The sequence below is a fragment of the Aphis gossypii genome, chromosome 3 (assembly GCF_020184175.1).
Source record: "Aphis gossypii isolate Hap1 chromosome 3, ASM2018417v2, whole genome shotgun sequence".
Classification (NCBI taxonomy): Eukaryota; Metazoa; Arthropoda; class Insecta; order Hemiptera; family Aphididae; genus Aphis; species Aphis gossypii.
In genome coordinates this window covers 29,113,014-29,173,961 of record NC_065532.1, presented here as the reverse complement: position 1 = coordinate 29,173,961, position 60,948 = coordinate 29,113,014, and the positions used below count along the sequence as shown (strand labels likewise).

The 60,948-nt window shown below is 26.2% G+C and overlaps 2 protein-coding genes across 3 annotated transcripts; both read right to left on the bottom strand.

Moving 5' to 3' along the window:
* Nucleotides 1-682: 682 nt before the first annotated feature.
* On the bottom strand, nt 683-13,906 carry LOC114127686 (uncharacterized). 2 transcript variants are annotated; one of them, XM_027992002.2, is made up of 3 exons: nt 13,639-13,906; nt 7,295-7,615; nt 683-1,808 (listed from the first exon to the last, which is right to left on the bottom strand). In XM_027992002.2, exons 2-3 carry the CDS (start codon nt 7,595-7,597, stop codon nt 1,278-1,280), a joined length of 834 nt encoding a protein of 277 aa, XP_027847803.1. In that variant the 5' UTR covers nt 7,598-7,615; nt 13,639-13,906; the 3' UTR covers nt 683-1,277. The 2 variants fall into 2 exon arrangements, with proteins under 2 accessions (XP_027847803.1, XP_027847804.1); XM_027992003.2 differs by having other exon boundaries at nt 13,678-13,906.
* Nucleotides 13,907-15,184: 1,278 nt separating this feature from the next.
* Nucleotides 15,185-42,047, bottom strand: LOC114127695 (laminin subunit alpha). Its single transcript, XM_027992018.2, is given in 52 exon segments — nt 15,185-15,650; nt 15,872-16,102; nt 16,174-16,327; nt 16,476-16,709; nt 16,779-16,948; nt 17,007-17,198; nt 17,267-17,508; nt 17,570-17,886; nt 17,948-18,115; nt 18,301-18,465; nt 18,528-18,735; nt 18,797-19,090; nt 19,160-19,290; nt 19,353-19,536; nt 19,607-19,760; nt 19,829-20,031; nt 20,306-20,493; nt 20,591-20,746; nt 21,238-21,517; nt 21,598-22,055; nt 22,123-22,290; nt 22,353-22,606; nt 22,676-22,826; nt 23,379-23,683; nt 24,073-24,197; nt 24,333-24,460; nt 24,735-24,793; nt 24,796-24,962; nt 25,077-25,558; nt 25,639-25,803; nt 25,885-26,005; nt 26,833-27,232; nt 27,767-27,923; nt 28,174-28,331; nt 28,423-29,059; nt 29,123-29,329; nt 29,407-29,538; nt 29,606-29,755; nt 29,820-30,076; nt 30,150-30,308; nt 30,642-30,806; nt 30,886-31,020; nt 31,098-31,370; nt 31,449-31,586; nt 31,697-31,969; nt 32,049-32,258; nt 32,353-32,566; nt 32,635-32,805; nt 33,081-33,189; nt 33,261-33,388; nt 34,994-35,140; nt 41,656-42,047. Coding segments are annotated over 52 exon segments (10,986 nt in total). The 5' UTR covers nt 41,890-42,047; the 3' UTR covers nt 15,185-15,372.
* Nucleotides 42,048-60,948: the final 18,901 nt, after the last annotated feature.

The following is a 60,948-nucleotide window of genomic DNA, read 5'->3' as shown; positions in this document are numbered from 1 at the left end:
CCACTGATTCTATTTATAAGTCTAAATATACCAATATGACTGCAGCATTAAAACATAAACATATAATTTTAATAACAACCATACCTATTACCCGTGAACCACCAACTAATAATTTAATGAAATAAGTACAATTTTAATTTTATCTATTTCATATTTACTTATAGATTATTAAACATATTAGGTATATATTAAAATAATATCTTAATATAATACTTTATAGATGGACCAGGAAAAGTTAAGCTCCTTATGCTCTTCAATAATTAACGTTTATGACAAAGTAGCTATAAAAGGTACTTATAGAAATAGGTATACACTATACAATCCACAACTCACCGTTTAAACTTTTAAGTAACAATAATTGGTAGTTATGCCAGTTATAGGATGTAGTCGTGTACTCGTGTATGCCATATGAAATAGTGCCAAAATGATGAATTGTTATAATATATTATACCAGAGCAGCTCATTTTTGAGTCATTACCCATGGAACGTTTTGTATTTTAATAAAAAGTCTTCAACTATATTTAATATAATATTGTTTCGACTATTCAACACAACTCGTAATCATTTTTAATTCATGAAATTAAGTTCTTGTCTAATATTCAAATCATTTTAATCTTTAAGAAAAAAATATACTAGGAAAAACGGAAGATATTATAATAGGTATAGTATTTAAAAAACAATATTATTTGTGATTTGAACGTATATTATTATATCGTATATATTTGAACGATATAGTTGGATAACCAATCGTTAAAGGTAATACATATAATACCTATTCAGCTGTTCGTAAAATGTATAATAACACAAAAATGCAACAAAATAAATAAATATCGAACAACATTCGAACGCAAATCGTTTTAAACTATGTAAAGAAATATTTGATTAAATGTTGTTCTATCCTGATCGAGTACCTACAAAAAATTTATGCTCTATATTTCTATAATACCTATATAAAAAAATGAACCGACGCCAAAATAAATGTATCATTATTAATAAAATGTCTAATGAAACATTAGATTTTAGCATGGAGAAGAAACGAAAAGAGAAAAAATTCAGGAAAAAAGAATAAGACCAGAGTGAGTGAGATAGGAGAGGAGAAGAGAGATAGAGAGGGAAAGAGAGAGAATAGATAATATAATGATGAGAGATGATGGCGAGCGGTCGTGTTGTCTGATCAGTAACAGTTAATGCGGCCTTCTTTCTCTCACTCTCTTTCTCTCTGTTAATAAATTATATTTATTTATTAATAACAATATTATTAAAGACGTTAAATCTCGTTAAAACGACACTTTTTTCGACGACTTCTTCTTGTAAGTGCTGACCGATTCTGTGAGCGCTTCGTTGTCAGCGAACAGAGCCTTAAGGTCGGCCGAACGCTTTTGGCGCGCAGCGTCCCGCTCGGCGATGCCGTCCAGCTCGTTTTGTATGTCCAACAAGCGGGCCTTGGACTTACGGGCCCGGGCCGCAGCCGACAGTTGATCGGCAGATCGCTCGTCGGCAGCATCCTGTAGTTGCGCTTTGAGCGCGGCTGACCGTCGGTTACTGGCGTGCAGTTCGGCAGAAGCCACCACGTCCTCCGCGTCCTGGAAGAAGGATTTTGTCCGCTTCTTGTAGATCTCATCCTCTAGCGCCTCCTGTGACTTGCTGTTCAGTCCAACCGTGTCCAACAACTTTTCGGTGTAGTTGAGCCGCGCCCTCGGCTTGCCGTCTGACGCAAACCCGTTGAACGCCGATTCAAATTCCTTTTCCAGCGACGCCGTCCGGGCGGCTGCCGCCTTGGCAGCCCGAGCCCGTCGCATTGCAGCTACCTGACACATAAACGACACACATTAATAGACACCATACATTATTAAATCATAGTGAGGAAAATATAGTTATTGTTCATCGGAATTATACTAGTAAAGATTATAAACCGTATAGTTTTATAATATTTCAATATAAATTTCAATTTCAATTTCACAATTCGTTACCAACTTAATATATAGTATATAAGTATTCGTGGTTGTAAGTATTTTTAAAGTTTATAAATGAGTGGAATGGTATATAGACCAATATTTTATATATAGGGTACCTCTCTCGTAGGTCAGACTTTAAATATAAATTATACGACAGTAATAAACTGTAAGTTAATGGGATTCGTCACAGACAGTTAGTTTAAATGTGTATCGTGTTAATTTGTGTGTAGTCAGTGATCATTAGTGTGCGTGACTTAAAAAAAGTAGTGATGCTCTACTCAAGACAACAAGTACATTCAGATGTCGATAACGAGCATTCGAATATGAATTGTGATTTTTATTTTATTTTGTCTAAAAGTATCTATATTTTGTCAACACTGTATTAACTATCCTATTTATCTGATTTCTGAAAACATAATTGTAATGGAGAAAAGTTTCAAGCTCCTACGATTTGTATATATTTTTGAATTACAATATACCTAATAAATAAAATTGTTATATGAAATATCATTAATATTCTATAAAATATCAAATTTTGTCAAAAATAGAATTAATAGTAGGTATCTAAAGAAAAAAGGTAAAATAAAGTTCTTAGGTATTTTTCATATTTTTATCACATTATAAGAACAAAGTATGTAGAATCTTGCACTATATTATCAGATTATATCTATAAACATTTTATATCTGCTTAATGTAATTTTAATTGCAAAATATTTTATAAATTTTCGGCAATAATTTAATAATTTCAGTAATTTTTTCCGTAAATTTGATCTTTAAGAGCTCATACTATGATTGACTCAGTATTATTAATATTTTTAAATATTGCATTAATAGCTTTCTAATTAATTATTTTTACTCCATTATTAAGCTTTTTGATTAAGAAAATAAAATGTTATCAACACAAATAAAAAAAACTTAAACAAAAATAACAATGTTAAATATCTATAAGTACCTATCTATAAATACTTCAAAACGGTTAAATTAAAAAAAAGAATTATTTATTTACTAAATTATATATAAAAATTAGTAAACACTAATAAAAATATTTGGTTAAGTTAAATGAAAACTGTAAAAACAAACTGATAAAATTGATTTTAGTTCTAGTAACCATTGGTAATTAAGTCCAATTTTATATGGGAAATCAACATTAAAGTTTTTTATATTTTAAACAAAATTTTATGACAAATGCTCAGTTCCCAAACATGTGACTTTGAGAGCGCTCTAAACATATGGAGCAAGATTTTAATGTAAACATCGGAAAATCAGTAAAACAGATAAAACTTCGTTTGTAACTTTTTAGTAAAACAGTATGATTTTTTTTTTTTAAATAAATATATCGAACTCCTTGCATCGCATCTGTCTTTGAATTACAATAACTGTGCCACTACTGCACACTAAATACTATTATTCATAATTATTGTTTATTTTTCATAAACTATATTATTGTGTTCTGGACATAAATGTTATTTAATAACCAACTGTTCATAAATAATATTATACTTATACATGGTTACATTTTTTCCTGTGGAATTATTGGATAGTTGAGTGTGTAAATAATAGTATAGGATATTTTAATGTCGTTTATACACAAACGACACGTAGGTATGTGTTCGACTTAAATAATGCTGATCAGCGAATAATAACTATGTATACAATGAGAGGCTTACGCCTTACATATATAATATACCTATTACGTGGTAAAATTAATGAGTAGCTAATCAAAGTAATCAGTACTATATATCAGTTATATATATTTAGTATATATCAGACTTATATGACTAAATAATATATATGAACACTTTATTAAATTTTTTATAGATAACTTATGAATATAAGTTAACCAAGTGAAAAGAGACAATAAGTTATGTAACATGATAACTATATTAGAATGGTCGCTTAAATGTGTAAGTTATTTAATAAAACAAAAAGGCTTTGAAATTATACATAGATTATAGATAAACAATACATAAAAATTAACATACATAATCATAAAAGAAAAAACAATTAAGTTACTCTGCTGTTTAGTAACAGTTTCAAGTACCTATACCTCGTCATTGAGTAGTCACTATAATAAGTATGCTTAATTTGAATTAAAACCTAACCACCCCTATATAAAAAAACGAGCAGATACGATATGTCAGCCTTTGTTTCTGAAGATATTTTATAATTTAATAGTATAATAATTATTGATTGTAATCAAGACTGTACCTATGGGAGAACTTTGTACATATTTTACAGTCATTTGACTTAAAAAAAAAAAATTTTTAACAAAAATCAAAAAAAAAAAAAAAAAACTTAGCCAATCGAAAATTTTAAAAATCTATATATACAACAAAAAAAGATTATTTATTTACTATATAATCTAGAAAATATTAGTAAAAAAATTTGGAGATTAATTATAAAGGTTATAAATTTTTAAATTATCATAAAAATACTGAAATCGTTGTTTTTTAATTTTTCATTCTTATTTTGAATGTTTTGATGCCTAAAAGTATTATAGCTAATATCTAAATTAAATTTTATATAAATAACCACCATAAAACTTAAACAATTGAATATTGGATTGCAATTATTTTCTGGCATTTAAATTGTCATCATACAAAAATACTTCATTGCTCTACTCAGAATATAAAAATTTAAGAAAATATAGGTATACAACATATACGTTAGGCACTAAAATAGCTATAAAAACGATAAGCTAAAAGATAAAACAAAGTTATACAACATGTTTAAAAATAAAAGTCAAATTTCAATTTATTTTAATTTACATTTATTTATTTATCTAGTATGTATACTGTACAGATATTTGTATTATCAATTAAAATTATATAGAAAAAAAATAAATATCTAGTGAATATTATCCAACACTTTAGTACAGAAAGTGCCCATAGTAGGTACCTAGCCTATATGATGCATACCATGTACATTATGTACAATATACAGACAATTTTTAAAATTACATTCATTATCTTTTATATTCAATAATGTAAGCCATTCTCTGATTATTTTTAATCTCATTTAAATGTTGGAAAAAAATACAATGCCAAAAATAGATGTTAAAAATACTTATCAAATTTTCTTACACTTTGACATCCTTTGATTTTGGATAAATTCCAAGCAGTAAATTATACGATTAGCTGTATTGTTGTATTATATTATGTAATATGTACATACTTCACAGTTACATTATTCGATTTTTTTTTTATCAATTTAGTATTCTTTAACAAGCCAAGGTTTACTGAACTATATTTATATTTTCAATTTTGACTAAAATAAATAAGATTTTATGATTTTGTATTGGTAGTTAGTCTCATAGTTTAAAGTAAAAATCACAGTAGGTACGTAATCGAATAAAATTTCAATTACCAAAAATTCACCAATGGACCTACTATAAATTTATAACGATGCAGGTAGGTAATACATCATATAAATTATTATATTCTAATTTTGATATTAGAAAAATTCAAAAATAAAAAATTCTTTAAAATATTTTAATGTTATATTTTTAATTATTTAAAAATATTTCTGGATGGATTAGGTTGACCTATCACATGCCTTGTTTGAATTTGTTAAATAATCATATAATTTCTTTATTTTATAAAAATAAAATTCCATTAAAAATTAAATATTTTGTTCTAAGTCATACACTCATACAGAGTTTAGGTAAAAATAAAACCATGATGGATGGCATGTTTACTGTTTTTTAAATAATATATATACAATATACCCATATATTAATAGTTAAATAACATCCGCACCAAATAAAAAATTGTCTGTAGAAATACTAGAAACTATTTATATATCCATCAAATTATGTAATTAAACATTTTTAATGATTGTGTTACTAAAAATATTCTTATTCTTACTATCAATACAAATTTTATCATATAATTTTAATAATATGTAATATATATAAATATAAGTAAGTAATTTTTATTTTAATAATGTTATTAAAAATTAAAACTGATACAAGTTTTAGTAACAATCGCTATCCACGTTACTTGGCGCATTGCAGTCAAATGCAATGTACTATAAAACATCAGTTTCACTCCAGTGTAGGTAAATACATTTGTAAATTAATATAATCTATGATAATATATGACAAGTACTTACAGAAAATATTCAGCAACGATTACCATTTCTTTTAAATTAACTCACATTAAAAATTGTCAGGCCACTCCTCTATCAAACTATGTATCAATGAACATAATATAAAAATAAACACACATATGTATACCTAAATCTAGGTAGGTATATAATATATAAAAACTAAATCTAATTGATCTTTTTTTCGGTACACATATTGGTGAACGTGTCTTTTTTTTGAGGGGAAGAGGGTTGCGTATGGTTTTTAACAAACAAATTGTCAAAAATCAAAATGACCTTAGGATTATTTGTTTTTAGAAACAATACTATGAAGTATTATCCATGCAATCTGGCCGTTGTGGCCGTTTGGTAAAAATATATTATATATATTACATATTTGTTAAAGGCTTGCAAAGTGCAAGTTAATGAAAAAAAGTTAATTTGAGTTAATTATGTTAACTTTCAATTTTTTTTCGGTGAAGCAGCTTAATAAATTATACTTTTTAATTAAAAGATTAAATAAAATTACATTATTTTTTTATATTATGACAAAAAATTCAGTTTAATATCATTAAAGCAATCATATAATTTATTACTCTCAAGTATAATACTGCTGCGGACATTATTGAGGAATTTATCATACGAAAAACGTTAATAAAAATATAACACAGTATAAAAAAAATTAAATAAATATTATATTTTTTAAACAACATCAAGTTAAAATTTTCAAAATGTCGATAAAATACAGAAAAACCACATCGAAATACTGATGGGAATCTTCCCCTTCACCCACCTGTAGGTTTCATGTCAGTGTCATAGAATTGAATCTTGTCGTTTATTAATTAAATGATTATATTATATTACCTATGTCTTAGACCTAAACTCGTGGATAAATGCTGACTAACAATAATAAATAACAATACATTTTAGGTTGTTTACATACTATATAATACTACCATAATGAAGTATCTATATTCTATATATACAGTTTGCAGCTAGGCTACTCTGCAAACAATGTTGTAACATAAAGGATAAACATATTTGAATATGTTATGTGCACTTGTTAAGATATTTAGGACTAGAATGTGTTCTACTTAAATAACTTTCTTCCTCCTTTATATTTTATAGCTCCCCACTGTACCTCAAACACCGAATGTAGATAGTCAACGCCATAGATTTAATGTATAAGATAATCGTTTTTAAATTATAGCGATTTATTGATTTATACATATAATATTATCAGAAGAATTTACCTCTTGTTCAAATTCGTCGTCAGGCAATGATAATCTGGAATCGGATCCGCTGCGTCGGGAACGCGCCGGTGACGAAGATCTGTACTCGTCAAATGCTGATACGCCGGACGTGCCAAAAAGACTTTTTGGGCTAGAATCGAAGAATCCGCTAGTGGGTTTGGCTGCAGCCGGTGTGGTTGAAGAACCGTAGTACTTGCGGTCCAAGTGGTCCATCATTGGCTTATAATAACCCTCACCGATGTTGTAGTTGCAGTCGTACACCCGGGTCCGGGGACGACTCAAAAGTGTCCGTCTTTCTGACATGCTGATATATGTAAGTTACTGTGTAAATAATAAATATATAAAATTATACATAATGAATTTATTTTATATAATTATAATAAACAATTTTTTTTTTGAATAATTGTTACTAATTACTAAACAGAATACAAATATTTTTTCAACAAATATGAAATATACAGTAATATTTATACATTGTACAAAATAATTTGGATATCTATAGGCTATTAAACCTACCTACTTTAAAATTATTAAATTAATAAAAAAAATTAAAAATACGTCTTGGAATGGACTCAAATTTACATTTATGTGAGAACACTAGAATAAGAAGATAGGTATGTGGTAGTGAGAGTGGGTGAAGAAGCTATCCCCGATGATAGTAGTAATACCATAGCAGCATAAATTTAATATAAAATAAATAAGTAAGATATATTATAAATTATAATTTATTATTTTGAAATAAATAAGTGTTTATTATATACGCGATTGGACTAAATTAAATGCCATTTTAAAATAGTAATAAAACTGTAAATGTATTATAAAGTCTAAATTTTGAATAGTGAGTACAATGAGTACATATTTGCAAATCCATTGTGTCCATCATAAAATGTAAAATGTTGTATAAAAGAAAGGTATTAATGAGTATACTTTGTTAAAAAAAATAGTGCTTGATAATTGTTTTGATGTTTATGGTTATACTTTATGTCTTATGTATTTTCAACGAATTAAATCTACGTATTTTTAAACTAATTGGTATATAGCCAAAATGTATCACCATCTATTATACAATTAATATGAAAAAAAAACTATAACTTTTTTTATATATATATAATATTATAATGGTCAGAAATCTAGGTTTATTAATTTTATTGGTCAAATAGTTAAAAATAGTTTTTCAATGATCATTCGATTAATTGTTTGGCAATTTTATGCAATTAAAATGAAATTAATTAATTACACCAATATCAATTGGATGTTGGTTTTTTACTCCAATTACTTCAAATGATTAACTGCAGTAGTGCAGAACTGCAGACTGCAGTATCACAATAACTACAAATGCCATGTCGAATTTCAATGAAACATATAAGCATAATTTAAACTTTATATACTTATACTAGTTAAGTTATACTAATACCAATAACATTTTATTATACACGCCATATAATATATCAGTTAACATTTCAATTTATTATTTTATTCGTTGAAATTCTATACTTAATTACCATTCTAAAATAAAAAGATTACTATTATATTATACTATAAAATCTTTTAAATTCAATTAATATCGTTGTTTTTTTGCCTATAGGGATTAAAAATCATAAAAGTAATCAATAATAATAAAGAGTAATTGATTCACAGCCATACAGGGTTATATTATTAAATAAGATTTTATTTTTATACATCGGGGAGTCTTTCGCATATTAATTATAATTATATAATCAATTTGAAGATATTTTTCAAACCGTATACCAATACTTTTTTTTTAAATATAAGACGTATTAATTTTTTTAAACGAATAATGTAAGTAGTTACTAAATTATGTATATATTATTATACTGTTTACTGATTAGTATAGAACTATATGTTTATTTATAATAATTTAGATACATAATATAGGTACCTCAATATTTATAATAATATAACGTGTTTTTATTTTATAATAATTGTTAAGATAATTTACAATATAATTAATATTTAATTCTAGTATAATATATGGTAAGTATAGTTAGAAACTATTGATACTATTAATTTTATTTTGTGAGAAATAATTTATAATCACGTGAGATGAGTGCCAGACTGTCAGATAAGGCAGTTGTAGAAAATGTGCACAACTTGGTAAAAGTAAATAAATTGTAAACTTTAGCTAGACAAAATAGTAGTATAAGCTCGGGGCTACTATAAAAACTAAGCCCCACTATAAAAAAAGGTAAAATAAAAATAAAATGGATTACGCTTTATTTATCACAAAAATTAAGAATAATGTTATGTCAATAACAATATTTTATTATATTAAACAAACAAATAATAATTTATCACTATAGATCCTGACTATACAGAATTATAATTTCACTTTATCTCCGAAAAGGTATCGGTCTGTGTAATCACTCTATATTGCATATGAAAGATACCATTTTCATTTGTCATTTCATTGAGTTCAAAGACCATTTAGCTTATATATACACGCAATAAAACATACAGTATCAAAAATAAACATCCTTTGTTCTCCCAATAATTACATCCCTGCAGCAATTCTGTCTCCTAAACCTCTTAAGTCTTATTGACTACAGAATCCATCCATTATATCCAACATCCTAGCACTGGTGTCTAGTAAAATCGATTCTCCCGTACACTTGGATAAATAAATAACCTAAGTTTTTAAAATGTATTAAAAACAATTGTAATATGATGAAATCAACAGTATAATTAATAATTACATAAAAATTAAATTATAAATAAACAAAAATCGAGAAAAAATCAATACAGTTTCTAAAATTCATTCATGCGAGAAACAAGTCGAAAGTTATTGTTTGAAAAAAAATCTAAGAACATATTGTATAATTTGTATATGGGCTACATTTTAATAAATTATCGGTAAAATATTGTCGTTCTATGAATTATTTTCATCTGTTTTGAAAAAAAATGTTATCAGTATTTATTCTATAAATAAGTAATTTATACACCTATACAACCTAGATAATAAATTGTTGATTTTTTTTGTCTTCTTAAATGAGAAGTTTGAAAAATAAATTCAATATAAAATTCCCAGGACTAGAAGTTTTTTATATATAGACAAGATTCAAAGAATACCACTTCTAAAAGAAAGATACGAAAAATAATAATGCCATCCTAGGCTTGCGCTAAATCACTTGCATTGTGAACAATTCAAAATAACGGATGTGCCACAAAGTACAAACACATATGTGTTGTCGTCGTATTCCAAACGTACAACATGGCAAGTTCTACATATTCTATTATTTTTAAAATAAGAATTGGATAAATTTAATTAATTATAAAATTTAAAGGTAAGATTATACTCAGTAACTTTTATTGATATTTTTATTTTGAATTAAAAAAAAAAAATACAGTTTTAAAATTTTTATAACTTGCTTTGTAGTTAAAATATTAATAAAATCTTTGAAGATTTTCGGTATAATAATCTTATCCTTAAAATGTATAATCAACCAACTCAATCTAATTTTAAAACAATTAAGTAAAATAGATTATTATAGATATAAAATTTGCTATGTTGTATGTTTTTATGTAAGAAGTAAGACAGAGGCAATACACACGTGAGTGAGTGTATGACTATAGGTCAATCGACCTAAATAGTAATTACTGTTAACTGTTAATGAATAATTATTTTTAATTCAAGTTTTCACATAATATTTTGTTTACATACATCATATATGCGATATAATGTATCAAATTCTTATTAATTAATAATTATTAATTACTATACAAGCTGATATCAAATTTCCGTCGTAGCATTATACAGTAACTGAGTGACGACTTACAATATTATGCATATTCTATAACGCGTTACATAATATGTTATTTATCCATTGGTTATAATTAATTGTCGTCAAATGATTCGTGTTTTATATTTATACACAATAGTATGTGTATATTATAGTCGCGTGGCTGACGTGCGACCCTATAAATAAAACAATACAATACATACAGCGAAATCAATGGCGCTCAACACTATTAGCTACTACAGGTGTAACAGCTACTAAATTTTACAGCGATAATTAAATTTTTTATAACAGACTTCGTTCTAATCAAAAAATATATTCTTTTTTATTTTTAAGGAGAAGTTAAGGTCTTACATTTTCATGCTTATATATTATAATAAGAAGTTTTTTGACAGAAATCACTTTTATTTTATAATAGTATACCTAATCATTTATAAGCATTTTTTTTTTTTGAAGGGGGTCAATCCCTAAAACCCCCATTGTGCATGAACCTGGTTTTAATGACATAATATTCCTAATTCTTGATCATAATTAATAAACACGTTATTGCCAGTAATAGGTAATTAATTTAGTCTTAAATCATATACGTTGATTAAAACTTTAACATTTGAATGATATCGGTTATAGTGTATCATCGTGTATGTGCAGATACTATTGTTATCATTAGACAAGCATTGCATAATAATCATTAAATTTTGTTATGTAGTCATATACTTAGGTTATATTATTAGTTATTATACTTAGGTAAATTGAAACTAATTCATTTGATTATCACGACCTAAAGCAGATTTTTTTTTGTAATTTTACACGTTCATATAATTTATTTGATTGTTAACTATTAAAGGCCATATGCAATTTGAATATTGATGAACAAAATTATCTTTAAAAGAGGTTGGTGGGTTAAAGTGGCAAAACTGCAGGTACAAGTACCTATCTTTTTATACATAACAAAAAAGGTCTTGGGTACTACTGCTTGTGAATGTATTGTTATAAGTCATCAGTAAGAGGTATAGAATAATATAATACAGTAAAACCTGTAAATACCTGACATTCTCGGTCACTCCCATTTTTCCGCTTTTTTAAAAAAGGGGGAAGGGGGTGCGAAAAAATGAACATTATCAAAAAAAACGATACACATAATATGTAATATGTATATTTGTATTATTTTTATACATGAATATACTTGTACCCATCACCCATGTCCTATGTATTATTATTTAAAACTAAAACAGTTACCAAATGATACGACCATTTTATACGACGGATAAAATAAATTATAATAGTATAACAATGATGTATAAAATGTATGCATTGTAATAAATATACTTTGATAATGATTGTCGAAATCTAGCCATAAAAATGTCCGTTATCTAGAGTGTCACGTAAGAGATTTTCTATAGATAAGTAGTGAAAATGTTTTCCCGAAAAAATATCCATTGTCTGGAGGAGTCCGTCAAGAAAGGTTTCACTGTATTATATGCATCAAAGTATTATATTGTGTGTTCGCGGAATCGAATAGTTTTGGTTTTAAAATGACGAGACTGCGCAGCTGCGATTTGACCCGGTAAGTTTGCCAAATTCGCGCACGAGTCCGAATTTATAACAGTCTACGGCGGCGGTGTGTACACGAGTATCCGAAATGCTATTTATACGCGACGATAAAAAAAAAATAACATCCTCTACCCCGGTGCGGTGCAGGCCACACCGCACCCGGGTGATATATGTGCATATTTTATACACATCATACATTCATACGTAATAGGTACATCGGCGTGACCCGAAAAATATATATTTGTACCTATTTCGGCGGCTGCGAAATCGTAGAGGACACAGTGACACACACTGCTGAACTCGTTTTTCTACGTCCGCGAATCTCAAAATAATTACTAATGTTTAGACGCCCAAGCGACGTACTTACCACATAACTAAAGACGTAACCGACGTATTATGCACTAATGACGTAATGACAATAATGAATAGATGTCGCGCCTTTGTGGAAGCGTCCCGAAAAACGAGAAAAGCTTCACGAACAAGATGCAATATCACGATGGATGTACCATGTACGATGTAGGTACCTATAAGGCTATATATATATGTTTTAATATGTGTAATGACTATATTATTATACAGAGATGGTTATAATTTTTACTTTTATTACGGTCAGTGGGAAGGAGGAGGTGGTGGTTTATATTACTGTATGTTTTCTGAACGCAATGGTAAGATTTTAATTTTCAATGATATAAATGGGATAGGGATTTCAATAGGGCCGGTGGACACTGGGCGGTATATAGAAATTCTAAATCGACTTTAAGTTATCAGTCAAAGCGATTAACGACTATTTTTATCACAGATTCCACCGACTGGATGGGGCGGTATTGTCTAAGCGTGTCTCACAAATATATAAGTACCTACAATTAATAACAATGTTATGAATCGGATACTACGGTACGTACCTACGCCGTACGGTATCGTCGGGACTGCGGCTCACGGACTCACGGAAAAAGGGCGTTTCAATTGAATAATTTAATAATATATTCCAAATAACGATAATATAATATATATAATGTAATATTATTATAAATCAGGTACCGTGATATTGTGTTGTACTGCAACAGTTGATGGACTCACCTCGTGACGAAAGCGCGGGGCGTGTGTAAAGGCCGTCGGGCTGTGCGGCGACGTGTATTGCGTGGCGGTTACCTATATAGCAAAAACGTAAGTTTTCCACTGCGGATTTGATGGACGAAATGGCACTGAGTTACGCGCGGGTATACCGAGGGTACCCTTACACGTCCTTCGCCGCCGCCATTGTGGTATTGACGCGTTGCCAATAAACTGTATATACCTACACGACTGTATAGTGTAAAGAGCCGAACGTATATAATAATATTATAATATACCGTACAACAGGCCGACGGCGTAGCAAAACAAACGCCGCCTCCACTTGCCGCTCGTCCATCGACGGCCCAGCTCGGATTTCGCGCGAACGACCGCCGCCGAGTCTGTGTGGTGGCGAACACCGCTGCTGCAGCTGTGTAGACGACTTCGACGAATTATTTTATTTATTATTTATATTATCATAATATATCGTTAACGATGAGCGTTTAAATGACCGCTGCAGTGTGCTGCACAACTATATGTACGCCTAATAATGCGGTAAACTACCTATATATAGGTATAATAGGTACCGAAGTAGACGAATACGTATTTAACCTATTATTTGGTATTAATGGTATAATATCTATCGTGGTAACGTGTTGACCGCACGGTAACACGGTGACGGTATTGATATTTTTGCTGCCCGACGAATATCTGTTCGAGAAACACGTCTCTTCAACCGATGTACCTATAAGTCGGTGCACATTTTAGACTCGTTGTTTCCGTCAGACGACAATAATAATAGATACTGTGCAGTATGCGATTTCTACCATAGGTACCTTCGATTAACGGCGTGCAATGTGTAAATATTTCAATAAAAGGTTTTCGTTGTAAATTTGCAAACAGCGTGATGAGATGAAACGAAACACGCTGTATGTGTGATTGCAAAACTCGCCAGAGAGAACTGTGAGGCGGTTTTTGTTAATTTTCTCGACCGTATTATAGCCTGTTAACAAGCCAGGGGAGGTCATTTTAATCATATTATTTTACTGACGTAAACCAGAAGTCATACTGAAACTGTTCTTGTCTTTTTTTGAAAAATAAAGTGTATTTTTAGCCAATTTAAATAAAGCGTTCTTTTGGGGAAACCCTCTAGTCGTGTGCAATAATTTGCATGTTTGGGCTTTTTTCGTGGTGTATTGCATAGGTTAAAAAATTACTTTTGAATAATATAACTTACTGGTTATTGCCACATAATAATAATATTAAAATAATAAAATAATATACAACTACCTATTAAATCTAACTCGTATATTATAATATAAGAATATAAGAAAAATACATTTTTATATATTAAAATATGTATTATAATATACTTGAAATTTTATATACAGTGTGCAATACACTTTTGTACTATATAATATAATATATTGTAAGTAATATAATATGTTATTATATAATTTTTTACTAATCGTTATACTGTTAACTTTACGGAATTAAAAGTCTTATTGGTTTTAAAAGTAGGTAGGTACTCATATTTTGTATAATTACCTTTTTTATTTTAATTAGTTATGTTTTTACATTATACAATATAAAAATGACCAAGTAATTATTATTAATTATCGTGAAGTAAAAATGTTATTTACAAAAATATAAAATATAAATTTAAAAATAATTCATGCATGATATTTCTTTTAATCAATACAGTATATTGGAATAGTAACTCTAAATTGTTGGACAAACACTTAATGTCACATTACCATGTACCAACTGGGTTGGGAACTTTTTAAATATAATTTTATCTTGTAAATTATTGTTAACTATCTCAACATTCCGTATACACCCTAAGTATCCATTGGATAGACGATTGTTGTATATTGGATTACCACCAAGGTACAATGATTTGCTGGGTATATTGCTGGATGATCCTCCTTTACCATATTGGTCTGGTGTTGCAAACATATTATCTACACCCAACTGTACAACATTTTTTAGTTTCACGGCTGTAAAAAAATTTAACAAAAATAAAAAATAATAATAACAACTTATTGACTAACTATATTTTAAGAACAGGTAATTTTAGTTGATGTTAAAAATTAAATCAATATCTAATATTAATGTAATAAGTCTAATAAGTAACCAAGACCCATTTACTTATCCAATTAATGTCATATAGATTATAGGCAACATTCAATAAGCTTCACCAAAAAATATCTTAACTAACCTTTAATTTTATGCCATGATCCATCACATAAGTAGTAAGGAGATGCTGGCGTAAAGGAAGCAGAAATTGGACCTTTACCAGTATCCACAGAAAATGATATTGTTCCATTTTTCATTTCCAATAGTAATAAATTCTTTTTAAAAGTTTGAACTGACATTAAAATTCCATCAACACTTCTTGGTTTTATATCCATTAAAATTTCAATTTCTTTACCAATGACAAATTTTTCCACTGAAATAAAATTGTTGTTAAATGTAAAATAAAACTAGTACCTAATGAAAAAATTATTATAATTAATTTACATAATCTAATGTAACCGCCATTTCCGAAGAAAAATGCTCCTTCTTCAACTTTTTCAGAACATCTGGAAACACCAAATTTACGACTAGGATTTCCTAAATCTTTAGAGTTTACTTTGAAATTGCGTAGACAACCTTTAAATGTTTCATTCATTCCCTGAAAATAATTATATCCAAGTTATGCATTTAAAAATATTTTTAAATATTTCAAGACACATTTTTAACAATAGTATTTTAAATTAAGAAAAATTACTATAGAATAAATTTTTGTTATATTTAGTATTAATCAAGCATTTTGTCCTTACTATAAATTCAATAACTTTTTGATAAGCTGCTGGATTAGTGCCTCCAAAATAGAATGGGGAATTCGTGTTTTTACAGTCTGAAATATTACTGAATCCAACTGGTGTACTATCTACGAATAATTCAGCATTTGCATTAGACCGAGTCCAATTAATAGAATGCCAATCTCCGTCATTAACTGGCAATTGAGCTTTGATTGTCATTGGTATAGAATTACAACTCAATTGATAGTTAACCTAAAATGTATAAATATTATTAATTGATAAAATATTGTCAATGCTATTTGTAATAAATGATTATATTACTTTTCCTTCAATCAAATAAACAGCCATAAAGTCGGTGCCGTCAGATTGATGGGCAAAAAATATTATTCCATCTGAGCTAGAAGTTTTTATGTCAACTGAAATTTCGTTTTTGTCACTTCTAGTTTTTATCATTATTGAATCATATTCGAACCGGCTTCCCACTTGATTTCCTAAAAATAATGATAATTATGAAGTATAAAATTCAACATTATAAATGGATTAACATACCAAATCTAAATCCACTTTCTTTATTTAAATCAGTATCTAGTTGTGGATTTACCGATAGTACACATAATCCTACTGGGAGAGTAGGTTTAGTGGTCATTTCATCTGGGACAAGTATAGGAGTGACAGGTGTTTGTAGAATGGGTGCCAGCATGCTCATGTCTATTTCATCTCTTAGAGGAGGTTTTGGTTTCACTATATTAGAATTATTAGAATTAAAAACAATTTTGTTTACATGATTTTATTTAATTATTTTAAGCTACTTGTGTTATTGAATTCTGGTACACTAAATCCAGATGGTAATGGTTCTGTACATCTTCCAATTATAGCTCTTGGTGCATCAGTAAGCTGAGAAAAATTAATTATTTTACCATTGAATGTTACATCACTAATACAACCAGCAAATGAGTCGGACATTGAAGTTTCAGCATCGATTTCTGGAGGTACACCCCCAAAGAAAAAGTCAGAGTGTAGGAACCGTACTGGTGACGGAGAACTTTCAGATCTAAATAAATGAGTTATAACACTTTAAATCTTAGAATATCTAAAAAAATATTGATACGTACTGGAAATTATCAAAATCATCAACACGTAGTAAAAGTTCTTGATCTGTATGTGCAACAAATACATCATGCCACTGGTCATCATCATATCGTGTAGATTGTGTGGAAGAAACATGAATTCCTCCACTTTTAAATGTTAAGATTCCAGATTTTATACGCAATGAAAAAACAGATGACCCATCTTTACCATATACTAATAAACCATTTGATTGAGTAGTTTTAAATCTTAATATTAATTCAATCAAATTATCTGATACTAATACATTTGGTGATCTGACATAGCCTCTACTGCCTGCCTTAAATGATACAAGGCTGCTAATCTAAAAATCAAACTCAACATTATTAATTAAGTCTTATATGAATTAAATATTTTTATTTTACCTTTTCTGGACATCCAGAAATAATTCCTTGGGCATCAACATACTTATTGAGATTTACTTGAACTGCACTAATTTGTACACTGTCTATGCATCCATCATATTTGAACTTAGTTACTTCTCTAATTCCATGATCTTTTGGATAACCACCAATGTACAAATGTTCAGAAACCTGTGTAAATAATATTTTTAATTATTTTAAATTTAATAAATAATCTAGTAATCTATATTTTTTTTCAAATACTTAATTTTTATAACATATTATATTATTATACATGTTAAAACATATTATGGTCTGTAACTACACACAATAATATATAAATGAATTACAATAAATGTAATTATTGTGATGCATACCTGAAGATCGTTTCCTATTCCATTACATACTCCTGTTTCTATGATTTTCTCATCAACTTTCAGTATAGCTTCTTTACCTACTCTAGTGGCATCAATTGTATGCCATTTATCATCATTATATGAAAGAGGAGAAATAAATGATGTGGTATCGCCACCCAAATTTAGCTGTTTAAAATTTACAATTTTAACAGGTACTCATATTTACATAGTCAATATGAAATACTCACTCGAAAAACAATACTTCCTCCTTCTAGTTCAATAGACATAAAAGTATTGTCTTTGAAAGCTAAAAATATCAGCCCATCAGTAGACGTGGTTTTTATACTTAAAAGAATAGATGATTTAGATTTCATTTGGTAATAAGAAGATTCTATTACTACATATCCTTCACCATTCATACGAAGCCCAGAACTAGACGTGTTCAAAAATTTGTTCCTTAAAATAAAATAAATATTTGTGAATTTTAATCTACAAACAATTATGCATTTTTAAATACCTCTCAATTGATCCACTATTTACACCTGAAGAATCTACAAAGTTCCAAAGGCCAACAAATGTATTTCCAAGCATTAGATCTTCAACACGACCCTCTAACGATTGATCTACAATGTCGTTTTGGGCTTGGAATGTAGCTGGTAAACCTCCTACAAATAACTTTGAGTGATCTTTATCTAAATTCAAACTAGAAGAATTTCCGGGAAGAATTGTTTCTTTGGAATAAGTTATTTCATCAGAATTTGAACCTTTTCCTACATCCTCATGTACAACCAATTTCACTGTTTTACCAGTTCTATAAAAACATTCAAATTGTTATATTAAATTTATTTTAGTAATAGTTGCATTAAATTAAGTTGGGTACCTTTCAACAACGACTTTATACCACTTGTTATCCGATACTATTTTATCACTAGAAAGTGTTGTAGTACCAGAACCAATATCCATAAGTAATTCTAAATAACCATTATTAACTTGCAATGCCATGAAATCATCCTAAAAATTATATTAGTAAATTATTTCCAATTATATTAAATTAAAAATGATAATATCATTACAGTTTTAAATCTTCTCATTCTTCGACTAGTACCAACTTCGTTTCCAAGATACAATATGAGACCTGTTGGCTGATCTGTTTTAATATATATCGATGCAAGAGTGCTTATACTTTGTTGTGCTAAATTTTCAGGATTTCGAAGCTCCAGCGTTGAATTCTTTGATAAATTTACACCTACTTTAATCCTGAAAATATATATTTTTATAGTAGTAAATTACAAAAATATGAATTAAGTTAGTTATGTTGAAAACATACCTATTCACCATATTTCTGCATGTAATAACCTTAGTTTGAAGTGATTTCACATTATTTTTCAATTTATCTATTTCTTTTTGAAGTATTTCTGGTTTATTTTTCAGACGATTTGCAGAATCAGTTGCATTTGGTAAAAGTGATAGTGCATTATCCACTAAATAAAAAAATTACCATATTTTTAACTAAATACTGAGTATTATTATATTATATAAACAATCTTACATTGCTTATTTGACTGTGTAACATCTTTAATAGTTTTGTCTGTGTCTTTATTGAGTTGCTGAGCTGCGATAAGATGATTTGGTAATGATTTAACAACATTATCAAGACTATTTATTAATTGTCTAGACTTTTCATCATTGGACATAACAGTTTCCATGTTATTTTTTGATTTAGGAGTTTCAGATGCAATTTGGTCTAACTGCCTATTTAAAAAAAATAAAACAAACTTAAAATAATTTTAAAATTAATTTTAATTATTACAAGCTATTGTTAAGTTATTGTCTGAAGTTGTAAGAGATAAAAATAAGTAATAACAAAATATGTACAAATTGTAAAATAATCAATTTTATTTTTTTTTTAAATATGTGTATGAAATAAATGTTTGAAAGTAAAAATACTATAAGAAATTAATTCGTAACTGAATCTGCTATATATTAATAGAATAATATTTATGTAAATTGAATACATGTAACTTACTTAAATATCTCGTCTATTCTTTGGTCAAATTGATTTTTTGAATTTGAAACTATTGATAATTTCTCTTTAGCATCTTTTAATGATTCTTCTAAGCCTCCCTGTACTTGTTCTAAAGCCATTCTAACATCCTGTAGTAATTTTGTTGAATTTTGGTCAGCTATTGCAACTCTTTCATAAAGTCCTTTTGACTAAAAGTTTTTTTTAATGTATAAGTATGTAATAAAAATAATAAGGTAAATAATTTTATAATTTATTTGGTCATACAATTAAACACATGATATATACCTTATTAATGGTTTCTTTGGCTGCAGTACTTGCATTTTTAGCAGCATTTAATGATTTTTCTATTTCTGCTACTATATTTTTGTATGAATTTGCAGCTGCAATTGCAGTTTCAGATGCAGAGGTAGAGTTTTTGACTAAAGACTCCATCAAATCAGCCTTTGGCATAAAAGAAAATTATTATTTATATTGTAATAAACATATTAATTTAATTATATCTATTTTTAATTTTTATGATAGATAATATTTTATTATTAGAATAATTATAGTTGAATTGCTTTACAACAGTGATTTTATATAAATTTGAGGTGGAAATATACCTGAGAAATACAACCACCCCTTATAACCTCATTCAGTTAATACATTTATACTTTAAAATAAAAAATTAATTTATTGGATAGCAATTTGTCCAAATATACATAATGCATTTAATCAATGGCCTATTCCTAGCCTATGGGTGGCCAGCAAAGAAGAGACTAAGAGACTCGCGAGCTACCAAATATATTAATAAATATAGAAGAGCCAAAATGTAAAAAAAAAAAAACATAAATTCATATTAAAAAAAATTTTTTTGTAAAAATTTTACGATAAGATGCAAAAAATTATGTATGAACCACTGCACATTAGTATACAAAATACAATTAAAATACCTGTTCTTTGAGTCTATCGGAATGTTCTTTTGCTTTATCTAAACCTCTTTGCAATTCTTCCAGTACTCGTGTTTCTTTTTCAATTGCAGTTTCTACTTTAGATTTAGTGGCTTTCATTATTTCATTTTCTGCACCAAGCTTAGCAAATGCATCTTTAGATTGTTTTATGTCATCTAGAGCTTCTTTTACTGTTTTCATTAACATTTCCATACCATCATTTGCTGAATCTTTTAGTTTTGTCAATGAATTTATTCGATCATTTTCTTTTGTTAACGATTCTCTGAAATTAATCAATATAAATTAGTATTATAATCTTAACATTTTTTTTGTTAGGTTAAACAACAATTATTTTTAACTAACCGGTTAGCATCATTTATTAAACCAGTTTGCATTGCTTTATCTTTAGCTATACTTGTATAGTTTTTAATATCCATAATGTCATCTAAGAACTTTATTTTTTTATTTTTTAATGATTTTATTGATTGAGAAGGGTTTTCTAATGGTGATGCAAATTGTATCATTTTATCATAAATTTCAAGTGCTTTAGTAAGTAAAGCTTCTGACTCGTTATTTTTATTTGACATATTTGGAAGAGATTTTTTTATATCTTCCAACAACATTTGTGCTTCATTTAATGCTGTATCAATTTGTGGCCCTGCGCCATCTTGAAGACTTTGTGCTAAATTGGTTACTTCATTGACAGCTTTAGACGATTGTGATACTGCCTCATCCAATGCTAAACCCATTTCAACCGTGATTTTATTTGTTATATCACCTTTTGATTCTAATACTAATGCATCTGATAAAGCTGATTTTGACTAAACAATACATATTTTTTGTATTAAATAATTAATATTGTTATTTGTAGTATTGAATACAAATTACCTTTCTATTAAGATTAGTGATGTCTTTCTGGAAATCAGTTAAATTTATGTTTAATGGGAACAAATCAATACTACTTGATATGAGGTTAGTTAAATTTGGTTTCAATTTTGATATTGTATCATTTAAATATGATAGACGTTGAGCAGTGAAGTATCCATTTTCCACATTCTAAAAAATTTTAACATACATTTATTAACAACAAAATAATTTTATTAAATTTTTTCTTATACTTTAAATTCATTGGAGACATAATATAGTTTAGTAAATAAACTATCTGTTACATCCAAAAGAGAATGTGTACAAGTGTCACATTCAAAGCAACCAACTCCTGTCATTTGGTCCATATTCGGTTCAGGCTGAATTAATACCCAACGATGAGGACAATGATCACATTTATCTCCAATTACACCTGGTAAACATTCACACTGACCTGTTCGAGGATTGCAACTAACACCAACGCTGTATTCTGAGTTACAACCACATGCTGTAAATATAATATAATATATTGAGTTATTTAATAAATTATTTTAATTTTAAAAATAAGTATTATTACATATGCATCCTTCTTCAGTATAATTCCAATATCCGGGTTTACATCGATCACAGGTTCTACCAGCAACACCAGGTTTACATCTACACAATCCAGTATTCTCATCACACTGAGAACTTTCACTAGCTAAAGCGCATTCACATGGCTTGCAACCCTATATGCAATTGAGAAAAATAAATGTTTTTAGTATGTTAGCTCAAAACTGTATTCATAATATTCAGTTTTATGGATTAAATTTACTAGTTAGCAAGTTTTAGATTTTTGAACTAGATATTCCTTTTTTTTTTTATATTTAACAAATAATCATATACATATAAAATATTGATGTATTCTAGTTTTTCTGTAAGTTCAGCCCAGAAAAAATAGGAACACAAGGTCCAATACATGTGGACCTGTGTCCTGTATAATATATTAGATTCAAGAACAATATAATTCATAATACATTCTTATATTATATTATAATATATAATACATATATACTTCTTTAAATAGTGAAATCTAATGTATATAATCAGTAGTTAGTACCTATAATTAATTTTATTTAAAAAATGGGCAATTTTGATTTAACTTTAAAATAATTAGGTGGTGTCTTTAATACCACACCTATAAATTAATTATCAGATTAAAAGTATACACTAAGTACTTGTTGATTAAACTAAATTTGTAGTTTGATTATATTTGATAATTTTAAATTTTAAATGTTTACCTTACAAGTTTCAAAACCATAATGATTAACAGCACATCTATCACATTTTTCTCCCTCTACATTTGGATGGCAGACACATAGACCATTATAATTATCACATTTTTCCATTCCACATTTATCACAATCACATGCTTGACAATCCTTCAAATTTACGGCGTCTCCAAAATAACCAGGTCTACAATATTGACACGATTCGCCAAATGTACTGTTTAAACAACGTGTACATTTTCCAGTAATTGAATCACATGATCCTGGATCTTCCTTGTTTATATTACCAGAACACTGACATTCTTTACACACTTCTCCTATAAACATAAATTAATTTATAATTTATTAAATAAATAAACAAAGTAATCCTATTTAGGAATTTATAAATGCCCTTTTATAAACAATTTTTTTTTTTAAGAAGTTAAATTATATCATATAATAAACCAAGTATTATTCTTGCAATAATTACAAAAACACAAACTTTGTGTATAAATTATAATTAATTGAAAATATTATGGTCCTTAATTTTATTTTAAAAATTAGAATTTGAATAATTAATTATTAAACAAAAATTAGGTTAATAATACATGGGGAATAACACTGTTTATAAATATAAAATATTATATTGTTTAATAATGATTATTGTTGAAAAATATGTAGTAGATAAATTGAGTAAATAATTTCAAGTTAGAAAATAAGTGTATACCTGGAGTTTCAGGACTACCATAAAAACCAGCATTACAAGACTCACATCTTGCTCCAAAATAACCAGGTAAGCAGTCACAGCTGATTTTATTACCATCTGGGCTGACTTCACAACCCGTTGCAAAACTAAAAATAAAATATATATTATCTATTAATATAATTGATTTTTAATTTTCTATAACATATTTTCATATTGAATTATTTATTTTATCTAACAATAATATAAATGATATAGACTATATAAAGTATACATTGTCTTACTTGTTTGAAGCTATTGGTAGTGGACAAGCACATATGAGACAGTCATAAGGAGTGCCAATAGATGCATTTCCGTGGTAACCTACGATACATTTTTCACAATGATCACCTGTAGTGTTATGCTTGCAATTCTAATACAACAAAATTATCACAGTATTAAATAAATAAACTTATTTAATTATTAAGCTACTTATAATATATTTATATTAGTTAATTAGTAATATCATTATTAATAGATACTTAGGTATATCATTCATTAAGCATATTTTTATCTCTTAAGAAAAATATAAACAGCTTAAAACTTATTTTTGAAGAAATTTGATGGAATGCATCATGAAACATTCCAAACAAATTAAATATTAAATATTTAAGAAAGCATGAATAATTTATTCTTAATAATATTACATTGCATATGCCAGTAGCCTTGTCACAAGTATTGGAATGTCCATTACACTGACAGGGACACAAAAACCTCCATAAGGTCCTGTTTGTGCTCTATAGAAACCATCAGCACATTCTTCACACGATAATCCAACGTAGTTGGCAGGACATTGACATTGTTCAACAGACAGTGCAATTTCTTTTGATTGGATATATTCTTCTTGAGCAGTTTCTAATGATATACTTGATATCCTGAATAATTTTATTACTTATTATAATATTATGTTACATACTAATATGGGTATTAAAACAATGTAGACTTTTAATTCAAATATTGTGTAAAAAAATAAATATTTAAATAAGAACCTAGTTGTCACTGTTGGTTCCCAATAAGTAGCTCGGATGTAAATGCCTTGTAAATTTTGTAAAACCTGCATTATTTGTTCTCTAGTCGTTGGTAACCCATTAGCCAGTATGAAATTTTGTTCTACAATTTCAACAAAATTTGGGAACAACGTATTTGATGCTGGTTGTTCCAATGAAAAATAAAACAAGTATGTATCATGGCCATATAAAATGACATCAGGACCACTAACAGCACTTCCAAAAAGGTTTGAAGTATACTGAATGGAATAATTTAAAAACCCTCCATATGATTTAATTTGGTTTCCCAAGTAATTTTTTGGAGCAAGGAAATATGTAATTTTTCCTTGAAATTCTTTAGGTGTTAAATCAACTCCAAGTTCATTATCCTCTATTTTCTCAAGTGTAAATTCTACATCTTCAATTATAATTGGTTTAGTTGTTAAATTGACCGTTTTTAACAACCAATTTTCCATATCGCTTATCTAAAACCCAATTCAATTGTAAACAATATTTTTAAAAATATTTATAATATTTAATAGTTAAGCATTATTTAAATAGATACCTCTGTTCTGTAAAGATTGGAGCTTTGACACCGTGTAGTCTTACCAAAGCAGAAACATTTTGAACATCCTTCATCATTCTTTTCTTGTATATTAAATGTTCCATCTTTGCATAAATCACATGCTTGACCATAAACATTAGTTTTACAGAAACATTCTGAGTTGTTCTTAAAAATTTGTAATAAATAAATAAAATTACAAATCAGTATGATTTAATATAATTTATAAATATATATTGAAAAACAAACCTGATTACAAATTTCAGATGTTGTGCCTCTGTAGTCACAGTTACACAAATAACAGCGAGGGAAAGACCAATGCCCAGAGCGACAATGATCACAAGTACGGCCAACAATGTTTTGTTTGCACCTAAATTATAAAATATAAGGATGTATAAATTAAAAATAATTATATTACCTACTATAGATGTTTTAAATTATCTTTATAATATTTGTTCACAAATAATAATTTTAAATTATAGCAAAATAGTTAAAATCATTTATTTATTCATCATTAAAATTATTATTGTTCAAATTTGAACTTAAAACGTCTAAAAAAAAAAAATAATTGTATTTGTATAATTTTTAGATTTTTTAGTTCCAGTACGAATTACTTAAGTAGGATCTTGTTTTAAGTTTTTAAGTTTTTTTGACCCAGTGAATAATTTCTTATCGTCATTTATAAAAAAAATAACTAAAAAAAAAAATTTTAAATGTCCATAGATAAATTTATATAATATTTAGAAAATTATATTATGTATAAAAAATACAAAAAAAATTATTTTGCTATGGTTTTGTATGGTTTGTTTTTAACAAAAAAACATTATTAATTTTGTCAAATACGGATTTTGTGTAAAAATACATGTTTTCCTTATTTATTTCCAAATTATTTTGAAAAATATTTGAAAATTTTTCTTTTGACTCTTTCCAAGTGCCAAATAGAACTAATTTGCTTCTAGAAATCATTCGCAAAGTTGAAAATTGAAGCATTTTTAATGACTTTAATGACAGAAAATAAAAAAATAGATCATTTTGTAAAATGAAAACATTCATTGCTCCACTCAGAATATAAAATAAATCAATAAAAATTAAATGCAAGCAATATTACAAACATAAAAAACTATTAGCTGTTAACACTGCAAGATAAATAAAGAACGGGTGAATAATTATAAATAAAAAAAAATGTATATTAATTACTCGCAAGATCCATTAAATAAGTCACATTGACGATTTTTATCTTCCACGCCAAAAAAGTTACAGTTGCACTCTTCACATCCAATTATTGGATCAAAACCATATGTCATTGGTTCACATTGATCACAGTTTTTTCCAACTACACGTGGTGGGCAAATACATTCACCCGATGAAGTTTCACATGTAGCAGCTGATGGACAGTTACATGATTTACAATCCGGGAATCCGAAATATCCAGTCTTGCAAGCTTCACATCGTCTACCAATTACATTAGGTTTACACTGACATTGACCACCATAAGGATCACATACATAACTTAATGAACCATCAGAATTACAATTACAAGGTAGTGCTCCACTATTATATGCAGTTGTTAATGAAAAAGTGGCTTCTTTACAAAAACCTAAAATCAATGTTCATAATTAATAAGTTTATTAAAAAATTATAAGTTGATATTTAGGAATATAACATCTACTCATTCTACTTATAATGATTACTTAAAAATTAACTAATCGAAAGAACATACATAATATATATTCCTGTAATATGATATTTTGTAATTTATAGATTTATCAATGGAATGATTATAACATTATGAAACATAATTTTTTCATAATTTATTTTGTTCTTAAAATTTTAAAATCTGGTAAATATAATTGTTAATAAATATAATTCAGAATTATAGATGACAAAAATACAATAAAATAAAGTTATCATATAAAATTATAAAGTTAATAATTAGCGATTAAAATATTAAGACTTATACATTATATAAAAACATAATATAAGTAAGCAAAATAAGGACTGGGGGGGGGGGGGGTTAGTTAGATACATTACAATAAATATAGGCAATAGTCAATAACACATACAATTGTTAATAATTGATTATAATGTTTGAATAAATAGTCAATAAAAGCAAATGTATTGGAAATAATACCTGTAGTAGAAGTGTTGATATAAAAATGATTGCTTCCACAATTTGATATGAATAAGCCAGTATAGTCGAATGGTTGTTCTACTGTTATAGAATCACTATATTCTTGTGCTGGGACAACCAAAATATACTCTAACCAAACACTTTTATGATTTGGCTCCTAAAATTATGTTAAAATCATATAAAATAGTTGTTTTAATAATATATAAACAGTAAATACCTACATTTACACATTTTAAATTCAATTTATACTTAATTTTCTTCAACAAATTATTATTTATTTAAAATATGCAATATAACTACTAACCATATAAAATAATAATTATTTACTTTCAAAATCACTTAACAAATATTTAATTATCATCAGTTATTACTTTTTTCTGTAAAATATATTTAAAACAAACAATTACCTTTAAACTTAGTAAAAAGTTTTCTGTCAGTTGAAAATTTATGTTTCCATTAGCTTGTTTTACTACAGAACGACATCCTGAATTTGATGGACAATGTTTTACTGGCAAAACTGCTTCATATGTTTGACCATTATGTATTAATGCATTCATTTCAAAAGCTAAATAATGTAAAACAAGTTGTTAAATGTTAATTTAAGAATGTTTAAAATTTTTGTAATGATGATTATAAATTATGTAATAGTAAATTACCTGGAAAATCAGGTTGATAAAAATGAACAATAAAAACATAAGCTCCTGGGCCAGGAACTTTTCCAGCCAAATCTACAATACTATCCTCATGATCAAGGATAATCAAAGCTGTAGAATTGTCAAATATATCTTTAGGTGCAGTTGTGGAAAGACGTGCCTCATTTCCTGTTTTAAATTCTACTTTTTTTGTGTCAGGAGGTGTGGGGTAAAATGATTGAATACATTTTCCATCTTTCTTTACACATGATGGATTTGGGTTTATATAATCTAAAGACCATTTGTCTAATGGTAAAGCGACTATTGATTCTATCCCAACTCTTGAATGATCTTTTCCTCCTTTTAGTATTACCTTGGTAACTGGTTTATTGATATCAAATAAAGCTACTTTTCCAGTGGCATCTACTGCAGCTTGTCTACATAGAGTAGTATGATGACATGCATATAATATTGCTTTACCAGAATTCATCTTTTCGTCTACTTCAATTTCAATTACCGCTTTTGTTTGAATAGAGGACGGTGTCATGTAGTTAATTAAGATAACATATGGTCCAGGATTTTTTATTGATAATTCTAGTTTTAGTTCTGGTTGTGCTTCACTAATAACTGGCAGTTTTGGGACTCCTAATATTTCCAATTGCTAAAAAACAAAAATAATTATTTTCGCATAGTTAAAGGTTTCAAGCTCATTTTTCTTTTTTACTTTTAAATCGTCAAAGAAATCTATTGGTTCTTCACCATCAAAAGTCAATGCAGTAGTACTCTTGACTTGATCAAATTTAGAAGTACTTGGATAGTCAAAATGCCTGCATAGACCAACTTCAATATTATCAATAACACAAGGATTCAATACCTTGTCGACCAGTATATCTCCTTCATAGTACTCAGCAGGCAAAATCACAAAGTAATCCTATAAATATTTTACTCACTTATAAATTTTATTAAAACAAATAAATATCTAAGTAATTTATAAGCTCTAAAACTAACCACAAACAAATTCTGTTCAATTTTTATAGTAACAGCCCATCGTCCAGGATTCATAACAAATGGCGATGGAATATTTCCAGTAGCTCCAGATACAGTCACAAAAGTTGGAGTTTTTGTAGGTTTTAATTGTACCTTAAAATAAAATTAACTATTAATAAACAATCATTTTATAAATAATAAATTTAAATAATTTATTTACCATGAACTTTTGTTCAATATTGATGTTATTTGGTGTTTCAGGTGTTATAGATACTAAACCTAATATGGTTTCATTATTCAGATTCACATATCTCAAAACTATTCGGTAAATTGAAGGTTTCTCTATATTTAGTTCTTGAACAATTTCACTCTATTTTATATAAATTAAGAATGATTACAAATTAATAATAACGAAGACCAATTAAATAATTTACCTGAAGTTGAGAGAAAACAGCATAACCTTTCCAAGAATATTCCGGAAAGAATTTTTCATCAAATCCATATCTGACTGGAGTATATGCTGGAGTTCTACCGTCCTCAGCTTCATACAAAAGTTGATGTAAAGTTGGGAAATAATGAGCTTGCATTGGTTCAGTACAAGCTCTTCCAACAATTCTAGGTTGACACAAACATTGTCCATTATTCTTATCACATTTTTCATTTATCGAGCCACCAACATTACAACCACATTCTAAATAAAAATTTATTTTAATTTGTACCCATCCAATTTTTAAACAATAAAATATTTAATCAATAACAATTACCTGTACATCCAAATAAACTATTTTCATTTAAACTATAAAATCCTTCAGAACATTCATCACATCTTCTAGAAGTAGCAGATGGTTTACAGACACATTGACCAGATTTTGGATTACAAACACCAACACCACTAAGTACCCCAGGCATGAAACAATCACATTCTGAAATAAAATATTAGGTAATTAATCCTATAACGACATTATAAATTATAAATATTATTATAATAAATATAATTAAATAATTAAAAAATTAATAAAAAAATAAAAAAATAAAAAAATAAAAATAAAAAAATAAAAAAAATTTAAAATTAAAAAATTTAAAATTAAAAATTAATTTAATTAATTTAAATTTAAAATTAAATAATTTTAATAATTTTTTATTATTTTTATTTTAATATAATTTTATTTTTTTATTATTTAATATTATTATATTATTATATTATTACATTATAAATTTTATACTTTATATTTCTTAAAACGTTTGATTAGGTATACCTTGACAACCGTCCGGATTTGTAGGTTGTAAGTTCCAATAAAGTTCTCGACATTCATCGCATATTCTACCAGTGACTCTAGGTTTACATTGGCATAATTCTCCTAGTGGTAATGATCCACATCCAACAAATGTTGATAAAACACCAGCAGGATTACAATTACATTCTGGAAAATCATGTATAACAAAAATAAACATTTCAGATTAAAAGATATATAATGGCTTATACAAATTAATAATTTTTACCTTCACATATTGGGAAATTGTATAATCCTTCCTTACATTTATCACACCTAGTTCCAGTAAAATTTGGTTTACATTTGCATTTACCATCATTATCACATGATACCCCAATCGATCCTTGACTATTACAATCACAGACTGAAATAATAATTAGGTAAAAATTGTAATTAAAATCAAAAATTATAACATGTATTTATTTATATAAATGCATTTACATTTGCATTCAGGATATTGATAGTATCCCGGACTACATTGTTCACATGTTCTACCAGCAAAACTAGGTAAACAAGGACATTTTCCTGATGCATCACAAATAGATGTTGCACTTCCCCGTTCTGAACAACCACATGGCTTACAGTCTGGGTATCCGTTATAACTAGGTAAGCATTTATCACATCTAGGACCAGCATATCCCTCTTTACACATACATTGTCCGTTCGTTTTATTGCATACTTCAGGTAACGAGCCAATTAAATCACAATTGCAATCTGTAAAAAAAAAAAATGTAAGTAATAATAATATAATAAAATACTTATGCTATCATAATATTATATTAAAATAATTACAAGAGCACGTGGGAAATCCATAGTAACCATGGTTACATTGATCACATGAAAGATTTCCGTAACTGCTATGACACGAACATTGACCAGTAGTTTGATCACAAATCGAATTTCTAGATCCAATTTCGTTGCACTCGCAAGCTGTGTAAATTATTAAACATGAAAAATTGTGTATTATAATATGAATACTTTTTTTAAAAACTATAATCGTCACGTATTTACGTATATAAAAATTAAAAATATATATTTACATTTGCATTGCGGGAAATTATAAAAGCCTTCAGCACATTGATAACAAAATTTCCCACCGAAATTTTGTTTACACGGGCATTGTCCGCCTGTATTTTCACATTGTCTTCCTCTAGTTCCATCCAAAAAGCAATCGCAAGGCTTGCAATCCGGATATCCGTAATATCCTTCACTACATCGGTCACAATTTGGGGCAGCATAAGCGGCCTTACATTCGCACTTACCAAAACCTTCCGAACAATTTCCAGTTGAATAGAAGTAGTCACAATCACAAGCTAGAAATTAAAAAAAATCAAAGGAATTAAGAAGGTTCTTAAAATTATTCATAGTCCATAATCATTTTAAGCTACTTACGTTGACACACATCCGTTTCATTTAATAACTTTCCAACGGGTCTGTAATAACCGAAAACGCATTTATCACAGTTGATACCTGTTGTATGATCTCGGCAATTTTGACATACGCCACCTCCTTCGTATTTCCCGTGAATATCAATCGATAGATGCGACGCGTCTGTTGCGTTGTCGTAAACACAAGTCTCAGAATGACCAAAACAGTTGCATGCTGATATGAAATCAACCAGTTTATGCGTTAATGCGTTATTATTATTTAAAAAAGTTTTAAATTGTTTCAATTTTTTTATAATTTATTGTCTTACGTTCACACTCAAATAGTTTATCATATTTAGACTGACTCCAAGCTTTCTGTTCAAAACCTGGACAACATCTTTCGCAATTGTGTCCACAGGTGTTATGTTGACAACGACATATGAGTTTATATGAATCTGTAGGATCAGTTATGTCACAGAGGTCGGCGTGACCATTGCAACGACATCTACCACCAATACTCACGTCTTTTATCGAGTAAAAGTACTACAAATAAAACAAACACTCAAATGAATTAAACGAATGAAATATAAATCGTGAAATTGTTTACTTACTCGTCTTGTAGTAGTAGGGTCTTGTCTGGCGACTGACATGAGATGACCGAGAAGATTTTTTACCCTGATTAATCTAAATCGTACATTAGTAGCTCTGGTAAATTCTTGTAATGCGAAAGAATTAAAAAAGTTGTTTGCTGAAGGTCTATTAGACAAAAGCTTCACAAATATCTGTAAACATATAATTCATATACGTTGTTGAATAATATCTTATGAACATAATATGAATACTTTTATCTTATATAATATAATAAAAAATAGTTTATATAAATTAAAGTTTAAAAAGTATCGAGACATGATATTCTATTTCGTTATTTTTTATTTTCACTCATTTTTCCAATACGTTTCACCGATTCAGTTTTCTAATATATTCGTATTACAATCAGCAATTTTATTTTAATTAATTTTATTTAAAATAGGTACATAAATAAATTATAAATACATACTTCACCATTTTCTAATGGCACAATTTTTGAAAACGATGTGTCACAAATAACCGAATCATCAGCCGTAATGGGTTTAATGCTTTCCTTTCCAAAATATGATTCACAGTCCCTAAACATGTATAGATATTGATAAGTATTCAATTAATTCTATAATAACTTGGTACCTAAAATATTACTTACGCAACAGTGTCAGCAAAATATTGCCACGGATGATATGTTTGTCCGTGATCTGCTGATCTTTCAAGTACCCAAACACCCGGCCTAGGAGAGTTACCCATTTTAACAACAACATAAGCGACATGGAATTCCTAAAAAAATATTAGGTATAATTGTATAAAATGTTATGCAGCATAAAACTAAAATTATATAATATAAATATTAAAATATATAATACATATTTTTTGTATCATATTACAAGTAAAAGTTATTTTGCATACGATTTTTCTTAAATACATAATTAAATCGTATTAATTTAATATATGATAATATCATATTATTATATTATTATGTACATAACGTTGATTTAAAATCATTTTCAAATTTGTATGAATATTATTTTTATGATATAGGTACACACGCTACTCGTATAAATGTTTGGTTATCATTTACGTGCAATCGGGAGTGCATAGGTAGGTACTTATATCTGTTTAAATTTATTTATAAACGTAAATATAATAGGTATACATATTAATTTACAGTAGCATAGTTGATATATTCATTAAATCACATTTAATTAGAAATATTTATTAATATTATCACTCTGTATAACACCTTAATTTGTATATAATCTATTATTTAGTTCATTAATATACAACGATATTTTGTAGTTGTTGTTCAATGAGTTTAAATAGTTGGCATTCATAAAAATATTATCTATTTGCTGGTTTATTAATCGTCCGGCGGAAGTGATTTTGATAATAAAAAAGCATATCAAGAACGCTAGATATATTATAAAACAAAATTTTGTTCTAATATAAATATTTTTTATTACATTATAAACTTGTATCGCTGTAATACAGCGTTAGTATCAAGAAATAGTTCATGAATTTGCAATTTTGTTTTACTGCGATTTCGTATTTTACAATAAAAAACATTCATTAATTAGTCGACAGTATAGGTGCTACTGTAACAATAATAATTAAATACCCGAACATTAAATTATAAGTTCATGCATAAGGAAATTATTGTCGTAGTGTTCCAAAAAACTAGTATTCAAACTGAACTAGAAACAATTTATCGGACATGTAGGTCGTACTTATCTGGTTCCTGGGATATTGAACCGCACGAGCGTGGCAAGTGTGATAACCACGGACGACCTTTTATAACTTATATGCTTGCACATGGTATACCTGGACATTCGATGCATAGGCTTTAAATTTTGCTCTCGAGCAAATTAGAAAATATTCACGACCTTGTTTTTTAATTTATTTTTTTATTTTAGTATAACGGCATAACTTTATCTACTTCCTAAGAAATCGTTATATAAAAGTTCGAAATGTCAAAAACTATGCACATTTGACGGCCTTGTTGATTGTTCATCACAATATAATAATATTATATTATATAGGTATAGGCAATACCTATAATACAGTTAATAACTGTAATAATAATCACTTTTAAATTATTATATCTGAACTAAACAATAAGAAACATATTTAATCTAATACTAATATTACCCAATTTTGAAATGATGAAATATATTTTCCGAATTAGTTGAGAATGAAATTATTCGTTTTTAGCTTTATTTTTATTTAATATAAAATTCTATGTCGTTTGATAAAAAATGTGTTAAATTTTTATCGATTAATAATACATATTTTGTGAAATTGTATAACTTAAATGAGGTTGCCATTAGGCATAAGTTTAAATTAAATTGATTCAATATTTATTCGTTCACTTATAATTAAACATACCTGGCCTAAATCGATTGTTAAATTAATCTCGTTATATTTCATGCCTCTGGATAAAGGTGGACTCTGCCACCATGTTTCTTGTCCATCGACTGCATATTCTGGCGGATGAGATTTGTCTGGACGACTCTCATCACAATGATCGCACACCTAGAATATGAGTATACATTACACATAAATTAAATTTCTGTAACTAGTAAAATACACTTTTTAATTTTTCCTGAAATACAAAATTAATCCTTGTTATAGTTTTACAATTTAAATATACATTTTACCATTGATTATAAATACTAATAATATATAATCAATGATTTTACCAATGCATTTAGACAATAAAATACGTTTGCTAAGGCTGAATGCTAAAAGAAAAACAATTATGTTTTATATGTATTAAGTATTTCTGCAGAAATTCTAAGGTACTAATATTAAAATATAATTGCTAATTTATAACTGATGTCAAACATTAAAATTGAAAATTACAATTTGTATTTATAATTTATGGTGCATTCGTTTGCTTGACACGAGACCCAAATCCAACGTGTTAAAATATTTAAATTCAGAAAATGTGTTTGATTAAAATGAAACTTAATTCTGAAGTTGATGATTCTTAACCTTTCTGTAATAGATTTATATAAATAAACAAAACTAATGCAAACATAATTTTTCTTAACTCTAGATAATATATTTAGTTAGGCATTTGATCAATTTAATTTATTTATTTTTCGATGTGTATAAATACTATAAACTATTTTTTTTGTTTGTTTAACACCTTTTAAAACAATTTGAAGATATATTTTTAAACTAATTATGTTTTAACATGGATAATATTTATTAGGAATGTGATTCATGTTAATGACGTAAATTGATTTTTAATTAGGTAGTCATACTTTTCTAAATAATTTGACATAATACTTAGTGTCCAATATCCTTTAAATAAAATTATATTTTTGAAGTAATTTTAATAAGTACATTAAATATTTATCTAATGAAATAGATATAATTGACACATATTAAAACTTATCAATGATTGATAGAAGTAATGGATAAAATATCTAAAATATTTTACAATCTACGATTAACAATAGTTATAATAAGTAAAGTATATGTTTATCGACAATCAACGCCATCAGTTCAGAAATAATAGCATTTATATTTAGCAACATTTAATACCATCATTGTAACTATATTGCATAATAGAAAATAAACTTGAACATTTTTTTTATATTAATTTCAATTACTTATTATCATAGAATACATGTGATATACTGCTTTAAAATTTAAGAGTTTTCTTGGCTTCTTAAACATATTAAACCTATTAGATTTATGGATTACAGCTTTGGATTGTAGCAAAAACATCAAATTTAAACAATATTCAAATTTTTAAGAAAATTCCACTGTATCGAAGAATTGTCGGGCTACTATTTATCATTAATCTATCACTATTTTATGATTTTGCTTTGTAAACTATTGATGATGAAAAACACATCTTCTATAACTATGTGTTTTCATAGTTGACTTTAAAATAATTTTATTCTCTAACACATTACAAATAATTATTCTAAATAAAAAAACCCTTTATGAAAACTTCAAATGAAGAAGTATTGTGATCTTTTGATAATCTAATTAATTATTTGCAACAGAAATTATTTTAAAAATGTGAAGTATTTATCGACCATGATCACCGTTAAAACAAAATATAAATACACAAACAATATCAAGTTTAGTGTTGGTAATGGGTAACTTTGTAAGTAACTCATTCATATTTGTACTAACTTATTATGAGTTTCATTATAATATAATATTATATTTTCTATTAAAATTGTTAATTTATAATAAACTAATTGAATATCTCTAATTACACCATGCCATCGAGGATATTTCCCTTAATAAAGCCCAAGTATATTTATACAAATATGTATTCAATTTTAGGAAAAATTTATGTAACATTTATTAAAATTTACAGAGTATAATATAATCATATAGAATACATTTTATCAATAGTAATAATTATTTTAATTTATTCAGTCAATTTTTTTTTTGACTGGACAAAACCAGAAATAAATTAATATTTTCTATACAAAAATATATATTTTAATATGAATAATTATTATGGTACAATATTAATAAAATGACTGGATGAATTATGGATGTATTATTTTCATGGCTATTAAAAAAAAAAAAAAAAATAGGTAATTTCATAATCGAGTTAATATCAAATGTATTTGAAAAATCATAAAATGTTAAAACCTAATAATTTAACTATTCTATCAAAAATTACAATTTATTTTTAAACTTTATATTTATATTGTATATTGAAAATTTATCTTATGATTTTTAAGTACAACTACTAAGTACTAAGTATATTATAATTATAATAGCAAACAAAAAACTATTGTTCTAAATAAATTAATGAATAATATAATAACGCTTTAATTTTTTTCCCACAGGATATTTCATAAGATATCGATTATCAGTCAAATTTAATATAACATTAACAGTATAATAAATGCCTATATTATCATTGATTCATAAATATATATTTTGTTTGATTTCAAATATTTTATAAATTTACATTATTAAGTTCAGTTAGATCCATTACCTAATAGTGATGACTAAATATTATTTTTGTATAAAATTATATTGTTATGTTTTTTTTTTGTGATATATTAAGAACACAAAATTGAATAAAACTAATTGTTATTTAATGTATACAGAATAATGTCAAAGAGGTGTTGAAATAAAAAAGGCCTATTCAAAAATGTTGAGGTCAAAACATCTCTTATGATGAATGATGACATGTATAATACGACGTCCGTATTGGATATTAGTATTGCATTAGTAATATGTATAATATGAAATCTATAACTATTTCTGGCAACAGTAACAACAATAAGCAATATAATACTTGTTCTATTGTTCTAAGTTGTGAATATAATTATATGAGTTAAAATCCTTTGCCTTTCGAATTTTAATACATATTCAATTGTAAATTATTTAAATTTTAATAAGTCGGGTTACACGGTTTCAGGTACTTCTTCCGGCGTGAACGCAACATATCGAGTTTGATCAACTATATACAGAAAGCAGCCTTTTTAATTGAATCAAGTTTGAAATAGTAGAACTACGGTAATTTGTAATACAATGCATTGAAATATTGTTTACCTTCTACTCACTATCCCATCATGACCCTCCGCGAAATATTTAACTTTCACGTGGTTAATAATTTTATGAGATGAAAGTAAAAGTTTACTATACTGGATGGTGTGCACCAGCAAAGTTTAAACAAAACTTAATTAAGAATACATTTGTTCTATAATATAAAAGACATGCGTAAAATTGGGCATTTGTCTTTAATTATATGACTTAATATAGCAATTGTTATTTCTATAATTCATAGTATTTATTCTGAGTTTTCATAATTGCAATCAATATTCAATAATTTGCATAGAACCTACTCAAAATAACTTTTTTTTTAACTAATTTAATTTATATGTGTTATTATTAAAATTTGTGAGGAAATTATGGTTGTAAGAGTATAATAGTATTTTTTATTGGGTAATTATTTTTGTAAATATTGGTTTTAAACACAGGTTATAACATTTAATATTAAATATATCAAGGGTGGCTAGTCGGTAGTCACATGTTTAAATAAAAAGGGTATTAAAATGTTCTTATATTCATGGGGAAATTAAAAAGACCATACAATTATGTTACACGATAATTAATGACTCTATGGCTATAATTCCATGATATTAATAAATTACTAGAGATAGTTTTAAAATATTATTTTTTTGGTCACGCTACATTTCAGAATAAAAAATATACATTTATTGACAATTAAGACTCTAATTTTAGTACGATATTAAAATATATTATCGATAAAGTTGTAAAATTGTGCTTGAGCATATTTCATAAGCAAATGCAAACTTAGTAGGCAATTATATTGAGTATACTGTGTAAGCCACTAAATGATGATACTTTCTAAGGGGAATTTAGAGATTATAATTAAATAGTTACCTAGTTTGTATCTTTGACAGTTAACAGTTGAGACAGTTGAGTGTTTATCTATAATAATTATAATTACTAAATTTAACTACGCATAATTTCTATGGGTTTGATTTTCAAATAAAATATAAAAATAATCTATAAAATAGAATTTTGGAATTTTTTTAATAAATACAGAAAAATCGATATTTTTCTTCTGAAAACTAATATAATATTATATATTTTAATTAAAATTAACAATTGTACTTATTATTATTATTATTATATTAAACTTAAATTAATTGTACAACTTTAGAAAAAAACTTAATTTTTGGGTTTTGAAAAGGATAGCATACAAATTTGAAATTTGAAGGTATGTAGTTTTAAAGACCTGAAAATAACTTAAAATTTTACTTGGATAAAAATTTTGAATAATTAAAGAATGTTTTTCTCAAGATCATTTATTAGAAATAATAATGTAAAATTAAATTTATTAAAGTTATTAAACAATTTTAAAGATTTTACAGTTTTTATGAAATTAAAAGTTTGAAGATAAGGCCAGCAATATTTTAAATTCGTTAAACATATAAATATTTTATTTACACAAGTATAAAATTATTTATGATAATTGAAAACATTAAAATAGACATTACAGGACAATACTCAAAAGATGTATAACACGTATTTGTTGAAGTTTGGAAAACTTGACATTTTAAGAGTGAATAATTCATTTGATTAACAAAGAAGTAACAGACTGTTCAAAGTTTTTAACAAGATTTGGGTTTAAGTTACTTTTAACGCACAATGATGAAGACTCGTATTTCTCTTATGAATAATTGTTTTAATAACCGTAAAATTTCCAATTCAGATTACTTATTATTTAAAAATTTGTTTAATAGGACATTTGTACTAATAATTAAGGAATTATATCATAGGTATATACTATACGAATAGTTCCGAATCTATACGAATAAGCCTATAGATATTTGTGGAAATGACTAAAATAAAATTTAAATATTTATTTGAGATTAAACTATTTCTACATAGATAATTTTGCAATTAAATTGTTGACAATATAAGTTTTGAGTTTATAACACATTTATCTAGGAAATATTAATAATTTATTGACGAACCCAGTTTGGGGGGGGGGGCTTAAGCCCCCTAAAAACGTAATCAAGCCACATCAGATGGCTGAAGCGCCTAAAAATATGTGTTTACATGAATAAGACAAACATGTTAAGCCCCCTTCCACGAATGTGCACAATTATCCGCTTATGACGAGCATAGACTTTGAGATATGAATTCAAGATGTATACGTTGACATAAGTTAGAACCGAATTTGCAAACCACCGCCTGCCATTAAAACTAAAAAAATGTATTTTATATATTAATATAATTTGAGTCTCAATTCTATACCTAACAAATTTAAATCTTAAAATTTATCACGATAATTATTAGTCTAAAGATACATTTTTAAACTTTATTTGCACTTTTATTCAAGATTATCATTTAATGTAAAAATAATTATACCATAGTTTGGTGCACTGGAATCATGCAGAATAGAAATCATCATCACAGAAAAGAACTGATTTTAGAACTAAAACCCTTTGAAAATATTGAAACCTGAACTTATCGAAGCCCTTATTTAAATATATTAGATATTAAAACTGACATTTCGAAAGTACTGTGAAGGTATTTTCCAATGTTACTGGCTTTATCATTTTGATAATTCAATTTTTGAGTACCTATTAATTATAATAGAATTATAGGTTACTCTTGTTATTAAGTTACTTATACCTAACCTAAACAAAACATTTTAATTTTGATGAACCTAATATGAATCTATATATTCATAATTTTTCAGAGTCGGGTACGATATTTGTGCTGATATTTCTATCTGTTTTTAAACCGTAATAATCATCAAGGCCTAATCTTCACATAATGAATGTCTGAAAAAATAACATTAATGGTCCCAAATAATATAATATACTTAAAAGTAGGAAACCAAACAATATTTATTAACGAAATTCGGGTTAAAACGCTGGCAAAAATCAAGGCGAATATAATTTGTCATTTGAAATTCATATGCAGTACAAACAAGCGATGTAGACTATATAGTTGTATGAAAACAAACACGATCTACCCATTCTTAAGGAAAAAATTGTTATTTATAAGGTCACAGAAATATCGATCGTGTCACAAAGTTTAGACGTACAATAAACATGAATAAAATAAATATGGTATAATAAATATAAATACATTGGCGTACTAACAGGGGAGAAAAAAGGGGGTGATATAACCCGCTCCACCCGATAATGTTTAGACGTGGACATTGTCTTAGATATTTTCCATCATTCATATTGAGTCGGTTAGTTAAAATCACTCGATTTCTAGATTTAAATTCTCTCCTCCCCTCACAAAAAAAAAAATAAATAAATAAAAAATATGTACCCCTCGAGTACGCCACTATAATATTATAGGCATACTGCACAAATAAGTTACGGGACGGTTTCCGAGGACGAACGAAATATATATAGCGAACATTTATTTTACACCCAACAGACGGACCCGGTAATTGGTATACTGATATAAGTCTTGTTCGTTCCCGTGTGCACATAACATTATCGCCTCGTCACATATTCTGACTTTCGTCGTCGTCCCTCCCGCCCGATTCCGCTCACCTGTCCCTGGATGACGAGATTGCCCTCGTAGTCGACGTTACGCTCCGAGTTGGCTCCGACCAGCTTGCAGTAGAGCTCGGGGCCCTGCAGGCCCTCGCCACAGGTCGCGGTGGCGGTGATTCGGCGGCCCTCGGCCAAGTTGAAGTACGGCGGCGTCAGCACCTCCGGCCAAACCGGACGGGCCAGCTGCAGCGCCACTAGGGCCCATAAAGCGCCGACGGCGATCGCATGCATCGCCGGGCTGTGCGTGACGGCGGACTGCGGTACGTGACGAACGTAACTCGGCTAGACGTATTGCGTGAACGGACCGCGACTGTATAACATAGTATTATAATGAATATTGCGCGCGGTGATGCTGCACCGACCGGTGCGGTGATGATAATAATAATCCGGTACTCATCCCTCGTGCGTGCTCCCGATCATCGGAACACATGTCATGGCATGACCGCCGCCAACGACCAGTGGTCCCTAAACTTGACGACCACTCCCCTCCCGTCGTCCTCGTCGTCCTTCTCTTCGTCCTCCAACACCACCTCTACAACCGCACTTTATCTTGTAACTCGTGTTCGTATTTATATGTATATATATATATTATATAACATTATAATATAAAGGTTATGAATATAAAATATTTTGTAAAATAGAAACACATTTCCGTTTTATAGGCTTTCGATATAATATCTTTTTCGCTGTCGACTATTTACCTAACTGGTTTACAATACAAAAGAAAATCGATAAATACTTCTATTCTTATATATTTATATATACATAATATGAGTGTGTGTGCGTATGTATTTTATACATTTCCGTAGTCGGAGTGTATCGTGTAAAACATATGTGCTGCAAAGACGACTTGGTAAGGTTCACCCTCCAGATGAGACTATTTGAGAATCACTTGTCCCAAAATACGTCTTATGTATATTATTTACAAACATTTGGTCTCCATATGATCTTCCGAAAAATAAAACTTATTTTGACTACATAGTGAACAGTAAAATTGTTTTAAGAATATTTTAATTTTTACAAACGGCCTAGGGTATTTCAATAAATTCAAGGAATATGTTTTATAACGAATATAAAGTTATACTATAATATGAACAATCAATATTGTTTTGTTGATATAATTAATTAGGATAAAAATACTAAACAGACAATTCAAATTCAATTATAACAGTATTTCAATAATATTATCGTGAAATATCGTGGATTAATTGTTGTTACATCAGTTCATTACTCCTTTCACTTTTCGAGCCACAGAATGAGGGTAGTTATTGTGGTTCATTCAAGTGTTTACAGTTGATCGATAATTTAAGGCTGGGATAGTACAGAAAGTGTAAATTGGACACTATTGTATATTTGTATACTATATTAAGTATTAACTATGAATTTGCGAAATACTGGTTCTCGAGCATAAACGTTCCATTTATCTGTCCCTTTTGCAATGCATTTAATCTTTTTTCCTATACCACAAACAAGACACGGCCTCTATAAGGATTATTATTATTTGTTAGAACCAGATGTCGGAGCGGTGTTCCGAGTCTATTGAAAACAGTTGTCACGTGTTGGAATCCAGTAGCCCAGTATTATATTATGTTTTATACTACGTCCAAAAATATAAGCCTAAAAATACTCAAAATATATATGATGCATAATCACAAGGGTTACTCTCTATCTGTTTGATCTTATGAGACCATTTTTTTTTTTAATAAAGGATTATTATAACATATTTTATAGTTTACAATATTGAATATTTATATTAAAATAGTTTTAATTTTTTAAAAATTAATTAAATTAACACCATTTAAACATTTCTATTCAAAAAAAAAAAAATTATATTATTTATTATACAATGTATACATTTAAGTACCTATGTATCGTTTTGAATTTTACAAGAAATTATATTTATAAATGAGTAAAAATATTTTACGTTTTTTTTATTAACAAAATGCGGTGTATGGCTATGCACTAATTAGGTATACATTATAATAAATGATAGAAAAACCTACGTAAGATAATATTGGTAAATATTTGAAATTAATTTTTGTTAGTCGGAAACGTTTAAAAATATAATATCCAATTTTATCAATTATATATATATGCTTATATGCTTCTTAATTTTTCTAAAACAGAGATATTAGCAGATGCATTGTATTTATTAATTATATATTCCAGTACAGAATTCTTACAAAAATGCATATTTGTAGTTAATATTTACGAATTTAAGAAATATTCAGCTTTAAAAACTTTTTTAATTTCTAAAAAAGTGTTTATAACTTTGAGCATACATCCAATTAAATTTATTTTAAATAAGGGCTTTTGGATTGCTATAATCTATTTATGTAGAATAAAAATGATTTAAGTCATTCGTATAGGTACTGTCAGCATTAATGTACCTAAATGCTCTCAATAATTAAGAAATACATTTTGGAATGTTATCTTGAACTGTCCTACTATTTAAATATAATATGTTAAATGTACCTAACAAAGCCCCTATGTCAAAAAATCAATGACGTTGGTAAGTCAATAATAAAAATAGGTACTTAATATTTTGTTGTTAAATTAATAATTTTGTATTTACCAAAATTAAACTCAATATCTTAATTTATCCATAGGTATTTATTATTTTATAGACTTATTATTATAGTTAATAAACTAACAAATAAATCTTGTTTTTAATAAAAATAAATTGTAAAATATATTAATTATATTTTTAAAAATATACTAGGTAGGATATCTAAATTATCTATCTTGTTAAACAGTTTTTTGTATTAAATAATAATTGTACAGTATGTTTTACAAAGTTTAAACTAATTATAATTCTGGATTTTTTTCATAATGTCTGTTTAAATATTTTATTATACATTATACCTACTGTTATTACAAATGTTATATTTTGAATTCCGTAATTTTAAACAATGTTATATATAAATTAATAATTTAGAATTTAAATTTGGAAATTAAATATTACGAGTTTTATTATCGAAGAAAACTTATCGAGAAACATACAGGAAATATGTTATCAACTATTCGAGAATAAAACGAGACATTGCGTCGTGTGTGGTTTTAAACAGAAGAGATCAAACATGATTTCTAATTATTGATGAAACGAGAAGGCTAATTTAATATAATATAATTTTATACTTTTTCTCATGACTTTATGACATAGGGACTTTATCTAATTTTGTCAATCAAACATAGTCTTAATATACATTTTGACATTTACTAATCATTACCTATACCTTTTTTTAAAGATATTTTATGTTTCAAATAACACTCAAACTAAAAAAAAAACTTAACACACTTTCATACATTCGTTATTTTAGTAAGACGATAATAATAGTATTAATAGTATACCTAACTAGGTATTCGTATTCTTATGATTAATTAATAATAAATACACCTATATTTTATGAATATCTACAAAACATACATTTTTAACATTATGAAACTGAAATTAATTAAGTTTAGACTTAATACCTACTTACTATCCTACTATTTATTAATTATTATAGCTATTAACTATAAAATAAAGTAATTTTTATAAATAAGAATATAAATAAAAATACAATAACTAATAAAACTTTATTTTAATATAATTATTGTCGATGCATTATTGATGATAAAAACTCGCAGAACCTATTAAATTAATAATTATTTAATAATGTTGATCAAGCAAAACTATATTTTATTACATGTCTCCTACGTGTTTTTTTTATTGAATATTTATGTTTAACGAACTAATTATAAACATAAGAAATTAATAATTAATATTAAATATTATATAGGTACAATACAACACTTTAAATTGTGTACCATAAAAATAACATTTTTATATTTTATTGACGATAAAAAAAAAAAAAAAATGGCGAAGGAAACATTTTGTCGACACTGAAATTGCTAGTAGAGTAGGCTCAATAAAAATTTATCGTTTGGGGCTAATGTTGTACAGAGTCACGTTTAGGGCGAGGAAGAATGATATTACATTTTCTCTCCTTTGACCTAAAATGTGATTGAGTAAATAAAATGGATGCTGCTTATAATAATCACGGTTCATGTTATTTATAACCGTACTAATATTGCTATCGAAAACTTAAAATTGAGATCGACTAAATATTATGTATACCTAATAGGTATTAACATAGTGATAGTAATAATATTATATTAGTTGTTTTATTACCTCGCTTTCTGGGGTTAGTATACTATAATATGTTATTAGACTTTGAGCTATTTTATTTAAATAAGATTATTATAGTTAGGTATACAAGTATGAATTTATAAATAAATAAGTTTTTGGTTAGATATATATATTTGTATTACAATATTATTATGTATCATCATTCATTACAGGTTTATTTTATTTTTAAAATTGAAAATAAAAAATACTAAATGTTATTGTTGCATATTACAGCTACTACAACCAGGGATGGTAAAAAATAAATACCTACAAATTAACCAGCATAATCAATTAGTAATCTTAATCATGAGTCATGAAAAATTAGGTGCATTTAGTTCAAAATGTGATAGGTGTTAGGTATTTGTAGGAAGATTGTATAATGATTGTTTTTCATCTACAAAGAATAAAAAAGGTTTACACACACACACACAATTGTAAAACCAATATGGCACATTCATTGGTCTGCTTTACATCCGAAATTGAAAGGTATATCTATTAAAGAATCGGATATTATTTATGTGGGACTGAATAGGATATTTTATATCTACAAAATAATAATATCTTAACGGAATAATTATGCTTGTTTAGAGTTGGTGATCCCATTATACATAAATTATATACAATTTTACATAATATATTATGTTTAACCTGGTCGACTTCAATTTCGGAATAAATTAAAATAATAATATTAATAAGTTATGAATTGCGTTCTACTCAAAATATGGGTCACTTAATAGGGCTTATTTCAGGCTTATGAGGAAATGCCAAAATATTGACGCTGAAGGAGATGGTTGGAAATGAAAATACCAATAAAATAATAAATCAACTATAAATTTATTATTATTGTGTACGAACTGTGTTCTTAGAATATTATATAATATATACTGCCATCTAGCGGTAACGGAAACATAAATATAGTTTACTGACGTTGCGTTTCCATGGCGACATATGTCTCTGTCGGTAGGATATCACACTTGGTAATTATTATTAATCAGATAATTTGTACAATATAAATATATAATACACATTGTCCATTTACGTAATACGTTTATAGATAATGAAAAATTAATAATAAAATAACAGAAAACTTGAAATGTGATATCTAATAAAAATGAACACAATGGTGTATTCAATTTTGTATATTATGTTGTTTGGATTTTTTAAATAAAATAAAAAAGTACTTACTCAGTAGGTATGTGTGATACATTTTTTTAATTTCTATGATGATACTTAGCAATCCTAAATGTCTGTTGAGTATTTGAGTCCTGTATTTACAGATAGATACTTAGGTATGACAATATGTTTATTTCTTTTCATCGTTATTCGTTTGAGATTATTTGTTAGTGTTCGATTGTAATGATACTTTAGAAAATGTTGCTTCATATAGTAGATAATAGGTGCGTTTATACCTTATTTCATAACCATGTTTCATGATTGTGATACGGTAGACGCCAAAGCTCCACTGGTTATCAAGCTACCAAGAAAACTGGTATCACGCTAACCATAATATGGTCACTATATTATAGAAGTTAGGATTTGTGTTGATATATTTTATCTTAATTGGCCGCCAATGTTTAACTTGGACTCTCCCTTGCATTAATGGTATAAGCATGTGGTATATCTTAGGTACCCATCACATAATTATCAATGGAAGATTTACTCATCTTAGGTACTAAATCTTGGCAGTTAAAGGCTCAAACTTAAAAAAGTGTGTATGGGATACACACTTTGGATGATTGCATTATATCTATCATTATTGTCGCACTTCGTGACTTTTTGTGCATGTAATAATATACTTCATAAGACGTACTTTAATAACAAAATGATGGTGTATCACTATAATATTACTAACGTTACTGCATACGCATGTATTTAAAAGTTAAATAGTTTAGGTAATTTAAATTGCGCGATACACTATGCAGAAAGCATCCTAAATAAAATGTATAAAATGTTGATGCATTCAGGTCTCGGACATGTTATAGGTACCTGCGTGATAAAAGATAAAACCAATAGAATAAATACCTACCTAGTTATAGCACAAACCAATAGGATGGATTTATAGAGTCAAAAACCGGAAGTGGCCTTCTGATTGGTCTACCTTTTTAAATTTTTTATACTATATCAACTATGTATCTAGATAATGATAAAAATAAACCTATGAAAGAAAATAATTGTATTATATTTCAACAATAATTGGTCTATTAGTTTATTTTTCTATTTTAGTGTTTATAAAAGTACAGGTATACCTAGCAATTAATGAAAAAAATTGAATAAATTAAAACATTTTATTTTAAATAAATCCAGTATAGCTGGTTTTATTTAAAAATATATTTTTGTTTTTTTTTCCAATCAGTTTTATTTAAATTATTTTCACCCGTGTTCACACGAAAAGAAGATTTAAATTATTTGTATATTTATCTAGTATTTGCATTGCACGTCTTTTGCTATCAATATATTAGTTAATGTATAATATTTTTTTTCAGTGGTCACAAGTTTATTTATTAGTGCTTGAAGGCCAACAAAATTCGTTAAAATTAAGATTTACAAATTATTTTCTAGTTTAAAATTTTCAATTTTAAAACTTGGTTCCACATAAACTGTACTATATCATAGGACCTTAAAACGTTTTTGGCAATATTCATAAGTTATTATTTTTATTACACAATGAAATTTTCAAAATGTTTACACTAGTTTTAAGCTACCACGTGAATGATTTATACTGTCATGAAATAAAACACACACGTACCTATCATTGTGATTTGTAAAACCAATACGGCAATACATTTATAGCTCCGATCAAAATCTAAAAATAAAAATAATTTTTATAGATTGACGTATATTCTATACATATTTGTTTTACAATTAAATGTATTCATTTATACAAATAAGGTAGGTTTATATTGAGTACCTAAATAATATATTATATGTATTTTAAATTACAAATGTCAAATTATATAATATAACAAACAATTCGGAGAAACAATCTAGTACCTATTTAACTTTTTATGAAGAGTTGAAAAACACTGAAGATGTGATTTAATTTAAAAATGTGTTTATCAAACTAAAATAAACATACTAACGAACCAGTATAACCAAAAGTAAACAGTGTTATGTCAGTTATATTTTTCAGTTTTATACGACAAGGATTTTGTTTGTTTAATGTTTAGATATTCAGCATAGGTACATTATTGCAAATACTATTTGATGTAATAGTGCATCGTATGTGAATTTAAAACATAGGTAAATATAAGTTCCTACTACCTACCCAACATATTATTCTAAAAAAAAGATGACAACTCGAATGAATTTAATATTAGAAATTTAGGATATCTGCAGTTAAAAATTGTTTGTAATTTGAGTATAGGAAGTATTTATATATTATAGCATTTGCGCTACGTGAATGTATTGTTTTTACATTTTCCTATAAATTATGTTTTTTATATAGTATAATTTTGAAAAATTAAATGAATTTACACGTACAAACTAAATTCATTAATTCAAAAAGAATAAATAAATATTTGTTTTGCTTTAATAACAGTTATTATTGTATTAGGTATAAAATAGGTATATATTGGATAATATAAAAACAATATTGGACATACTTCACATATTAAAGCAGTTTTATGAGATATGTCACCAAATTTTCAAAGTTATAGGTATAATTTATTTTACTTTTACATCAAGGAATGTTTTTTTTTTTTTTGGAAAGTAGTACAATAATTATACAAGTTGCTCTATAGGTACGTCTTCTAAGTTGAAAAAAACATACCTACATACGATATAAACGTAAAGTAGGTTACACATTGTATTTTAGTGTTACATTTTTTTTTTAATCAAAAACACTTGTGTAATGAAATTCAACTAAATGTATAAAATATATTTTATGAAGTAATGATCAAGGTAAACGTAGAACGTTTATTTAATTTAATTTGGATAACTAAGGCTTGAAAATAAATTATGAATGGAAATTATGTGTTTTCTCATAACATTTTTTTACTATTCGAAAAAATATGTTCCTTAATTGTTTTTAATGGGCGATTTTAGTTCAAATTTTAACAATATTCAATATTCAATCGTATTATAATGATTTATCTTTAAACGCTTTTTGTTATTTTTTCATTATTCAAAAACATTAATTGTAACAATTTGTAACATTCTCTTATTTTATAAATTAAATATTATTGTTCAATACACAATGAATTTTTTAACATTTTGAAAAATTTTAAACTATTTATAATTATTTAAAGTTTACGGATCTTTTCAATATTTTCCATATAAATGTATGTCTTTTTCAAAAAGTTTGAGTTTTTAAAACAAATTTTCTTATAGCATTTAAAAAATTAAACATTTTTATACTTATATAAATGTACGTACAATTTGTTTTATACATATTTGAAGATAACATTTTCAAATTATTTTATAGTATAAACGTATAAAATATTTAAATATTACATGGCTAAGTCTTGGATATTTATTACAAAGTTTTTTAAAAAATAGTTCATATCAAAATTAAAATAATCTAAAAAATATAATTGTGTAATTTTTTTTAAAAACATTTGAATTTAAAATTTGAACAAAATTAGATAGGTACTAATTAAGTGAAAAATAATAAAAAATAATTTTGTTGCAGTTAAAAAAAAACTATTCCTAAAAACTTTTTACCCATATATATTGTATGATTACTTACCTTAAACAATGCCATTTTCAATATATTTAGATTATTTTGAAGCTATGCTAAGCACCTAATCACACCGAACTATAAAATAACTAATCGGTATTGACTTGTAAGATAAGAACGACTAATAATATTAATATTACATTATTTACTGTACTTATTATAATTTATAATACAAATTGATTACCAATTTGTTTTTGGCAATAACTTATTAAACCTATCAAGTAACCATATCATTACTATCATAGAAAAATAAATTACTAATAGTAATATAAATATTAAATATATAATAAAATATCCTCAGAAATATATAGGATGACATATCTACGCCGTTCAGAATCATTTTTCATATTACGTAGGTAATATAATGTATCATTGAACTCAAATTTACCACATTCATCACGGCGCGGTGATGACCTAATTAATGAATGCACCTCTTACTCGACACTTTTATACAGCAGAGTGACTTCCTTGTTTTTTAGTTCCTTATTTTGAAGCAGGAATATTTTTTCTGAGAATTTTGATTTATAAAAAAAGTTTTCAAATATAGTAGCTAATTAGTTGTAAATATTTAATAAGGATAGTTGTTAAAAGGATTGAAGTGGTAGTGCCTACATGCAGGGGTGTTTCGCTAAATGTTAGTCCCATACTAAAAATAATCGCTCTGTACATTATGATTTTAAGGTCTTACTATACCTTCATCTGCAGGATATTATAATATTATTATTGATTGTAATAATAATGATTAATGAAATATTGTAAAAACACATAACTGTTACTGAATTCACATAATACAAATATTTATCAATAGACTAAGTATAAGCACTTATATTTTACAGTTATAATTATAATTTTTTTTCGCATTATGAATGGTTGAGCTATAATAGTAATAACTATAATAGCTAATAAAAACAAATTTAAAGGAAATAGTTTATTGTATTAATGCTTTAATCTTTTTTTATTACCATTTTATTGATTAAAATTATAAATGTTTTCAATTAATTATTTTTATATATAATATATAATCGATGATTAAATATTGGTAATATATTATTACTTAACCTAAATAATTATATTGTTATACTATTACAAGTATTTTTATACAAATTAAAATATTTTTCTGTTTTTTAAAATTCTTAATAAATATTAGAATGTTTAAAATACACTATTTTCTCTATTTGTGTTAGCTTTGGTTGTATAATATAAACATAGACGATGGTAGTTAAATTTAGATATGTATTGATATTATTTTTAGCAAAAAATGTATAAATTGTATTCATTGTAATAAGTGACATATTATGTATATTACGTAAGGTAGGTTGGTAGGTATATGTTACAGCATTTTAATATGAAATTTTGTTTCATAAGTAAGATGGCAACCTAATATCAGTAGTTATTTTAATCTTATGTATATTATTTCTGCTGCTTGATGATGAATTCGAGTGCTTCAGATCTACGGCTGTTATACACTTACATACCAAAATGTTATGTTTCAGAGTTATTTATAAAATATATACACCACTTGGAAGTAAATGTAATTATTATAATAATTCTACTTATATAATAGCTAAATGAGTTTTATTGGGCAAATAATCAAAAACGTTATCTTGGCATAACCATTTTACGAACCGAAGGAATAATTATGTTTTTGTTTATTCTAACACGTGCAACTGTGCAATTTTAACTTTTAAACCAATTAATGATATTTCGTATTATGAATGAATAAACTAAAAATGTATTTTAAGCAGGTCGAAATTTGAAAAAAAGAAAACAAAATTAATGTTCTTAGTTTTTACTATAGTTACAACTTACAACTTCCTACTGTTTAACAATATTATAATTTAATTACATTTACGTGTAATATTTTACGAGTTATTTTCCAAGAATAATTATAATTATAAATGTACATATTAGTTGTGTTAGTCATAAACTCATAACTGTTATTATTCACATTTGTTTTTCATCAATTTATTAGTCATTTTATTTTAAAACCTCATTGCTATTTATTTAAATTTCCTATTGCAGTTTATTATTATTACTGTTATTAAAACAGTAAAACAGTATTCAACCGTATAGTAAGAAATATATATTATTTTTATTACCAAGTATGTGACATCGAGAACGATGTAACTTTTATTGACATTATTAGTAGGTAGGTACTAGGTATAGTTTACGTTATATTATTATAAATGACTATGAAACTGCATTTAAATACTAATACAGTTTAATTAATACGATTACGGAATACAAATATAAACATAAATTATATATTATGAATAATTTATATACTTCAATTACTAGCAATATTATTTATTTATATATTAAATAGATAGAAATGTACAATGCTATACGAATATTTATTATACAAATAACATCTGCCTAATACCTGTCTGTTAAGTTAAAATTATTATAATTATTCTGAAATAGTATGTAAAATATTATACCTATACATACTTTGATAAGTCGTCCGGTCATATTCGCTTTCTATTGTATGGTTATTGATTAGACAAATATAAAATAACATTGAACCTGAATTAAATTATGTTATGATTATTTTCAAAATATAAATTTTGAATTGCCTGTAGAATATGTCATGTCAAAGTTCATACATTTTGAATTAAATATTAATTGAATTATAACTATTTTGTTACTCTACAATATTATAAGTTTAATATTGTATTTTATATACTTTCATGTTCTTATCCCATAGTTAAGTATAAATATATAATATCTAAGTATAAATTATCATGTTCTAATATAGGTACCTTACCTATAAAAGGGTTTTCACACATTTGTAAAAAATTCTTAGATTATTAGAAATTTCCAAGTGTCGAGGACTAAAATAATAGAAAATAAATGGAAAAAAATTTCTAAATTACTTTAGTTATTCTAGTCTGTCAATCTATAAATGTCTTCTTAAATTCATGACTTATTAGTAATTAAACTACAATATCTACATAATATTATAACCAAATCATTATAATTTATGGATGAAATTAATCATATTATATAAATATATAATAAAATTCAAAAATATATTATGCAATGCAAAAATAAAAATTCAATGATTATTTATTAATTATCATTTTGATAATTAATAATTCTTTGAAATTTAACATATTTTTTTATACGAATGGATTTATAGATAGGTACAGTTAAACAACTAACGAAAACAATCGAAAAATTTAATTATTAAAAAAACTAATTTTATTCGCCAACAGCAAACAATCAACTTTTACAACACATGCATTTAAAAAAAATGTTATGATATTGGCGTTGTAATATTTGTTTTTTGTTGTTATTTAAAGATTCAAAGTAAACTAAGTTATGTATTACTAAATATGAAAACAAGTGACAGTTAAAAGCAAAATACAGTAGGTATATTATAATAGATACGATAGTAACACGATTATATAAATTATAAAAGTATTTTATAATCTTACTTACCTGAAAATTAAATAGCATAATCAGTAGATATGAAAAAAATGTAGACAAGTTATATACGAAACTTTTTACTCTAATTTAAATTGTTAAACTGCATACGTATCTTTAGAGAAATTAAGTACCTACTTAATGAAAAATCAACTTCTTATCGAACTAACACCATAAAACTCATATATATATATGACTTCTGCAATTTTCGTAAACGACAATATTTTGTGGAGTCTAATGAATCTTAACTGATTGCTATCAATTCGTCGACAAAAAAACAAAGAATATTCTGGAACTATTTTGACAACCGACATCAGTGACATTTATATAATCATAACGAAATTATCAACAAAGTACAAACTCAATACTTAGCATATTTGCATAAACTTATCTATAGTATTTATAGTTGTTAAGTCAATGTATACACATTTTAAAATTGTATTCAACCAAATAATTTTAACCCTTAATATATTATGTATTTATAAATAACACAAAATAATACTTAAATATTGTATTTTTATTTTTTTAAATGAGTTATGAGTACCTGCTTTAAATATTGGATCTATATTTTTTTTATACCCACAAATTGAGTAGACATAATGAAATTTGAAATCCAAATTAATTTTTCTATTAGAATTTGCTAGTTTCACACATACAATTAATATAAAAATACGTATTAATAATCAACTATTGTAAATAATTTAAAAATAATATATACATCACAATGCATTACATATTTGCATAATATCACACAGCACTTAAAACATTGTTTGTGAGTTGATACAACTGTTATCCTGCAAGCTGTAGAGTGTAGACTGCAACTAAAAATAGCAAGTTTAATAGTCATAACTAGGGCTGAAATTTGTATACACTTGTATATTGTTATTGATTGGCTCAAAAAATAGCTAGTTCATACCAAAATTTGTTTTAAGACTTAATTATTTTGTATACAACATTTTATTTTGCATACTTTGGAGTTTTATGCGTATTTTAGATCATATTTATGATTTCGTAAATTTTTATGAAATGAAAATTGATGATAATATTGCATGATATAAATTGAGAGTTTTCTTAAAATAATAAATTGTTTGAAGTTTTTAAATATCAGAATCTACTAAGGGAGCTGGGAGCTACTAGATATACCCATGTATTTAAATAAAATATTAATTTGTTTCACTCATAAGACATAAGTTATTATATGGTTTATTTGATTTATTATTAAATAGGTACACTTGGATTACTAATCGGTAAGTATTGTATAATATTATCACCTAATGTTCTTGTTTATGTTACCTATGTTTTATCGTATCTAAAATAACATTTTAAAATGTATTAGTTTTTTTTTCAGAGCATTTTATAAGGGAAAATTTTGTTAATTGTTAGAGCATAACTGTATACATATTTAATATACGTAGGTTTTTAGGGCATATCATTTTCGGGCCTAATCATAACATTTATTTATTTATTTTTATTGTTTTATAATATAACTTATTATTATTATTATTATTATTATTATTAACTTATTATAACTTTATGTAACATGAAAATGATTTAAAGTATCAATTACGTGGTTATTAACCAGTGATTAAATTGTTTACATTAAATTTCAATTATCTATTTATATTTGTCAATTGTCATACTTATACTTATACATTAGTTTACTTATAGTCATAAGTTATAACACTCATAAGCAAAACATAATAACAATGCAGACAATTAATTTGAAGACAATTTTAAAATACAAGATTACATTTTTGTTTTATTTTCACATTTAAGAACATTTAAATTAATTGTAAATAGTTTAAATATAGATTATCAATAAATGGTATCTACTTATATTAAGGTTTATTTAAAATAAAATATGCTTTTTAAATGTACCTACCTATATTTCTTTGTATGGCTTACTATTACGATTTTATTTAATTATTAATATACTGCTTAATAATAACCTATGAAATAATGTATCATCAGCCCATCATCAAAATTATTTTGTCATCTAATACGCTATGCAAGTAATAAATAATAATAAGTAATAGCCTTATTTTGTGGTACGAAAAAGGTTATTTTTGTAGATATAAGACTGCATACGAGTAAACCATGGAACAAGCTATACGATACGCTGTATAGTAATCCGAAAGTGTTGTGAAGAATTTGCAGACAAAAAAAATTTGCATAAAGTATAACCTGATAACCCTGGACTCAAATTTGATAATAATTTTTGAATTTATATTTATAAATAGAATACAAAAAGGACCTTATAACTCATGAGACTGACAAAACGGGATTAATTGTCTAAAAATCAGGATTTTTACCTTACTCGAATGTAGTTTTCAAAAGTTCACGATGTGTGATCTATGTACAATGTACATTCTAATATAATAGTTGCACAAATATTGTGTAGTAAGAAATAAGTGTTTCATTATTGAATGGGAACAAAACTAAAAGTTATTGGAAAATTCTATTGTAAGTTAATAATGTTTAATAGTTATAGACAAATTTAATGTGAATAAGTTAGAAGATAAAAAGAAAAAATACCGAGATTGAGTCTTTCACAATAATCGGAGATTTAATTTTATACTACCCTAGCTAAAATAGTCTTTTCTATTGAATATTAGATAATCTATAACCAACAACAGAAATAAGATTTTAAAATTTTAAAATTGAAATGTTTGCATTTGTTTAATCTCGTACTTTTTAATAATTAACAAATATGGTTATGGCGTTGCTGTTAGTTTTTCACGTGTTATACGTGTAAGTAGATAGGTATAGTATTTATTTCAAGGTTAATTACTAATTTGTATATAATATTTTGTATACAATATTCATATAAACTTTAAAATTAGACTACTGCGCGGCGATGAGTTTAGTGTTTTATGATATTGAAATAGAACACATAAAATGTAATCACTATAATCTTAGTATTTAATAAATGATTATTTGATACCATGCATCTTATATTATTCAAGATTCAACTTACATGTTCTATTAACAGAAATATCATTACTATATAAAAAAAAAATGTCTCAGTTTTAATTATTATAATAGGTTAATAAATTATAATTTATATAAACGTGTTGTAGACCTATAGCACGATTATGTACCTACTATATTATAGTATGTTATGCGTCTATAAGCCTTTATTCGTGAAAACCATAGGAACAATATTCGTACATGAACCTTGAAGTATAAATATAAATGGCGAACGTATATAGCGCAGGTATGCTTACAAGAATATAGGGCCCCTGAGAGATTAAAATAACAAATTTTGGTGTGACATCTTCTTAATAATTAACAAATATGGTTATAGCATTGCTGTCAGTTTTTCACATGTTATATGTGCAAGTATAGGTATATAGTATTTACTTCATGTCCAATTAGTAATTTGTATATATTTTATACACACATAAACTTTAAAAATGCATGTTTATATCTGAGGGCATATTGTTGCAATATGTATGGTACATAAACATTAATTTACCTAAAATGATAATATCTTGGTGATTTTTTTTAACAATATTATTATGTATTTTACATTAATTTAATTTAATATTTACCATAAATTGTTATCATTTTATTTTTGTATCTATTATAATACAATTTCATATTAATAATATTATTGATCATAAAAGAGTATTAAATCGTTATTTTTATTAAACAAAAATTATTACAAACTATTGCGTACAGTTTTTCATTTCTGTTTAATATTTTTAACTTTTGTTAATTTTATTGATTAAATAATAATATTTAAATTTTTGATTACGTAAGTATTAATATATTATTTTCATGTTATTGATAGTTATATAAGTATAATTTTTTTTGTTCCGGTAATTATGGGTTTTGGAATTTAGGATTTATTGTTTATGTTTGATTTAAAATTATCTGTTTAATATAATATATTATACATATATTAGTGTATAAAACAATATTTATCAATATGAGATTATCATATAGTTATTTTCAGTAAAATGATCAATAAAATATTTAATAATATTATTAAAAAAATATTTATTTGCAAATATTGATCTCTGTAATCTTAAAAAGAAATAAACATGTTTTCAGTACATTAGAAATTGAACACATACAATATTTAATTTTTTAATTGCACGGTATATTTTGTATAAATTGTAAAGGTATAAGCGCCCATTTTTATAATACCTAAACTTTTGACTAATTATGAATAAAATCCTGTTCATATTTGTTATTATTTGAATGTAATAATATTTAATTACATTTAAAAAATCCCCCCCTCAGTAATTCATCTAACTCTTGTATCTCATTTTTTATTTTGGATTATTTATACTATTGTTGAAATATGAAGACAAAATTCATTGAGCACTAATAAATATATGTTATCTTGATATTATATTGAAGGATATAAATGATACTTTTATTCGTGAAATCGATAACATTAAATATTATAATTTATTAATGTTGAAAGACACTACATTTACATTTTTGGTTGAATAACAATTCATGTTTGTATATTATTCTACTTTTTATATTATTATGATTATTATGATTCAGTTTAAATATTTTTAACATTTATTATACCTAGTTCTTTGAAAACTATTTCTTAAAATGAAAGTTTTATTTTTTATAAAATAACAGGTCTTCCGTGGCTTGTATGCTATACCTATATTATAAGTTATAACCATTTAACAAAAAATGTAATAAACTAAAAAAAAAAAAAAATTACTAAAAATATATTGCCAATAATTTATTATTAAAATTAAGATTATAAATAATATCTAATTCAAATTATCATTTTGGTAGCTAAAAATATTTTGAATGTTATTAAATAATGTTTATCCTGTATTCAAACCTACGTACTAATACATTCATAAAATAATGTGTTTATAATGAAATTGCATGTAAGCTATGCTAGTATTTAATTAAAAATCATAAATATTTTCAATTTTCGCTTGGTATGAGAAAGGAAATGCAACGACAAGCAATGCGTGAACTTCCGTATAAAAATTGTTTATTTTCCTACAGGGAAAATTCCCGCAATGTTAAGATGAGGTTATATATTTCCAATAAACCTGTGCCATCATTGGACGGTTTTCATACCCCAAAACTGGGTTTTTTGATCAACGTATACGTCCCTCCTCTCGATTCTAATTTCCTTCTTTGATTTAAATTGAACTGAACTCGTACCCTTATCCAATCCAAAACCCAGACGGCGAAAATAAATAATTTAAATTGTAATACGCCGATCGGAAAATAATTCTGGATATTAATAATTTTGTGTAAAAATGAGATTGAACACCCTGATATCACCTGATATATTTTAAGGAAATTGATAACTACGATCAAATTGAAAGATTGTATTTTATATATGACTACTATATATTACTTTATCATCAAATACATAATATATTAATATTATGCATTTCCTAACAAATAAAATATAGAAGTTTTTATGTAAGCATGCCAATACATTTGATTTATGATATATGGTGTTTAATGAATACATTTTATGTCTGATTGAACCTCAATTAACTTTTATTTTTCAATAAATTAGTTTGGCGAAAAAATTATTTTATTAAGAGGACGGCACATCAGAATAACGTGTATCTTCATCTTGTAAAGTTATACAACATAATAATTTTCGATCAGTAGAATGAACTTTTGTTGTTAGCTTTAATATTAGAGTGAATTAACCTATTATAAAACTTAGGTACGAAAAAGTAAGTATAGGTGTATTATTATTTATTTGTACTTTAGATTTTTACGATATTTCAATTTTTAAGTGACTTTTATGTGTATATAAATATTGTAATATAAAATAAAACTCTATAAGAGGACTCATCAGAATGTTTGCTATTTATAACATTTATATAAATAAATAGTATATAAATACTGATAGTTAATTTATAAAATATATTATAAATTTATAAAGATAATATAAATATAATTTTATAAATTATTTATAGGTATATATAAATATTTCATTTCAATAATAAATAAAGTATGTTATAATGATATATACAAATATAAATATACCTATTTATATGTTAGTTAGATAGTAATTCAATTGTCATTTATTTGATTGCTTATTAAAATAATATTTATATTATTTTAGATTTCGATTAAAGCAAAATATAAGTATTGGTTTTACTTTAATATATTTTCTTTTTTGTGCATAACTTAGTAACCTCTTATTTTGAATAGAAAAAATGTATGTTAAAAGTAACACACACTAAATTTTTACTGTCAAATCAAAATTGTATTTTATTAAAAGATTATAACTTATAACTTATAACTATATACGTACTCTAATTTTAAATAATATTATAAGTATTTTAATTTCTAACTTTGGCTTGAAATTCATGATTCATATTAATTTCTAATAATTTTATATTTTGAATCATATTGATGAAATAAATTATACTTAAAGTTTTTAAACATTTTACTAATTATTACAAGTACACAATAAATAACATTAATATTATCATTTATAACTTGTTCTATATATGTTATTGTAATGTAATTGATCGTTTTGGGTACTTATTAATAATCTCAAAACTTAACAACTTTTAAACACGGGTAATTATTAACTACTAATTACTTACAATATTGTTTTCATCACTAAATACATTTTGAAAATGTTTACTCATTAATTCATTGCAAGTTGTAACTTTTATAAATGCCATTCAAAATATTTTTTTAAATTTAACTATTTGAAATCCTTTTAATATTACAATAAATAGATATAACACACTTCTATAATACTGTGTCAGAAAGAAATATAGGCAGGTATTTGGTCTCTGTCGACTGTAACCTTAGATAATTTTTTTATATTTTTATTCGTGAGTTGCTTGTATCATTCAAAATGAAATGATAATTACATACTATACATATTATTAAACACATTACCTGACAACGAATGATATTATTATGTATATTTGAAGATTTAATCTATACAACAATAACAACATTCTGAATATTATATAATATTATGAATTATGTATTATTTAATGGCATACTAACCATCCCCATATATTATTAT

Bases quoted from the DNA above. Each gene is read 5' to 3' on its own strand.
- LOC114127686 (XM_027992002.2), bottom strand. From the start codon at position 7,597: ATGTCAGAAAGACGGACACTTTTGAGTCGTCCCCGGACCCGGGTGTAC. The intron at 1,809-7,294 runs GTAAATTCTTCT...TTTATGTGTCAG, and splicing joins ACGACGAATTTGAACAAGAG to GTAGCTGCAATGCGACGGGC.